The sequence below is a fragment of the Carya illinoinensis genome, chromosome 9 (genome assembly GCF_018687715.1).
Source record: "Carya illinoinensis cultivar Pawnee chromosome 9, C.illinoinensisPawnee_v1, whole genome shotgun sequence".
Taxonomy (NCBI): domain Eukaryota; kingdom Viridiplantae; phylum Streptophyta; class Magnoliopsida; order Fagales; family Juglandaceae; genus Carya; species Carya illinoinensis.
The window spans coordinates 15,753,879-15,822,227 of record NC_056760.1 but is presented as its reverse complement, the minus strand read 5'-3'; the positions used below and the strand labels follow the sequence as shown (position 1 = coordinate 15,822,227).

At 34.0% G+C, this 68,349-nt stretch overlaps 3 protein-coding genes, 2 long non-coding RNA genes and 1 pseudogene across 7 annotated transcripts; 3 read left to right on the top strand and 3 right to left on the bottom strand.

The window, feature by feature from the left end:
- The first annotated feature begins 34,977 nt into the window (after nucleotides 1–34,977).
- Nucleotides 34,978–38,515, top strand: LOC122277815 (probable methyltransferase At1g29790). Its single transcript, XM_043088001.1, has 2 exons — nucleotides 34,978–36,200; nucleotides 38,223–38,515. The coding sequence occupies exon 1, from the start codon at nucleotides 35,005–35,007 to the stop codon at nucleotides 36,184–36,186; it is 1,182 nt and encodes a 393-aa protein (XP_042943935.1). The 5' UTR covers nucleotides 34,978–35,004; the 3' UTR covers nucleotides 36,187–36,200; nucleotides 38,223–38,515.
- Nucleotides 38,516–39,827: 1,312 nt separating this feature from the next.
- LOC122277522 lies at nucleotides 39,828–40,699 on the bottom strand. Its single transcript, XR_006229025.1, has 2 exons — nucleotides 40,339–40,699; nucleotides 39,828–40,053 (listed from the first exon to the last, which is right to left on the bottom strand). It is a non-coding gene; the product is annotated as an uncharacterized LOC122277522 (long non-coding RNA).
- A 5,667-nt stretch (nucleotides 40,700–46,366) lies between these two features.
- LOC122275030 (coatomer subunit zeta-1-like) lies at nucleotides 46,367–50,792 on the top strand. Its single transcript, XM_043083941.1, has 6 exons — nucleotides 46,367–46,487; nucleotides 47,742–47,901; nucleotides 48,349–48,496; nucleotides 48,595–48,672; nucleotides 50,135–50,219; nucleotides 50,449–50,792. Exons 1-6 carry the CDS (start codon nucleotides 46,485–46,487, stop codon nucleotides 50,506–50,508), a joined length of 534 nt encoding a protein of 177 aa, XP_042939875.1. The 5' UTR covers nucleotides 46,367–46,484; the 3' UTR covers nucleotides 50,509–50,792.
- Nucleotides 50,793–52,103: 1,311 nt separating this feature from the next.
- Nucleotides 52,104–53,676, bottom strand: LOC122277602 (annotated as a pseudogene).
- Nucleotides 53,677–55,815: 2,139 nt separating this feature from the next.
- Nucleotides 55,816–58,443, top strand: LOC122277397 (casein kinase 1-like protein 11). Of its 3 annotated transcripts, none has more exons than XM_043087370.1 (3): nucleotides 55,816–56,541; nucleotides 56,675–56,805; nucleotides 57,438–57,773. In XM_043087370.1, exons 1-3 carry the CDS (start codon nucleotides 56,466–56,468, stop codon nucleotides 57,462–57,464), a joined length of 234 nt encoding a protein of 77 aa, XP_042943304.1. In that variant the 5' UTR covers nucleotides 55,816–56,465; the 3' UTR covers nucleotides 57,465–57,773. The 3 variants fall into 3 exon arrangements, 1 of the variants encoding a protein (XP_042943304.1); XR_006228996.1 differs by lacking the exon at nucleotides 57,438–57,773 and adding an exon at nucleotides 58,093–58,443 and having other exon boundaries at nucleotides 55,817–56,541; nucleotides 56,675–56,715; XR_006228995.1 differs by having other exon boundaries at nucleotides 55,822–56,541; nucleotides 56,675–56,715.
- LOC122277398 lies at nucleotides 58,289–61,728 on the bottom strand. Its single transcript, XR_006228997.1, has 2 exons — nucleotides 60,744–61,728; nucleotides 58,289–59,438 (listed from the first exon to the last, which is right to left on the bottom strand). It is a non-coding gene; the product is annotated as an uncharacterized LOC122277398 (long non-coding RNA).
- Between the last annotated feature and the right edge of the window lie 6,621 nt (nucleotides 61,729–68,349).

The following is a 68,349-nucleotide window of genomic DNA, read 5'->3' as shown; positions in this document are numbered from 1 at the left end:
ATCAGCAATTCAAGAGCACCCAACTCCTAATGCACCCTTGAATAAGCAACGAACTCTCTCTGATTTAGTTTGTGGTGTAGAATATCAGGCCAATACATTCCCAACTATGTTGCTTGAAACCTCATCTCTTTCGAATCAATCCGAAGATCAAGAAAGTTCTAAAGTGCCTGATCAGTCCATGACAACTCATGAAGCATCTTCAAATTTTATAATTCCTGCTCCATCACATATCATGCAAACTTGAACAAAATCAGGTATTCATAAGTCTAATCCCAAGTATTTTTTAATTCATCATTATGGTACCATACCAAAACCACCAAAAATAATTCAATCAGCAGTTAAACATCCTGGCTGGAAAAAAGCTATTGAAGAAGAACTAGAAGCTTTGTAGCAGAATGAGACCTAGTCTCTTGTTCCTAGGAGCTCTGCAATGAATGTGGTTGGCTCCCGTTGGGTACTAACACCCAAAATAAATTATGATAGCTCATTGTAATGCCCAAAAGCAAGGTTGGTAGCTAAAGGCTTCCATTAATTGGATGAAATAGATTTCATAGAGACTTACTCTCCTATAGTAAAGCTAGCTACTATTCGGATAATACTTTCACTAGCAGTAGTTTGAAAGTGGAGTATACGACAACTAGATGTGAAAAATGCATTCCTTCAAAGACTCTTGTCAAAAAAATATATTCATGGAGTAGCCTCCTGGTTTTGTAAACAATGAAAAACCTGATCATGTGTGCTTACTTCATAAGGCTATCTATAGATTAAAGTAAGCTCCAAGAGCTTGGTTTAATTGGTTTAGCTCATTCCTTCTTGAAACTGGTTTCTTCTGCAGTACAGCTGATCCAAGTCTCTTCATCAATCATTTTGCTCATGGTACCTTGGTGCTACTTCTATATCTAGATGATATCATCCTCATGGGTTCCTCAGATCAGTTAATTGACAAGTTCATTGATGTGTTGTGCACTGAATTTGCAATGAAGGACCTAGGGACACTTCATTATTTTTTGGGGATAGAAGTTGGTCATATATCATATGGTCTCGTGCTCTAGCAATCTAAGTGTGCTATTGATCTGCTAGACCGTGATTGATGAAGGATTGCAAACCAATTCATACTTTAATGACTCAGAAGTTCAAGACAATCATGGACTCAACAGCTTTTTGTGATCCTCACACATATCGATCTCTAGTTGATGCATTGCAGTATTTAACATTAACACAATCTGATATTTCATTTAGTGTTAATAATGTTTCTTAGTTCATGCATGCTCCAACCCAAGATCATTTCACCATGGTAAGAAAGATTATGAAATATGTAAAATGGATTGTCCACCATAGCTTGCATATTTAAAACTCAAGTACATTGGATCTTTATGCCTTCTCGGATGAAAATTCGGCTAGATGTCCACACACATGATGTTCAACAACTGGTTTTTGTACTTACCTTGGTAGTAACATCATCTCTTGGAGTGCAAAGAAATAGCCACTACAAAAAAAGCAAAATTGGCGATGTTTGTTTATACGCCGGTATATATAAAAATTTACCGGCGCTTAATATTTCTGCCGGTAAATTATTGAGATTCTCGGCATGTAAATTTTTACGCCGGTAATAATGTATAGGTTTAGCGGCATTTATAACAATGCCACCAAGATAGCAATTATGCGCCGGGAAATTAGTAGTTTCCCGACATTTAGATTGGTACGCCGGTAATAATATATATTTTTGGTGGCGTTTACACAAACGCTAATACTTTATTAATTATACGCCATTATATTAATTGTGTTTGTCGGCGTCTTTAATATAGCCCCGGTAATAATATATAGCATCAGAGGCGTTTCACAAAACGCCAACAATTGATAGAGTTTATGCCGATAAAGTATTGAATGTTTTGGCATTTATTTCGTTTGAACAAATGCCGGCCATTGATTAATTTTACGCTGGTAAATAAGTAGTTTTTCAGCATTTATATTGTTACGTAGGTAATAATTATATAGCATTGGCGGCGTTTACCAAATTTTGAAAATTGATCAATGAAACGCCGGTAATTGATAAATGTGCCGAAGTATTTATTGTGATGCTGGTAATAATATATAGCATCAGCGATGAAGGTTATTATAAATTTATTGATTGTAAAATAAATAATAATAAAAACTTATTTAAATGATACGAAAATACCCACAAAATCTTAGTTGAATTTCTAGGATGCCCTACTTGTAAATGTCATATATCGCATTCCAATTCTGGAGGGAGGGAGGCTAAATAGAACTAAAGAAGAGAGTTCGTGCGTCAAGATCTTAATGTGACGCCGTTTAATTTCTTTCCTTTAATAGTTAATAAGTAATGTATAATACAGTAATGTAAGTATTGTGCATTCCTTTTAAAAATTGTGCAAGTGTTGTACAATATTCCTTTTGAAAAAAAATCTATTATTAAAAGTTTAATCTTTTAATATAGATCTCGTATTTATCCTAATTTTTTTTTAAAAAAATGTGGCGTTTGCGAACTTTATGACAAAATATGTTAAACATCATACTAAGATTCACAACTTCCAAAAAGAGTAGAAAAACTAATGCATAATCTAGCACTTATCCTTTTATAATCTGTCCTAATTCCAACTTAGCAAAAAGAGCAAACGTCGATATATGTCATAACCATAAATTTAGTCTTAATTAAGGAAAGTTGCAAATACTATTAAACAGAGCAAACGTCAATATATGACAAATACTATAAATATAGTCTCAATTATAGTCTAACTTATAATCCTGACCCTCAATCATTGTCCTCATCGTTCTCTTCCTCTTCTTCATCTTCCTCTTGATCTTCTTCCTCTTCAACATTTTCCTCTTCTTCATCTTTCTCTTCCTCTTCATTCTCATTTTGATTTTGTCCTGAAGCTTGAATATAAATTCAAATGAGGGTCCAAAAATTCCAAAATAAGGTTGACTGATATCAACTAAACATATGTGAGGTGCTCACCTGCGCATGCACGAGTGTGTTTACTAATTTCCGCAATTTAGTTAAAATATAGTATGGAATATAATTTAATTGTATGAGTAAAGTAAAATAAAACTTAAATTTGCACATAATTAGAAGTATAAATTTGCATATAACCAGTGTATGGAGGGTTATGCTAAGAAACCAACCATAAGAATAAACAAGCCAATAATGTAGAAGCCAATAAATTTTAACACTATTACAACCACAAGAGTAAACAAGCCAATAATGCTTACGGTGATAAATTTTAACATTATTATTTTCTTTCAAAATTGCTAATTCACGTCTTAGAAATGTTATTTATTTTCTCTGGGAATTACATAACAACCTCTAGATTTTTACGTTTGGTTCAAAGTAAACCATTAGTTCATATTGAGTTGTTTTTCTATAATATTTGTCGTTTCAAAATCAATAGGATTTACCCATCAGTGGTTCTTTGTGGAATAAAGTGAAGAACAGACTTGGACTTGAGTCCTTTATACCTACTGAGAAACCCTTTACAGGAATGCCATGCAATATTTTAACGAAAGAAAATACAAAGAAAAAATAAAATCTTTATTAGACTATGTTTGTTTTTAGGATCTTTTTACGTACATTTAAGTAATTTCTAACAAATACGTTTAACAAATACGACTTTGGGGCTGTATTATAACGATTTAACAAGAGTTAATATGCGTTTGTATTATAATACCGTTCGGAATAATGGTTAAATTGCAGGGACATCATGTACGGTAATGGTTAAACTAAAGGGAATAATGAGTTAGAGAATCTTACGTACGGTATCGTTTGCTGGTGGAGAGGTGTTCTGTGGTGCCTTCTGCTGCAGTTGCTGGCGGCAGCGTGGGCTGTGGCTATAGGTTTGAATTGTCATTGAAGTGCTCTGTTTTGAGGGTGCAAAACAGAGCACAATGTGGTTAGCCGGTGTTCAAGCGAATTGCAGTGAGTTTAAGAGAGGAAGGCTGGTGTTTTTTAACTAAAGTGTGGGGAAATTGCTATGTAGAGGAGGAGATGGTGTTCAAGAGATGTGCGGAGGGAGGAAGGCTGGTGTTCCAGCGATGTGTGGAGGCGTTAAACTTTGGGAACGTAATGCACGATCTGTGAAATGCCAAAACATTCGGCAGCCCTAGCTATGTTAATGGGGAAGATCTATGGGCCTGTGGGGATATATATTTGAAGGATAATTTGGCTGAAAATGTTTAATGGCAAGGGTTCTAGAGCTGTAATCCAACTGGAAGAGTAGTACGTACGGCTGTGAGCTTTAAAGGACTTCATAATTTTTTTTAATAAAAAGCCTTCAATTATTTTTTTAATCTTTATTTAAAAAAAAATTAAGAACAAGAAGAAAATATTAATATTTTACAATAATAAGCTAGGAGTATATAACCAGATTCAATTCAGATCTCTAGATTGTAATCGGATATTCAGATTTTTTTTTTTAATTTTGACTTAAAACCCGGATATCCAAATTATAACCAAATTTAATCCAATTTTTTTAAAGACTTTAAGACTTTAAAAAAAATTAAAAAAAATTACCCGGATCTGGTGATTGATAACCGGATCTCAAGACTAGATTCGTAACTGAATCTGGATTTATCTTACCTGCTCGAGTGTAATCCAAGCAGATAACTGCTCGGATGCAACCGAATTCCCGGTTTTAGATTAGAAAAAAGAGAGGGAACTGTTCTACACCTCTAGTTTCCAAGAAAGAAAATAGAAGTAACACTTGGTAGGCTCACGCCAACCTACAATGCGGCCACTTTGCTAGGTATATGGGCTTTAAATTCAAAAGTTAGTTTACATTTTAATAAATTTGTACTTTGAAAAAATTTAAGAATCTTCTTTATTTTTTATAAGTAGAGCTTAGTGGGCTTTAATTTCATTGTTATATTTCTTGATAAAGGCTGGCTTAATTTAGTCTTGGACAAATAAATTAATGGTTCTAGTATATTTGAGTGAATTACATTTTATACATTATAACTTGAAGCTAAAGTTATTTTAAGGGAATTTCAAGAAATAATGCCACTTTGCCAAAGCTGGGAAGAAATGAAATGAATAAAAAAATTAAAAATAAATAAATAAATAAGAAGAAGAAGAAGAAGAAGAAGAAGAGAGTTTGGTAGAAGCCAAAGTTGAGGGAACTTCATCGGAGAGTGTTTGCAAGGAAGAAGATAGAAGTAACACTTGGCAACCTCACGCCAACCTACAATACCACTTTGCTAAGCCTTCCACCTACTATTCAAATGTTAGGTTTACATTTTAATAAATTTGTACTTGGAAAAATTTGAGAATCTTCTTTATTTTCTATACTTTAGAATTTACTGGGCTTTATTATAAGGGTTTATTTTCTGAAAAAAGTCTGGCTTAACTTAGTTTTTGACAAACAAATGGTTCTAGTAAATTTAAGTGAATTACATTTCATACATTAAGGTTTAGTGTTCAAGTTCTATATATCCGTGTTATACTTGGGTCTTTTTTGTAATAATCTAACTGCATTATATTATTTAAAACTTGGAGTTAAGAGTTTGTTTAAGGTCTGGTGGTCATGTTCTATATATTTGCTGGCTAGGTGGCCACAATTTGATTGGCAATATAGTACAATGTTGAAAAGTTTGTGTTGATAGTGTATTTTATCATTAATAATAATAATATTACTATATCACTATAGTCAATAGTATCATAAGTGATATAATATTAGTATAGTGATTTATATAATAATTTATATATACACTTAAAGTATATTACTAATAGTAATAGAGTGTTGTATAAGACCATAAAGTATAGATTGTAATTAATATACATTATATGCTAATGTATATTAGTATTACTAATTTACTAATATAATTATTAAAAGGAATATATTGATAATTTATTAAGCGATAAAATGTTATTAAATATATTATATTTAAAGCATATGATCAATTAAATATTTATGTTTAAGATTATAATAACATTATCATATAGATATTTAATATTAACATAACATTATAATAACATTATCTTATATATAATATATAATAAAGTATTATTAGATATATTATATAATATAATTATATATAATATGAAAAAATATTATATTAACATTTCAATTACACTATTACAAATAAGATTGTAATATTTAGATGAAAGAAATAATATTAGTCAAGAAATTAGAAAAAAGGGATGGTGAAAAGGTAATTTTATATTAAGGCTTACATACACGAATATTCTGTAATTTTCCTCAAGATATTGTTATCAAAACAAAAACTAGCGCCTCAAAATTGGCACCTGATCCAGTGTGTTGCCTCAAAATTTCAGGAAATTCAAATTTCCCTCTCACGCCTATTTCAAGAAATTCAAATTTCCCTCGCCCATCAGCAGCGTCAACACCCATGCCCCCATTGAATATTAACACTACAATTTTGGAAACTGGGTGATCTCAAACCCATCGGCAGCGACGACACCCATGCCCTATGGCCATGAGGTTGTCTTCATCAGCGACAAATATGCAATCTCATACTCTATTTTAGGATTTCTTGATCCTCTGCAGTAATCCAAAGGTGTTTTAGTCTCACTTTTCAATTCCAAACCCAACAATATTCGTAGCATTGGCCAGTCATGAACTAATTTGTTTTATTTGGTGATGTTTCTGCCTCATGGCTAAAACTTTCTAATTTGATCTCTTTTAGGGATATGCAATGAGACTTTTGATGATTCTCTTACAAATGTCACATCAACAACTTCTAGTTTGTCTCCCTCTGCTTATACAATCTCTTGAACAAGAAGGAACAACCATTCCAATTAGTGGAGGTATCTTGAACGGCTCAAAAGTTATCAGTGGTGCTTCATAAATACTGGGTCTTTTGAGAACTCTTGGGGAAGGCTACAGACTTTCTTGTATGTACAGGTGTCAGGTATAACATGATTATTTTTTAATAGATAAAAGATACTTTTTTCTTAAATGGAACAAAAAAGAATACATATTATGACATTAGTGGAGTTATATTATAGATGTTGAATCCAGATGATAATGCACAGCAGGATTACGGTTTTGGAAACTGGGTGATTTTAAACCCATCGGCAGCGACGGTGACCATGCCCAAGTGACAACGAACATGCTCCAGTGACGACGATCGTGCCAAATTGGCATGCATCACAAATTTTGTCTTTAAGAAAATTTGTTTTTGGTAAATCTCTCACAAGATCATTTTTTGAAAGTTTAGAAATAAGTTCCATGTTGGCATGACCTAATCTTCTATGCTATAGCCAACTAGTTTCATTTTGAGCTGAAAAGCAAATAGCATCTTGTGAGCTAATTTCTTCAAAATCGATTGTATAAATATTGTTGCTTCTAAAAGCAATAAAACAAATATTACAATTATGATCATTCAAAATAATACACTTATCCATTTTGAAAGTAACTGTAAATCATTTATCACATAATTGACTTATACTCAAAAGATTAGGTTTTAGACCTTCAACAAGTAGAACATTTTCAATTATGAGAGAAGATTCATTACCAATTTTATCTATTCCCACAATCTTCCATTTCGAGTTGTCTCCAAATGTCACGTGTCCTTCTTCTTTAGATATAAGATCAAAGAACTTAGTCTTGTTTCCCGTCATATGTCTTGAACATCCACTATCATCCACTATCTAAAAACCATTTGTTTTTTCTTGTGGATGATTTCATACATACCTATAAAAACAATTAAAATGATTTTTCTTGGTATCCAAGTTCTTTGGGTCCTTTATTTATTAGTATTAGAAGAAACAAGATTTTTAGGTACCCATATGGCCCTAATAGTTATTGTATGATTTCTTCTAATAGGACAAGCATGATAATTATGACCATTTCTATTACAGAAATTGCAAATAGCATGTGACATATATGAAGAACTTGAATGATTATAATAATATCTCTTTTTGACAAAATTATTTTTATGAAAAGAATTTTGAATATTGGTCTTTGATGTAGAAGGATTATCAAAGAAATTTTTATAAGGTTTGTATTTTCGTTTTGGCATATATCCTAAGCCTGCCTTGTAAAAAACACATCTTTGACTACTAAGAAGTTTTTCAAAATTTCTTTTTCCATTCGTAAAATTTTTAACAATATTTTCTAAATCTGTTTTCTTCTTATTCAACTCAAGATTTTCATCTTTCAAAATGATATTTTCTTTTATTAAAATATCAATTTCGTTTGTTAAAGAAGAATTTTTCTTTTTCAAAGCAGTATACTTGATACCCAATTTTTCAAATTCCTCATATATATCTTCTAAAACATTTTGCAATTCTTCATATGAAAGATATTCAATATTATCAAGATTTGTTACCTCAATGTCATCTTTAGCCATAAGGCAAAGATTTGCTGATTCTCCATTACTTGCTTCACTATTTGAGCTACTTGAATTATCATTATATATAGTTTTCATTGCTTTCTTGCCATTGTTCCGATCTTTTTTTAGCAAATGACAATTTGGTTTGATATGACCAGACTTATTGCATTTATAATAAATTAAAGTATCATTTTTACCTGAATCTTTTTTGGAAAACTTTTTGAAAGATTTTCTCGGAAGAGTTTTATTTTTCTTTAAGAACCTCTGAATTCTTCTTGTTATCATCGCAACTTCTTCATCTTTGTCTTTATTTTCCTCATCTTCATCACTTTCACTTTCATAAGAAACAACTTTAAGTGCCAGACTCTTCTTTGACTTTCCTTATTCTTCTCCTCTTTTCAATGTATACTCATGGGTGAAAAGTGACCCGATGAGTTCATTCATTTCAAGCTTCTTGAGGTCTCTAGTTTCAAGAATCACTGTCACTTTTGATTCCCAGCGTTTTGGTAGAGAGTTGAGAATTTTTCTTACTATCTCCACCTTGGAATAAACTTTACCAAGAGCTGTCAAGCTGTTTATGATGTTAATAAAATGAGTGTGCATACTAGAAATAGATTCATAATCATTCATCTTAAACATTTCATATTTATAAGTAAGAATATAAATTTTTGATTCCTAAGTCAGTAAGAATATAAATTTTTGATTCATTGACTTGCGAAATTCATTCATAAGTAACTTCCAAGTTATCCCAAATTTCTTTTGCCGTAGCACAAGATTAAACTCATTTCCATTGAGAGCATTAAATAATAAATTCATAGCAGTTAAATTCAAAGTATAAAGTCTATCGTCTTCACGATCAAACTCTTCTTGTTCTTTTTTGACCTTTACTCCATCAATCACTTTTGTTGGAATATAAGGTCCATTTACAATGCATTTTCAGATTTCTCAACCTTGAACCTGAATGAATATTCTCATTCTAACTTTCCAGAATGAGTAATTATCTCCACAAAAGAGTGGAGGCCGACTGCTAGATTGACCTTCACCAAATGAAACTGCAATGTTAGCCATAAGATCTTAACTTAAAAGATAGTTAATCTTATAATAAAGCTCTTAATTCTGATATCAATTGTTGCCCAGATGACTAACACAAGAGGGGTGTGAATTGAGTTATATTAAAAAAATAACAATTATAAATCAAATATACAATATAAAATATAAAAAAAATACGAAATAGCAATAAATATAAAGAGTAAGGGTAAGAGAGAAGCAAACTCAGTATGTTAACGAGGTTCGGCCCCACTGCCTACGTCCTTGCCTCAAGCTACCCCTTGAGAATTCTCAAATTCACTATTCAACCTCTTTCAGGTGGAGATAGAAACCTATTACACCTTTGAACAATACCGCTACAAAGGATCCGTGTAGAACACCCTCTACACTTGCAATTGCCTTACACATGGTGATTCAACTATTCTCTGTGTAGAACACTTTCTACACTCACAAGGGTTATACACACCATTTTACTGATACAAGAGTTGATAGTGGGTAAATTATCAGAAAATACTCCTCAATGAGTGAAATAAGAACAATATAGTGCAAACTATATCTCTCTTAAAATGAACAAAGATTAAGGCTCAATGCTTAGAGAAGAGAGAAAGAAAACTTTGAATGAATGTTGTATGCTCTGGATGTTGTAAATGTGAAAGTCTCAAATAATCTATTTATAGGCATATGAGACTTCATATTCAAGTTTAAAAAGATTCACATGTCAAAAACAACATCATTTACTTTTTCAAAAAATTCAAATAAAAGGTTCTTCTTTTTCAATTGTCAAAGACAACATCATTCATTTTTCGAAAACTTCAAACCTAATCTTTTATTTTTTGCATATGACAAAAGGAGCACACTTTACTTTTCAAAAAATTCAAACCTAATCTTTTATTTTTTGCATATGACAAAATGAGCACACTTTACTTTTCAAAATTTTTAAACAAAATCATCTACCTTTTGCATAAGTAAAAAAAAAACATCAATCACTTTTGAAAATATTCAAATAAAACATGCACATGTGAAAGATGACAATCAATCATCTCTAATATTTTCAAAGTTCAACCCTTTAATCAAGGTATGCACATGTGAAAGACGACAATCAATCATCTTTCAAAATTTTCAAATTTAATTTTCAAAATATTCATGTACATGTGGAAAATGTATTTTAATGCTTTATGATAAAATATTAATTTTGAACCTTAATCCTAATTTCGAATTTTTAAGAGATTTACAATATTACTCTATCACTTTAATGTGAATTTGTTTCCTTATTGCTCATGCTTGTTTCCTTGATGTGTTTGACTCTATTGTGTAGATAATTTGAGCTTGAGACTTCTTTATTCTTTGAATTCATTTATTATCATCAAAATCCATGTGTAGATATATAATTACACAAAGTTTGAAACCTTGGGTTCAATAGATATATAAAAATTAATTGCAAGGCTTTTTATTTGAGAGAGAGAGAGAGAGAGAGAGAGAGAATCCTACATGCGTGTAGATGCGCATGCACTCCTTAGAATTGTAAATATCATTTCTCTTTACATGCTACGAGACATTTGGGTTTTGGGGGAACAAGATCTCGAGTTTATTTTAATGTCTATATATAAACAATTTAATTTGTGATGAATTAAATTATGACATTAATGGATTCAGTGGCTTCCCATTTCCTCTACTACTATGTGGCCTTTCCCTGTGATTCATTACCATGGTGCTATTATTGTGGCTTAATTTGCAATATGAAGGGATTGCATCTTGATGCTTCTCCAGATTTTTCCTCCTTTGGTTTGTACTCATTTATTTATTTATTTATTTTGCAGAATGCACTCACTTTGTCTAGTTGTGTGGTCAAAGCATAGACAATGGATTGAAAAAAATGTAAAAGGAAGATTACATAACTTGTTGTGTAGTTATCGAGTAACATGGAGGTTAAAAATATTACTCCCATGATTATCACATCTTGTTTCAACATATATTATTCTCTCTATTAATTTAGTATGACTTTTTGATATTTTCCAGGCTCAACAATTGCATAACAATTTCAAAAAACTATTGGATAAATGTGAAGAACTACCCATGAAAGAAATACTTCTAAAGCTAATGACAAACACAACGTGAAGAAGAATAATTATCCATGGGGAACTTTCATGTGCTTTGATTTGTAATTTTTTTATTATATGAATAGTGGCCCCTTATATCATATTTATTATTAATTAATATATTATATTTTTTTATTGTGGGATATCATATTATTGGTATGTCCTAAATTTTGTTAATTAATGCAAAGCATTGGTAACATATTTGTAGTGGTGTTTATATTAATGTCATTAATTTAAAAAATGTGCCGGCATTTACAATAAATTGCAATAAAAAAAAAACTCATGGTGGCGTTTAGATAAACACCGTTAATAAATTCAATTTGCCGCTAACGTATTATTAGTGGCATTTAAATAAATGTCGCTAATTTATATGATGTGCTGGCAACATAACATGGCGGCGTTTATGTTAATGCCGTTATTTTAAAAATTGGCATTGTTGAGATAAACGTCGTTAACAAATTTACCAAAGTATTATTAGTGGCATTTAAAGAAATGCCGCCCAAATTATATGACAAGCTGGTAGTTTACTTGTAGCGGCGTTTAGATAACCGCCATTAAATTAGGTCATTGGTGGCGTTAAGATAAACGCCATTAAAGTATTCAATCCGCCAACATATTATTAGTGGCATTTAAATAAATGCCACCAATTTATATGATGTGTCGACAAATTATTAGTAACGGTATTTATCGTAATGCTGCTATTTTAAAAAGTGGTGGCGATCATACAAACGTTGTTAACAAATTTAATGTTCTGCCGCCAATGTACTATTAGTGGCATTTAAATAAATGTCGCCAATTTATATGATGCGTCGGCAATGTAGTAGCAGCGGCGTTTATGGTAACGCCGCTAGTATATACCAAGGATGGAAACGATAAAGTGGCGGTGTTTCACGAAACACTGTTAATGTAGGTACTGTGGTGGCGTTTCAAGAAATGCCACTAAATTGATACAAACACCACTAATGAGATTTACACATATCAGCGTTTGCGCAAACGCCAGAACAATGAAAATAGTGACCCTCCATTATCGGCGGACGGTTGCGCTGTTAGAAAAACACCGCGAATTAATTAGCGGCGTTTTTTTGGATAGTTGCTAACGTATAACCAACGCCAGCAAATTTGCCTTTTTTTGTAGTGAGCCCACAGTCTTTCACTCAATCTCAAAAGTTGATTACAAGGCCATGGCACAAACTCCAGTAGAAATAACTTGGATTAATTTTATGAGATCTTCAAGTTCCATTGCCAACACCTTCAGTTTTATTTTGTAATATTCTGAGTTCATTATTTATGATTGTCTATTCTGTGTTTCATGCTAGAAACAAACACACTGAATTAGATTAGCACTATATTAGGGAGAGAGTCTCTCTTGGGTTGTTAACTATTCGGCATATCTCAACATTATCTCTGATTGCAAATGTTTTCACCAAACTGAAAACCATATATGATTTGGAGAAGCTCAAGCACAAACTATGCCTTGTTACCACGTATAGTTTGAGGGGGGATGATAACATTCATGATGTGAAAACACTTGACATGGAAAGGAGCATGATAGATATGGAGACCGAAAGTTTAGCAAAGAGATTGCAGGCTGATTTATCTCCATCTCATCGAAAGTTATAGAACTAAGTCAAAATTTGCTTCTTGTAGTTTGCTAAGTATTTTCTTATATAGAATACACAGTTGTCCATTAACTTGTATAGTTCAGTTGTTCATTCTGTAATACATTCTTAATGTAAATACAATACAACTCCCACAATTGAATGTGTGGTTAGATTTCTCAATCATGATGTTACCCAGATGACTAACACAAGAGGGGGGTGAATTGAGTTGTATTAAAAAAATAACAATTATAATCAAATATATAATATAAAATATAAACAAAATATGAAATAACAATAAATATAAAGAGTAAGGGTAAGAGAGAAGCAAACTCAGTATGTTAACGAGGTTCGGCCCCACTGCCTACGTCCTCGCCTCAAGCTACCCCTTGAGAATTTCCAAATTCACTATTCAACCTCTTTCAGGTGGAGATAGAAACCTATTACACCTTTGAACAACACCGCTACAAAGGATCCGTGTAGAACACCCTCTACACTTGCAATCACCTTACACGTGGTGATTCAACTATTCCCCGTGTAGAATACTTTCTACACGTACAAAGGTTATACACACCATTTTTCTGATACAAGAGCTGATAGTGGGTAGGTTATCAGAAAACACTCCTCAATGAGTGAAATAAGAACAATACAACGCAAACTATATCTCTCAAAATGAATAAGGATTAAGGCTCAATGCTTAGAGAAGAGAGAACGAAAGCTTTGAATGAATGTTGTATGCTCTTGGTGTTGTAAATGTGAAGCTCTCAAATGATCTATTTATAGGCATATGAGACTTCATATTCAAATTTAAAAATATTTACATAACATCATTCACTTTTTCAAAAAAATCAAACTTAATATTTTACTTTTGACATATGACAAAATGAGCACACTTTCCTTTTCAAAAAAATTCAAACTTAATCTTTTACTTTTTGCATATGACAAAAGGAGCAGACTTTCTTTTTCAAAAAATTCAAACCTAATCTTTTACTTTTTGTATATGACAAAAGGAGCACACTTTACTTTTCAAAATTTTCAAACAAAAATATTTACTTTTTGCATAAGTAAAAAAAAAACATCAATCACTTTTGAAAATATTCAAATAAAACATGCACATGTGAAAGATGACAATCAATCATCTTTAATATTTTCAAAGTTCAACCCTTTAATCAAGGCATGCACATGTAAAAGATGACAATCAATCATCTTTCAAAATTTTCAAATTTAATTTTCAAAAATATTCATGCACATGTGGAAAATATATTTTAATGCTTTATGAAAAAATATTAATTTTGAGCATTAAACCTAATTTCGAATTTTGAAGAGATTTACAACATTACTCTATAATTTTAATGTGAACTTGTTCTCTTCTTGCTCATACTTGTTTCCTTGATGTGCTTGACTCCATTGTGTAGACAACTTGAGCTTGAGACTTCTTTATTCTTTGAATTCATTTGTTATCATCAAAATCCATGTGCAAATATATAATTACATGAAATTTGAAACCTTGGGTTCAACAATCTCCCCTTTTTTGATGATGACAAATACTTGATAGAACTTGAAACCTATATTAATATTTAAGCTCCCCCTGAAAATATGCGTTAGTTTTTCAAGCAAAAGTATAAATATAATTCCAAGCATATATAACAAGTTTAGCAATTTAAATAATGTTAATGTTCTAGTCTAAAACTTCTCCGCCTTTTGGCATCATTAAAAAGGATCGGCAGCAAGTAAATGGACTGAAGAAAACGATGCGTTTAATAGTCACTGTAGATAGTTGAAAAAGGAGCCGTCCGTGACCCGACAAATGCTGCAAAGTCTCAAGGCCTAACTCTATGAATTTAGTGCGGCTGGAGATTTAAACAATCGCCTGATGTTGTTGACAAACGTGATTGAAGGCTCTGAGTTTCTATAAAAAAAATGAGCATTTTCATCTATCGGATGCCAAAAAAAATACATCGCTTCTTGACTTGAGTTCTGTTTTTCCACAACGATAGAATGGTTGAGCAATTCTCTTCCACTAATATTCCAGACTTGAATCAGGAACCCTTGACGCATCAATCATCAATCTTCTCTCCTGATGCCGTCAATACCATGATAGGAGCAGAGAACCGTTTTTCTAATAAGGCTGATTCTGAGATTATTGCAGAATCAAGAATGCTCAGTAGTCAATATGCTGCCTCTGTTACGATCATGTCTTAGAGGTTAATGGCGAGGGTGAGTGAAATTGATCATCTTAACATGCAAATATCTGAGTTACGACAGAAACTTGCTAATTAGGATAGTGAGAATAAAATGCTAAAGCAAGAAAACTAAGAGTTGAAAAAATTTGCAGATTGGTATGCTCATGATCTGCAACCACGAATAAAGGAGTTGGAACGAGAAAGTGTTCAGATACAAGGTCAACATCGGCAAATAACAGCAGAGGTTCATCATTTACTAGAAAAATAGGGACAATCTACTGTTAATCTCGCTGGCTTAGTAAGAAAACTTTTGACAATGTGTGTCCAGCATATCTTGTATTTCTTTTGACTAAATAAGATTTGAAGAGAGAATAGTTTGTTTTATTCTTTATGCTATCTCTATAAAATCAGTCCTGAAGTTCATCTAATCCGCATCAAGTTTTCTTCTCATCTCTATAACTCATCTGCATTCCTCCAACATTCTCGTTTTAAGCTTTCTATTTTTTTTCTCAATGGCTCATTCTTCTAATATTTCTCTAGATCCATCCATGAGGCATTCTGCATCTCAACCTCCTGTCCTTTCTGCAACTGCGATTGATGCCATGTTGCAGCAGGAAAATAATAATCTGACTAATAAGTCAGATTCTGATGCTATTTATGATTTGGTGAGTCTTGGGACTCGCTACTCTTCCTCTATTATTGCTTTTTCTCAGTGGCTACAAGCCAAAAATCATGAAGTTGAAAAGCTCAAAGAACAAATTATTGTACTTCAACAAATTGTTCAAGAGTCTCACACAAGGGAAGGAATCATTCGGCAGAAGAATAAATAGTTGAAATCTTTATTAGATTCTTCATTCCGCTTGCCGGTTCCCATGGATAAGAATGACATAATATTGTATGAAGAGAATGAGCGTCTCAAACATGAGGCTAAGAATCTTAAGTTTATGTAAAAGTATTTAAAAAATTTATCTCTATTTTTATTGACTCTAGTCTATTTTTTAAGAGATATTCATAGCATGCATCATACTTATTTCTCTTCTGATCATACATAATCTATCTTCTGGTAAAGGCTTTGTGAAAATATCTGCTAACTGATCGTGTGTGTTTGTGAATTCTAGTACTATATCGCCTTTCTAGACATGATCTCGAAGAAAATGATATCTTATTTCAATATGCTTAGTTCTAGAATGTTGTATTGGGTTCTTTGAAAGATTTATAGCACTTGTATTATCACATTTGATTGGAATGTGATTATACATGAGTTTAAAATCTTCAAGTTGTTGCTTCATGTAGAGAACTTGAGCACAACAAGTACCCGCAGCAACATATTCTGCCTCAGCAGTAGATAGTGCAACATAATTTTATTTTTTACTAAACCAGGAAACTAGTGCATGACCTAAGAAATGACATGCTCCACTATTACTTTTTCAATCTATTTTACAGCCAGCATAATCTACATCTGTGTAGCTGATTAGATCGAAATATGTGTGCTTAGGGTACCATAACCCTAGGTTAATTGTACCACTAAGATATCTAAGAATGCGCTTAACTGCAATTAAATGTGATTCTTTTGGAGATGATTGAAAGCGTGCACATAAGCACACACTAAACATAATATCTGGTCTACTGGTTGTTAAATATAATAAGCTATCAATCATATCTCGATATATCTTCAAATCAACTGGCTTACCGGATTCATCTTTATCAAGTTTAGTTGATGGGCTCATTGGTGTTCCAATTTCCTTAGCATTTTCCATCCCAAACTTCTTCAGTAATTCCTTAATATATTTTGATTGATTGATGAATGTCCCATTTTTTGCTTGCTTAATTTGCAATCCGAGAAAGAATGTAAGTTCTCCCATCATGCTCATCTCAAATTCTTCCTGCATAGTCTTAGCAAAAACTTGACACATATTGTTATTAGTAGCACCGAATATTATATCATCAACATAAATCTGAATCAAAAGAATATCATTATTTTCATATTTAATGAAAAGAATTGTGTCAATTTTTCCTCTTGAAAAACTTTTTTCAATCAAGAAACCACTGAGTATCTCGTACCAAGCTCTAGGAGCTTGTTTAAGTCCATATAGTGCTTTTGTGAATTTGAAAACATGATTTGGGGAAATATGATTTTCAAAACCTGGAGGTTGCTCAACATATACCTCTTCATTTATAAAACCATTTAAGAAAGCACTTTTAACATCCATTTGAAAAAATTTGAAATCTTTATAACAAGCATATGCAAGTAGCATTCGAATAACTTCTAATCTTGCGACAGGTGCATATGTCTCATCATAATCGATTCCTTCTTCTTGATTAAAACCTTGGGCTACAAGTCGAGCCTTATTTCTAGTAATGACTCCGGAGTCATCTTTCTTGTTTCTAAAAATCCATTTTGTTCCAATAATAGTATGATTTTTGGGTCTAGGAACAAGTATCCAAACATCATTTCTTTCAAATTGATTCAACTCTTCTTGCATAGCTAGAATATAAGATTTATCAAGAAGTGCATCATCAATATTTTTGGATTCAATTTGAGATAGAAAAGCAATATGATTGCAAATATTTCTAAGAGATGATCGAGTACTTACACCTCGTGAAGGTTCTCCCAAAATTTGTTCCACTGGACGATCTTTCACAAATTTCCACTGTTTGGTTGCATCTTGTATTAAATTTTGATGATCTTTCCTGATGGCTCCATGTTGAACTTCCTCTATTGTTTTCTCTTTGTTGAGATTGAGACTTTCCGTGTTATTTATACCTCTTGTTTCTTCATCAATAGATTTCTTGGAGAGTGGAGAATTAGATTCATCAAATACTACATGCATAGATTCTTGTACAGTCAAAGTCTTTTTATTGAATACTCTATAAGCTTTACTATTAGTAGAATACCCGAGAAAGATACCTTCATCAGATTTTACATCAAACTTACCTAAATTATCCATGTCATTTAAAATAAAACATTTGCATCCAAATACATGAAAGTAACCAATGTTGGGTTTTTTCTCATTCCAAAGCTCATAGGGGGTTTTATCTAACTTAGACCTTAGCATAACTCTATTTATAACATAACATGCAGTACTTACCGCTTCGGCCCAAAAATAATTAGGCAAGTTGTTCTCATTGAGCATTGTTCTTGCCATCTCTTAAAGAGATCTATTTTTCCTCTCTACTATCCCATTTTGTTGAAGAGTTCGAGGAGTAGTAAAATTATGCACAAAACCGTTTTCATCACAAAATGTTTCAATATTTTTATTAACAAACTCTTTTCCCTTATCACTTCGGATACTTGAAATAATATAACCCTTTTCATTTTGAATTCTCTTGCATAACTTGGTAAATGCATTATGTGTCTCATCTTTATGAGCAAGAAAGATGACCCAAGTATATCTAGAGAAATAATCAATAATAACAAATGTGTAATATTTTCCTCCTAGACTTGCAACTCTATTTGGTCCAAAAAGATCCATGTGTATCAGTTGCAATGGTCTAGTAGTGGAAATATGTTTCTTAGTTTTAAAAGAAGTTTTTGTTTGTTTACCAAATTGGCATGCATCACAAATTTTGTCTTTAAGAAAATATATTTTTGGTAAACCTCTCACAAGATCATTTTTTGAAAGTTTGGAAATAAGTTCCATGTTGGCATGACCTAGTCTTCTATGCCATAACCAACTAGTTTCATTTTGAGCTGAAAAACAAATTGCATCTTGTGGGGTAATTTATTCAAAATCGATTGTATAAACATTGTTACTTCTAAAAGCAATAAAACAAATATTACAATCATGATCATTCAAAATAATGCATTTATCCATTTTGAAAGTAACTGTAAATCATTTATCACATAATTGACTTGTGCTCAAAAGATTATGTTTTAGACCTTCAACAAGTAGAACATCTTCAATTATGAGAGAAGATTCATTATCAATTTTACCTATTTCCACGATCTTCCCTTTCGAGTTGTCTCCAAATGTCACGTGTCCTTTTTCTTTAGATCTAAGATCAAAGAACTTAGTTTTATCTCCCGTCATGTGTCTTGAACATCGATTATCTAAAAACTATTTATTTTTGCTTGTGGAAGACTTCATGCATACCTATAAAAATAATTAAAATGATTTTTCTTGGTACCTAAGTTCTTTGGGTCCTTTTTTTATTAGTATTAGAAAAAACAAGATTTTTAGGTACCCATATGGCCTTAATAGTCATTGTATGATTTCTTCTAATAGGACAAGTATGATAATTATGACCATTTTTATTACAAAAATTACAAATAACATGTGACATATATGAAAAACTTGAATGATTATAATAATATCTTTTTTTGACAAAATTATTTTTATGAAAAGAATTTTAAATATTAGTCTTTGATGTAGAATGATTATCAAAGAAATTTTTATAAGGTTTGTATTTTTGTTTTGACATATATCCCAAACCTGCCATGTCAAAAACACATCTTTGACTACTAAGAAGTTTTTCAAAATTTCTTTTTTCATTCGTAAAGTTTTCAACAATATTTTTTAAATCGGTTTTCTTCTTATTCAATTCAAGATTTTCATCTTTCAAAATGATACTTTCTTTTCTTAAAATTTCAATTTCGTTTGTTAAAGAAGAATTTTTCTTTTTTAAAGCAGTATACTTGATACTCAATTTTTCAAATTCCTCATATATCTCTTCTAAAACATTTTGCAATTCTTCATGTGAAGGATCTTCAATATTATCAAGATTTGTTACCTCAATGTTATCTTTAGCCATAAGATAAAGATTTGCTGATTCTCCATTGCTTACTTCACTATCTGAACTACTTGAATCATCATCCCATGTAACTTTCATTGCTTTCTTGCCCTTGTTTCGATCTTTCTTTAGCAGAGGACAATCTGATTTGATATGACCAGGTTTATTGCATTTATAACAAATTAAAGTGTCATTTTTACCTGAATCTTTCTTGGAAAACTTTTTGAAAGATTTCCTTGGAGGAGTTCTATTTTTCTTCAAGAACCTCTGAATTCTTCTTGTTATCATCGCAACTTCTTCATCTTTATCTTCATTTTCCTCATCTTCATCACTTTCACTTTCATGAGAAATAGCTTTAAGTGCTAAGCTCTTCTTTGGCTTTCATTCTTCTTCTCCTCTTTTCAATGTGTACTCATGGGTGATAAGTGACCCGATGAGTTCATTGAATTCGAGCTTCTTGATGTCTCTAGTTTCAAAAATCGCTATAACTTTTGATTCCCAACGTTTTGGTAAAGAGTTGAGAATTTTTCTTACTATCTCCACCTTGGAATAAACTTTGCCAAGAGCTGTTAAGCTGTTTATGATGTTAGTAAAACGAGTGTGCATACTAGAAATAGATTCATCATCATTCATCTTAAACATTTCATATTCATGAGTAAGAATATAAATTTTTGATTCTTTGACTTGTGAAGTTCCTTCATAAGTTACTTCCAAGTTATCCCAAATTTCCTTTGCTATATCGCAATTCATTATTCTATTAAATTCATTTCCATTAAGAGCATTATATAATAAATTCATAGCAATTAAATTTAAAGTATAAAGTCTATCGTCTTCACGATCAAACTCTTCTTCTTCCTTTTTGACCTTTACTCCATCAACCACTTTTATTGGAATATAAGGTCCATTTACAATACATTTCCAGATTTCTCTACCTTGAGTCTGAAAAAATATTCTCATTCTAACTTTCCAAAATGAGTAATTATCTCTACAAAAGAGGGGAGTGAATTGTTGCCCAGATGACTAACATAAGAGGGGAGTGAATTGAGTTGTATTAAAAAAATAAAAATTATAAATCAAATATATAATATAAAATATAAACAAAATATGAAATAACAATACATATAAAGAGTAAGGGTAAGAGAGAAGCAAACTCAGTATGTTAACGAGGTTCGGCCCCACTGTCTACGTCCTCGCCTCAAGCTACCCCTTGAGGATTCCCAAATTCACTATTCAACCTCCTTCAGGTGGAGATAGAAACCTATTATACTTTTGAACAACACCGCTACAAAGGATCCGTGTAGAACACCCTCTACACTTGCAATCACCTTACACGTGGTGATTCAACTATTCCCTGTGTAGAATACTTTCTACACGTACAAGGGTTATACACACTATTTTTCTGATACAAGAGCTGATAGTGGGTACGTTATCAGAAAACACTCATCAATGAGTGAAATAAGAACAATATAGCGCAAACTATATCTCTCAAAATGAATAAGGATTAAGGCTCAATGCTTAGAGAAGAGAGAACGAAAGTTTTGAATGAATGTTGTATGCTCTTGGTGTTGTAAATGTGAAGCTCTCAAATGATCTATTTATAGGCATATGAGACTTCATATTCAAATTTAAAAAGATTCACATAACATCATTCACTTTTTCAAAAAAATCAAACCTAATCTTTTACTTTTGGCATATGACAAAATGAGCACACTTTCCTTTTCAAAAAAATTCAAACTTAATCTTTTACTTTTTACATATGACAAAAGGAGTTCACTTTCCTTTTCAAAAAATTCAAACCTAATCTTTTACTTTTTGTATATGACAAAAGGAGCACACTTTACTTTTCAAATTTTTCAAACAAAAACATCTACCTTTTGCATAAGTAAAGAAAAACATCAATCATTTTTGAAAATATTCAAATAAAACATGCACATGTGAAAGATGACAATCAATTATCTTTAATATTTTCAAAGTTCAACCCTTTAATCAAGGCATGCACATGTAAAAGAAGACAATCAATCATCTTTCAAAATTTTCAAATTTAATTTTCAAAAATATTCATGTACATGTGGAAAATATATTTTAATGCTTTATGATAAAATATTAATTTTGAGCATTAATCCTAATTTCGAATTTTGAAGAGATTTACAACATTACTCTATAATTTTAATGTGAACTTGTTCCCTTCTTGCTCATGCTTGTTTCCTTGATGTGCTTGATTCCATTGTGTAGACAACTTGAGCTTGAGACTTCTTTATTCTTTGAATTCATTTGTTATCATCAAAATCCATGTGTAAATATATAATTACATGAAACTTGAAACCTTAGGTTCAACACATGATTTTGTGTAATTTTCTTCTATTTGTAGTTATCATTTTTATATATTAGGGTTCGCCTATTTTTTAGTAATTACATGTTTTTTTACATAGCCTCGAGAAACTTGAATTTTCTAGTTGTGGTTGTGGTTTTTCCAGATGGATGAAGTATTACGTATAGATCTTCAACATCATGCCTCTCTCGACAATTAATGAATCAATTTTGTTCCTATTGCCGCTATTGAAGATGCGAACTTACTCAATTGGTGATTTGGAGTCTTATTGTTTTGATTATGCTGGATGAAAATATGTATTTTTAGTTTGGTTGAATTAATGTATTTGATCTTGTATAGAATATGCAAGTATTGTCATAGTTTTAGATTTTGAGTTTTTGATGATGTATTTTCATATCCATGGATGAATTGTATGACTATAATATGAAGTTATGCTTTTAATGAAGAATTGAAGTTTTATATCTTGTCAATTTGCAATTTTATTTTTTTATTTTGCTTCTAAAGTTATATTCTTGCGTGGTGTTTCTTTTTACTATTTACAATTTTTAGTTTTGTTGCTCCTGCGATGTTTGCTACTCCTACGATGGTTCACTATTGTTGTTATTTCATAGATGCAATATTATATAAATTAAACCACAAAAGCAGAAAATTTGTGGAAAAATGCAATTATGTATTGAATGCTCATAAGTTTGGTACAATGTAGCACATAAACTGCATATTACACGTCCCACAACACTGTATATTACAACAACTTTACAAGGGAGAAGTCTAACTACAACACTTACAAACTTAACAAAGTTGATGCCCCTATTAACAACATACTTGCAATGTCCCAAACACAACATTAATCTTCATTTGATCTTGATCCTAGCAACCAATGTGAGAATAAAATTGAAAGTCCCCAATACACTTAGAGTAGCATACGTGCATAACTAATTTCTTTAACTTGACTTTCAATCTCTTCTTGATCATTAAGAAGAACTATCAGTTTTCTTTTGGATGTCTTCCTCTCTTTTTTATATCTCTTCTTTTGCATGTTGGAAATTTTTTTCTCCCTTTTGGAATTTTTCCTCTCTTTGCTGGAGTTCTCTCTCTCTTTGTTGGAAATCTCTTCCCTGGCAATTGGGCTTTCTTTGTATTCTTCAAAACCTATCCATAAAAAGTAATTGCAATATGGTTTTTCTTACACCAAACAACTTCAGTAATCATTGTAAGAAATTAAGACAAGAACTCAACAATTTAGGAAATTAAACGTAACAACACCAAGAAGAGTTGTTAGTAATAACTTCCTTATTGTACTTAGGATAAGAAAAAAAATATCATCTTCGATTTCTCGAGGTGTTCGCAAATTTGAGACGTGTTATCAACTAGTATAAACATTTTGGAGCAGCCTCCAAATAATAATCAACCAAGAATATGATGAATATGATTGTGATGAAGACATTGCAACTAGGCAACATAAACACTTTTCAAACTTCAATAATGATAGGCATTACTGTACTGGACAAAGTGTAATTTGTACCTATCACTTTTAGATTATTAGGTTAAAATTAAGTTCAATAGATGGATATGGGTACTGTTCTATTTTTATACCACTAGGGCCAACATTAGATGCTTAAATAAGTATCTACACCATGGCTAATATTTCACTTACTAACACTTTAATCTAGATCCTTGCATAAGTGGGCCATCATGGGACTAAATGACTACTAAACTCTACAACATGTTTTGAAAATAGCCAAGAAAATTTATTGGTACTTCCATCTTGTGCTAGTTTTATATTTTCTGGGTTAAGTATATGGGCATGTTTACGATGCATTAATTGATATTCTTTATACCACTAATCCTCTTGATGCTAAAGATATTTTCAATTACTAAATTCTAGTTTTACTCAATTTACCCATTTACTCAATGGTTGCAATTGTCCATAGCTTCTAACTAATTACGAAGCCGACTTGGAAGGAAAAGACCCCATCTTTAGCAGTTGACCAATGTGGAATATCTATTCCAGGTTGTAATCAACTACCTAGATAACAATAAATATTTCAATTTTGCCCCTACTAACTCCTTTGCAAGTTGCACATTCTAGCTGTTAGAAACCCACAATGAAGCCACAACAATATTAGGCCTTAACACTTAATTCACCCTATTAGCAAGAATTTCAAAGCTTGGCCAAGATACCCATTTCCTATTATCTCTTCATTTAGCTTCCTACCTTGAAACAATCAGAGAACAACCTCGACACTTCATGCACACTCTTCTGAGGAATACAAAGAATAGAGAGAGAAAATACGTAATGCTGAGCATGATACTCAAAACATGTTTTATAAGAATCAACTTCCCACCATTTCACAACAAATTAGCCTTTCAACTATCTAGTTTCCTTTTGTTTTAACAAAATGTTCAAATAAGGATGAGTTGTGCTAGCACAAATGTGCTTTTTTATTTTTATTTTTTTGTTTTCATATTTTTGAAATATATTTAAATATTTGTAAAAAATAACAACATACACCAATACACTAAAAATTACTTTCTTAATCATTAAGCAAAAAATAAAAAATAAAAAAAATAATTTGAAGAGTGGTCAAATGGAGCTGTACACTTGAGGCGGCATAGTAGATTTATCCAATAAGGATGCTTGTAATCTTGCCGTATGAATTAGTGCCCAAAATAAAGACTAGGGAAAGGGGGAAAATACTGTTTATTTGGCCTTATTCACTAGTTGTCCAGAACATTGTTTATAAATTTGCGACACCTTTACCAACCCTTTCAAAGAAGCTCAAGAGCCATTAAAAAAAGTCACTCTAAGTAAGTCATATGCATAAATCAAATTTGAAATAGTAGAATAGCTTTTATAACATTAAAAAACACCGACGTTTTCTTCCTCTAATTTCATCATATCTTTCATAAGAAAACAACAACATTTTGAAAACTTGTCCTCACTACTTAATCATTATGGTTAATTACTGTTGTATCTAACTAAATTGCAAACATGCTGGTGTGGGGCTTGAACCTCAACACTAGCTTATCCAATTAATTCATTCATATACCAGTTTCCTAAGCTCCTCTCCCTTCAATTAGAAAAATAGTTCAAGAAAAATTTCAAGAAAAATATTGTACTAACTTTGAAATCTTCATTTGAGGATTGATTGACCATGCATTGGATTCATGCATATATATATATATGACATCTTCCAAAAGCATAGAAGAGTGAAAACCATCGAAGATATATATATAAATCACATATGTCCCAACATTGAACAAGCATAATCCAACATGATACCCGCTTTGAGTAAAACATATTGTCAAATATATTACCTTAACCAATAAATAGAAGTAATTAATTCATACCTACCTATTTGCTTGTTTATCCCATTAATTCATTCCTACACCAGCTTTCTAAGCTCCTCTCCCTTCAAGTAGAAAAATAGTTCAAGTATTAAGAAATTAAAAAAATAACAGAATTTGTAGAAATGAACTACAAAGACAAACCGATTGACCTATTTTCCATAAGGGTTTAAGAAACACAATGAATCAAGAATGGGTTTAAAACAAGAACTACAAAGGGTTTCAAGCTTAATCGGTCATGAATCAAGAATGGTTTTCATAGATATGCGTGAAGCATGTATCAAGGTTAGGATTTCAAAACTTAATCGGTCGTCAATCAAGAATAGGTTTCGAAGCTCAATCAGTCATGCTAGTAGAATGGGTTTTGTGAATCAAGAATTGGTTTCGAAGGGAGTTCTGCATTTTGGGGAAGGGATTCGGGGCTTCAAAAAAAGAAGGGGACAAGATTAGGGTTTCCAAGGGAAGGGGATTCAAGGCTACTGAGGAGGCAATGAAATGATTCATTTCATCCTATATGAAACCAACCATTTCATATTTTTTTTGTGCACACGCAAGCCCTATTCCAGGACTGTTCCCAGAATTTTTCTAAAAAATATTATTCTTTATTAGTGGAACTCACTTTTTAACAAAAGGCTTGTATGGAGTTTGTCTATTTGAAGCTTATACGTAACATTACTCTTATGTTAAAATTCATAGAACGTAAGTTTTCTCATACATTATTACATATTTTTCACTTTTCAATTTACACTCCATACTAGCTTTATCTTATAATGTGTTTAAGCTTAATTTGGCAAAATCTGGTGGCTAGCATTTTGTGTTGATGGCAATGGGGTATGCTAATTTGACAATATGACGAATTAATGGTAACATAATGTGGTAACAATATTGATATAAACTCGTGGGAATTGAATCCCTTGAACCTACAATCAATTTGAAAACTCACCCAAGAAAGCCAAGATCAAGTTAATGGAAAAAGTTTAATTAGGTTTTGGTTTAAATACTCTTTTTAGCCTCAATTTAACAAGTTTATGAAATTTGATGTATTTTATTCATTATTAGTTGAATTTATCTCCTCTTGTTCTTGAATGAACTTTTAAACTTATCAAAGGTAAATTACAACCATTGTGGCGTTCTTCATTTATAGTCTAGGTTCTTGAAACAGGTTTTTCAATGGATCGGTCCACCTTGAAGCCCATCAAATATCGATAGCTTGGCTGAGATTTCAGGTCACAAAATATCATAGTTACTTATGAAGTGTCTTCACTTGACTTTGGGGGCCACTTTAGTAATGGCCAATAAAAAAATGAGATGGAGTGATTTAAAAAATTGAATGATGGCTAACTAACTTGAAAATATTGAAGAGTTCAAATTTCTCTAGGTAACTTAGACACAAGTATGTACGGTTCGATTTGGTAGTAGAGAATTTTAAAATGAGAATTTTGAGTTTTAAGATAAAATATTAAAATATTAAATTTTAATATTATTATTTTTTTGAAATTTGAAAAAGTTAAGAAAAAATTGAATTATTTATTATATTTTATATAGGAATTTGAGAAAATTAAAATGATAAGATGGAAATTTTGAGAATGAGATGAAAATTCTTATGTGCCAAACTGAAATCTTTGAGAGTGGGTTAGGAGTTTGAAATCTGCTATTGGTTAATCTTGCACTTCTAGAAAAGGTTGATCAAGCTATCATTAGATAATGATATGATGTAGGGTGTGGGGGTATGACTCTTGATGAAGCTTTTCCCAATGTATACAATGTTGCTCATGTTGACGAAGCATTTGGATAATTATTAATAACCTCCCTCAACTACATGTAAACTTTATCAGAGCGACTAGCTATGAATTGTGATTAGAATCTCATATCACTATACTATTATTTAATATTTTATTATTATTTTTATCTATGTTTTAGTAATATTCAATATTTTATCGTTACTTTATCATCACCTTTTTACTACTATTTATATATTATCTGAAATTATCTCATTACTCAAATGTGGCCTAAAGATTAGGGGTAGAGATCTTGCATGAAAAGTATTAGTCACAATCATAAATTGACTTTATTTTATTACTTTATATGATACGTTAGATCTATTTTATAAGAAACATAATATTATAATATAATAAATTGCATCAAGTCATATTAATTTATGAATTTATTTTTATGTTGTGTTTATGAAGTTAGATTCTAATAGTGAGAGAATGAATGGAGGTGAAAACAAGCTCCCGTGAGCCCCTTCTAGTGAAGGGATTTGCAATATACATCTTCATGCCTCATAATATGTAACATGGCATGGTTGGAACCCTAGAGATGAGACACAGACGACGGAGGGAGGTTGTGAGGAAGAGGGTGGGATCAAGCCCTATGTGCGTGAAGTCTAAAGTGAAGTGTTTGGTAAAATGAAGTGTTGCGTGTTGAATTGAGGTGTTGAGTCAGTAAGTTAGTCATGGGTTGGGTTATTTGTAAGGGCTAGGCTCAAAGTCAATTAGTTTGAGTCAGCTTTGGGCTGTGGGGGCCATTATCCATTTAGTAGTTGTTTTGAATATTTCTTGTCATAAGTCCAGAGTCCAGTTTTTTTAGTTGAGTCCAACATTAGGCCCATGGCCTCTTTCAATTTCTAAGTATATGTAATGAAAGAGGGGAAAATTTAAGGCATCTGAAAAGTAAACAAACACTTAAATTTCATCTTTTCTCTCTATCTCATTTCCTTTTCTGGAGGTGCTCCTCCCGAAATGAGCTTATTTGTGTGTGAATCTAAATAGGTGTGTTACAAAGTGGTATCTAGAGACTCGTCTTGTGAAGAAGAACAGCTAAAAGAACTAGGTTGAATAAACTACAAGATGGTCTGAATGCCCTGAATAGAGCAATGGATTTCCAATATCAAGAATTAAAAAAGTCTACTGATGCTAGGTTCTCCTATATGGACAGCGACATGGCAGCTCTTAAAAGATAAAATGAGGCCATAGTACAATAACTGGCCATCCTCATTGTGTAAATGCAGAAAAGAAATCCTAGTAGCAGCCCTAATGCTGAATCTTCTGATGGAGCCCCATCAAGAGACGAATCAGGAACCCTAAAGTTGCAACAACACATGCAACAGTAGCAACATACATATTCCCAGCAACCATTTCAGCAACAACAGCAATCTCATCTACATCAACAGTAGCAGCACCTGCATAATACACAGATGGATGAAATTCAACCAAAGATTGTGAGGCTCAACTTTCCACTTTTCAGTGGAGATGATCTTACAAGTTACAAGGCTAATCACTTTTTTCTTTTTCATAGCACTATTCCACTACACAAAGTATGACTAGCCTCATTTCACATGAAAGGTAGGGTATTAATTTCATTCCAAGATATGGAAGACAGTGGCTAGATCCAAAACTGGGACACCTTTACTAAGGCTTTGCTTATTAGGTTCGGTCCAAATGCTTATGACAACCCTAGAAGCACTCACTAGGTTGAGACAGTCAGGTACTGTGGAGGATTACCAAGCCAAGTTTGAAACACTGTCAAATAGATTACGTGGGCTGTCAGATACCTACAAACTCAGCTATTTTTTTAGCAGTTTAAGGGATGAGATTCGGTTACCGGTGAGAATGTTTAATCCCACAACTTTACCTCAACTTTCAGCTTAGCAAAGATCCAAGAAGAAAACATAAACATCCCTAAAAAACACCCAAGATTCAACCTAACCTACTCACCAGACCCATAAATTTTAAAAATTCCACACCCTTATCCAATTGAGAATTTCAAACCCAAACCAAACTTAACCATCCACAAAACAAATTAAACCCAAACGAAGGAGAGTAGAGAAAATGGGCTATGTTATCATTGTGATTCTAAATGGGTACCGGGCCATAAATGTCAAAACCCCAAGCTATTCATATTGGAGGAGGTAGTTTGGGACAGTGAGAGTAGTGGGCAATTTGAAGAAGAACCTTGTGAGAATAAAGAAGAGCTTATTCCAACATTGGACTTGTGCACTACTTACAATCCAAGAACAATGAAAGGGAAAAGGAAAATTGGCACTCAATGGGTGACAATGCTAATTGATACGTTCCACTCATAACTTCTTGGACCCCACCATACTCAAAAGAACCAAACTACCATTGAAAGACAAGGAAACTGTGAAGGTGAGAGTTTTTAATGGGGAAATCATCCGTAGTGAAGGAAGGTGCAGTGGGGTGAAGGTGGCAATCCAAGTAACTGTTTATTTTTCCTTGGAATTACAAGTGTTGGTGTTAGCTGGTTGTGACATGGTGCTTGGGATTAAGTGGCTTCGAGAGTTAGGGAAAGTGTTGTGTGATTTTGAAAAGCTTACCAAGTAGTTTTCATATTGAGGATAAGAGGTTAAATTACATGGCTTGACAACAGCCAAAATGATTGAGGAAGGACCCTTAAACAAATTGAATAAACTAGAAAGCAAAGGGATAATCTTACAGCTATTGGAGGAAGAGTACCACATTAGACAACAGCCTGGAAATGAAATCCTAGCCACCACACAAAATCTGTTGTAGCAGTTTGATGAGGTATTTTTTGAACCTAAAGGCCTTCCATCTCCCTGTATCTATGACCACGCTATTAACCTAAGGCTCGGAACCGGGCCCATCTTTGTATGGCCCTATTGTTATCCTTATTACCAAAAGGATGAGATTGAGAAGATCGTCCAAGAATTTTTGAAAACATGGATAATTAAACCGAGTCAAAGTCCCTACTCCTCCTCGATGCTATTAGTGAGACAGGCGAATGGGACGTGGAGGTTGTGTGTAGATTACAAGAGTTTGAAAAACATCACCATTCAAGATAAATTCTCTAATCTTGTGTTATAAGAACTAATGGATGCATTGTAAGGGTCCGTCATCTTTTCAAAGTTGGATTTGAGGTCCGGCTATCACAAAATTGGAGTCAAACCCAATGATGTGCCTAAAAATGCTTTTAGGACTTATGAGGGACACTATGAGTTCCTAGTGATGCCCTTCAAACTTACCAATGTCTCCTCCACTTTCCAAAGTCTTATGAATGAGCAAGTCTAAAATGGAGCATGTCAACCACCTAAGGGTCACCTCAGAGACTTTAAAACAACAACAATTGTTTGCAAAAAATCCAAATACTGCTTTAGTTGTAAAGTGGTAGCCTATTTAGGCCATTTGATTTAAGCTACAGGAGTCAAGGCAGATCTCGACAAGCTAAAGGCTATAGTGGAGTGGCTTCTACCGAAATCCCTAAAAGTATTGAGGTCTTGGAATTAAAGGACTACTACTGCAAATTTATAAGAGGCTATGGGGGAATTGCAGCCCCTCTTACTAGAATGCTTAAAAAGGATGGATTTCAATGGATAGAAAAGTCAAAGTAGCTTTTTACAAGCTTAAGGAGACTGTTACACAACCTACGGTGTTGGCACTACCTAACTTTACTCTACCCTTCACAATTGAATGTGAGATGCATTGGGAATAGTAGTGGGGGTACTATTAATGCACAGGGGCAACCAATTGCATTTTTCAACCAAGCTCTAAAGGGGAGGTCCCTCTCGATGTCAACCTACGAGAAGGAATTGTATGTTCTTATTTCAGCAGTCTTTAAATCACGACCCTTCTTGTTAGGGAGAACTTTTATAATCAAGACAGCCTAGTAAAGTCTCAAACATTTGCTGGACCAAAAAGTGGGTACCCCATGCAATAAAGATGGATTACTAAGCTTTGAGGCTATTATTTTATTATTGAGTACAAAAGAGGGGTTGAAAACAGGACCGCAGATGCCTTATCAAGAAAGGACAAGTATGAAGAAGGGACACTAATGTTGATCACTTTCCCTAGTGTAGAATGGGTGGATGAGCTACAAAGGGCGTATAAAACTGATGAACACTTGAAGGCCATGTTACAAAGCTGCTCAGATGGCAAGTTTGGGCTCTAATTATGCAATTAGGGAAGGGTTATTGTTAGACAAGAACACACTTTACATCCTAAATCATGAGGAGTTTAAGGACAGATTGATAAAATTATCCCACAACAATTCATGAGGGGTCATTCAAGCTACGACAAATTTGCCCACAGAATGAGAAGGGACTTTTATCGTCCCGAGACGAAAAGAGACCTCAAACAGTTTATTAGGGTGTGTGACTTATGCCAAAGGGTTAAGGCCGATAATTTCTTGCCAATGGCTTGCTGCAGCCATTAACTATACCCTATCAACCATGGACCCATATATCCATGGATTTTATTGATGGCTTACTTAACTCCCAAGGTTACAACAGTTTGTGGGTGGTGGTAGATTGTTTGACTAAGTATGGTCATTTTGTACCCTTGAAACACTTTTATATAGCTAAAACAGTTACTAACTCTTTCATGAAGAACATTTTTAAGCTACATGGTTTGCCCCAATTGATCGTGTTTGACAGGGATACTATTTTCACAAGTCAATTTTGGCAAGAAACTTTTAAATTAAAGGGAGTCCAGATGGCCATGAGCACATCATATCATCCTCAGATTGATGGTTAGTTTGAGGCCGTAAACAAAATGGTGGAAAATTACTTGCGGTGTTTTATGGGCGATCAATTGAAGAATTGGTCAGTGTGGATCTTGCTAACTGAGTGGTGGTAGTACAACTCCACTCAGCACCCGTATACTAAGGTCACACCCTATGAGGCGTTCTATGGATACCCTCACCTTGTGTAATACACTACATTCCTGGCACCTCACGAATGGAGACAGTGGATCAAGTACCACATAGAAGAGATCAACTTTCAACATCCTCAAACAAAATTTATAACATGCCCAAAACAAAATGACAAAAATACACAAATCTTAAAAGAAGAGAACAACAATTCGAAGGAGATTGGGTGTATACCTAAGGTTGCAACCATATCATCAAACCTCAGTGACCCATCGACGGAATCTCAAACTGGCTCCTGGGTATTTCGGGCCATTCAAGGTGCTATGGAAGGTGGGAGCTGTGGCATACACCTTGGATCTGCCGCCTTCATCAAGGATACACCCTACTTTCCACGTGTCCCAACTTAAGAGAAGTATTAGGTCAAAATTGGTTGTTATTCCATCGCTAACCCGAATCAAAGAACACGACGTTCTTTGCCCAAAACTAGAAGAAGAGCTTGGTAGACATATGATTAAGGTGGGGAACAGAGCAAGGGTCGAGTTGTTAGTGAAATGGCATGACCAAGAAGCTACTGATGCCACCTGGGAGATCTATTCGAAACACAAAGTAGACTTTCCCCACCTTGAGGGCAAGATTTTTTAATAGAGGGAGGTGTGTAACAAAGCATGGCTGGAACCCTAGAGATGAGACACAGACGACGGAGGGAGGCTGTGAGGAAGAGGGTGAGATCGAGCCCTAGGTGCACGTGTGTGAAGTCTGAAGTGAAGTGTTGTGTGTTGAACTGAGGTGTTGAGTCAATAAGTTAGTCATGGGCTGGGTTATTTGTTAGGGCTAGGCCCAAAGTTAGTTAGTTTGAGTAAGTTTTGGGCTGCGTTGGCCATTATCCATTCATCAGTTGTTTTGTTTATTTCCTGTCACCAGTCTAGTAGTCCAATCTTTTTAATTGAGTCTAGCATTAGGCCCATGGCCTCTTTTTGTTTCTGAGTATATGTAACGCAAAAGGGACAAATGTAAGGCATCTAAAAAGTAATCAAAAATCTAAATTTTCTCTTTTCTCCCTATCTCATTTCTCTTTTTAGAAGTGCTCCCCTTGAAATGAGCTTATTTATATGTGAATTAGTTGTGTTACATGATAATAATCTATTTTCTTTGGAGAGTAGCTAGTGAACTGAAGTCCCTCCAAGAGCTACATTTTTATTTTCTTGGACAATCTAAGGAGAAGAGAGATTTTTGGTTGACAAAAACACCTAGAAACATGGTAATGATACCTACTTTCTTTCTTTTTCTTTTGTTTTTTTGAAAGGGAACTGAATTTCATTCATAACAAGATCTTACATGAAAGGGAACTGAATTTCATTCATAATAAGATCTTATATCAAATACCTCTACAATCATAACTGATTGAGTACAAAGAGGTTACAACATTTCATTTGACACAATGGTCATAATATAGGTAGGGACATCTTCAATATCATAAAGGTCCTCAGGGCAATCCAATGCAAACTTTGCAAGTTGGTGAGCTGCACTGTTAGCCTCTCTATAGGTATGTGAGGCAATCTATATTGTATATGAATCTATAATTTTTCGAGCATCACCAAATATGCAGCCTCCCAGACTTTAGTTTGAGGTGTGATTCTATAGTAGGTCCACTACTTGCTTTGAGTTACATTCTAAGCAAACTTGTTTCAAACCTATTTCTTGACAAAACACTATATCTAACAACAGATCATAGGCTTGTGCATCGAAAGGGCTTCTTCTAAAGGATCTGGATGCACGAAGGGTACCAATGACTTGTCCTTGATAATCTCTTATGAGGACCCTTACCCCAATCTTTCCTTCACCATTATTTACAGCTGCATCCTAATTAATTTTAAATTGAACCTAGCAAGCTTGGATCACTTGTGATTTTCAGGTGGAGGTTGGATCTGAGCTAATTGGAGAGTTGTGATTAGTGTTTTATAAGAGGATAACTCTGCTCTAACTTATTGAGATAAGATAGCAAGTGCTTGAAACCTTTCCATGGAGGAATCCTCCTGAATTTCTTGGGTGTAACCGCCACCTCTTCCAACTCCGTAGGGTCAAGGGTGTCCACTAATACAGGCCAGATATCATATCCCGATTAACTGCTTAAACAAATAGCTTTTTGGTCCCTAATTCACGTACGTACCTCAAGCCCTCCAGTTGTATTTCCCCCTTTCTTAAGCATCTATTAAATTAAATTAAAATTAAATTAAATTTTATTCTTTGTCTGCACAGAAGAAGTAGTAGAACCCCGTTCATCCCACTTTCCTCCCGCTGCATCCCAAGAAAATCTACCAGATTTGCATCAAACTTAGGGAGCGGATAGATTCCCAGGCCCCACAACGACACAATCCAACGGTTATAAGACAAAAACAAGTTATGACACCCAAGTCCTACCACAGAGGATCACAACTCCAAATCTGGAGAGCAAAAACTTTCTGCACTGACTAGTCAGACAGACAGTCGAAACTTAAAAAGTATAATTAATATGGATATACGGATCCCTCTACAGCCACAGCTGGGGGCTCCCGCTTAGCGTAGAAAATTTTTTATTTTTTTAATTTTTTTTATACCATTTTTTAATATTTTTAAATATTTAAAAAAATAAAAAAATTCATAATAATATTAAATAAAATTTTCTTAATCATTAAAAATAATAATAATAAAAAAAAATAAAACACCGCTCCCAGCGATCCCCAGCGGGGGATCTAGTATTCATGGATATACAGCGAAAGCCAGGCAGCATTGAAGAGCCCAAGGCAAAGCCGAAGATGGGTTTCACCATGGGTCTCAACATGCTGCTTCTCCTGGCCATGGTGGCCACCAATATCCTCTCCCTCTACCATCTCTCCTCTACAATTCAAACCACCAAGAAGCCCCCCGCTCCAGTACCTGTCCCTGACTACCTTCTCCACCAGCTCAACACCATACGTTCCACCATCACCCACCTCACGCGCCTCCCACCCTCAGCCGCAGATTCCTCCACCAAAGCCGCCGTCTCCACCACCACTGCCCCACCGGATCTGCTCCTCCACTCTCAACTCTCTCCCATCGCCACATCTTGCCACAATCACCCTGGCCTCCTCCATCGATATATGAACTATACACCATTCTCTCCCTGCCCTCCAGATTCCGAGGAGCTCGCGGAGTCACTCATCCTGCGTGGCTGCCACCCACTCCCTCGCCGTCGGTGCTTCTCCAAAACCCCACCAAAACCCACGTCGTCTCTTTCCCACAACTCGTTTGCTCCTTCGCTGCCGGACCAAAACGTTATCTGGCATAAGTACTATTGCAAAAGCTTCAGCTGCCTCGTGCGCTCCAACCCAAAACTGGGTTTCAACCTCTCTGCGGAAGCCACTCGATTCATGAGCTACAACGACGAACTTGACCTCCCGGTCCTACAACTGTTGCAGATTGCCAAGGCAGCAAACTCTGTGCTCCGTCTCGGCATCGATGTCGGTGGCGGTACCGGGACTTTCGCGGCGAGAATGAAGCTTTACAATGTGACCGTCGTGACGACGACGATGAATCTCGGTGCGCCGTATAACGAGGTTGTGGCGCTGAGGGGGCTGGTGCCGCTACACGTGCCACTGCAGCAGAGGTTTCCGGTGTTCGACGGGGTGGTGGATCTGGTGCGTTGCGGCCACGCCGTGAATAGATGGATACCGTTGACGGCGATGGAGTTCTTGCTTTACGACGTTGATAGAGTGTTGAGAGGTGGAGGTTACCTGTTGTTGGATCATTTCTTTAGCAAAGGGGTGGATCTTGACAAGCTTTATGCGCCGTTGATTGGGAAATTGGGGTACAAAAAGGTGAAGTGGGCAACGGGGAATAAGGCCAATTCGAAGAACGCGGAGGTTTACTTGACCGCGCTTTTGCAGAAGCCTGTGTCAAAATGAAAGTGAAATTTGAGGTAAAGTAGAGAACTTCTGTTTTGTATGTATTTGCAGAATTTCATAGTGCTTTACTGAACGTGAATTTATTTTCCCGGGTGGAGTTTAATATGCATTTAATACTATATTAGTTGGAATTGTGTATTTGTGTTGAATATAAGTTGGTTGGATCCAGCATTTTGTTGGTGGGTGGTCATAAAATGAGAGATACCGAGTATGCTGGCTAATTTTTCTGGTAAGAAGATTAGTGAGAATAGAGGGCGGTGTTTTGGAGTTATAGCGGAGAATTCTTTTTGTAAAAAATCCCCACTTTCATTATTAATAACCCTCTGCGGATCAGGAAGGGATACCTTTTACGAACGGGCATGGGATTTGGGGTTTAGGTAAATTCCGAAACCAAAGCCCTTTCAAAAACCATATATTCTAAGACTCTAAACCATACAGTAATCGTTTCAAACTATCTGTCATAACAAAAAGGAATAAAACTAGTATCTAGAGTGAGGAAGTCTTGCTTTGTCCCAGACATATATACCATATAAGTGTTTTGGTAAGTGAAAAACTGAGTGAAAAGAAGCATCTACACCAGTAGTTCTGAAAATTGCTAAAACATCAGCCAAGTTATTCCCTTCTCCGTAAGTATGAATTAATTCAAAATGAAAAAAAAAAAGAATGGATGCTGAGTATGTCAGTCCTCATTTCAAAATACTTCCAAGGAGGCTCTTTTTTTCATTAAACCAATTCACAGCCCGTATAGAATCTATCTTCAATACTGATTCTAAGATTTGCAGGTGATAGCATAATAAGAAACCATATTTCAAAGCACTTATTAAAAAAAAAAAAAAAAAAACCATATTTCAAAGCAGAAAGTTCGATAAATATGGCTGTCCCATGACCAAGATGGCAAGAAAACCATAAACAAACTTACCATCATGACTTCTAATCACACCCCTACAACTAGCTATGCTAGGATTTTCTTTTGAAGCCCCATAAATGTTCAGCTTGATTTACGAACAGGTGGAGGATAACAATTGACTAACAAAGGCTTAAGAACCCTTGTTTGAAGCAGTTAGTGGAGAATTTGGTTGTGGCATTTTATAAATATTGACTCTGCGAGGTCAATTCCAATAGATTTGATAGAATTTTTTCCAAATCATTGATTCTGTTCTTGACCGAGAGAGCTAAATGATGTCTGTATGCAAACTGAAGTTAACTTTGAGAATTTACAATGCTTAGAAGTGCTAGCTGAAATGCACGTACCTGTCTTGTTTGCATTAGTTTGTTCCATTATCACCCAGTTATTTAGTGCTTGTGGAGTCAGATACCACCTTGAAATTTACAAACTACTTGTCATGGTGGCCCTCTCTTTTGATGTGTCTAAGTTTAACGTTGAAAAGCAATATCCATGACCCATTTAGGAAAAATATCTTGAGCCCTAGATCAATAACTCTCATCTGAGTCCCTATATGGCCGTGTTTTGGTTACTAGTTTTCTTGATATCTCCCTCTCAAAACAGAAGTAGTCTTTCTTTCTGGGAGTGAAATGAGCTTTCCTGGGAACAAAGCATTTGTTTCTAGGCGCGCACACACAATGGATTCAACGGTGATAAAGAAAGTTAGTTGACATGCTTTGCATCGAACTCGATCATCCCTTCATAAGTACATATCCCCTCAGTGGGATTAAGCTGTATCGCATAAGTTTGCTTGCAAATATAACTGAACGGGACTGTCAAGCATAAATGGGTGCCTTGGAAATCCAAGCAACCTAAAGATAGATCGGATTCTTGTTTGGTTGTGGGATTTAGTTTCATATTTCATTATGCACCATGGTTGTTTGATCTCTCTATGAGTTATACTTCTAGTACGGATTGAGGGTTGTGGAGAATTCATTTCAATTATTTTCTTTCTGTTCTTTATTTTCCCCTAATGAAACCTAAAAGGAATTTATCTAAATAAACAAACGTGTATCAAAACCCAAAACTGTTTTTAATGCTACTCTGCTACTTCAATTCTGACTTCTTTTGCTGGATTATGGTTGGCCTGCAGGTATTCCTGGGAAAATTGCCCCATCAAAGGATTAGATTCCAGATACTCCTTGGAGATGAGTTATCAAGCTGAATATTTATTCCCACTGAGGTGGGTTTTACACCTTAGATGTAGAGGGTTGTAGAATGGGAAGAATTATATGTTCGAGTCTTGATAGATCCACTCGGGATTTTTGAGGTGGATAGCCTTTACTGGTCTTTGAGCGATTGTTAGATTTATTTGTTTACCCTCTCTCAATAATCCATGCTAAATTGTCATTCCTGTTAATTATATGAAAAGAAATCTTCAGAGCAGTTACACTTCTTTTATTGGGGGCCTAAGCCCAAAAGTAATGGATACCGGTACATGTTAAAAGCTGCAAAAGAAAGAACAGAGAAGGACGACAAACAATACATGAAGGGTGGTCCAACTTTATTCTCTTTTCAGGTACCATTGCCAGTGATCTTGTTAGACAACCAAGAATGATTCTAAAAACATCAGATTAATGGGCATTTTAATTAAGAGGAATATTACGTAGAATAGAAAATTACGTAAATATTGTATAGTTATTTTGAAAAAAATAAAATTTATTAGTTAAAACTAATTTTTTTTATATAAAATTTATATTTATTTATTTTTTCAGAATAATTATACGGTACTTGTACACTTATGACTATAATTTTAATTTCTTTTCAATTAATGATAGTCCAAAAAATGATGTCTTTGAGTGATAAATGAAACATCAAACTATACCCACATCAGCTGAGCGCAAAACAAGAGAGGGTGGAGAGTCCATTCTTACCCCTATTCAATTTAAATAATGAAAATGGTAATCTATTTTATATCCAAAACTTCTATTGAAACTATGAAAGTTTAGACCTTTCATAATGATGAAAAATAAACTACGCCCGTTTAAAAGCATGATGTTGGTAGTGTTAGAATTACTGAACGAACGATCACTTTACTACTTTTAAAGGTTCAAATATGTTCAATTTGACTTGGTCTTGTATATGTTAAAAATCAAAGATTTTAGACTTGCATTCAGAACATTGCAGCAAGTGATAAAAGCTTGTATATGTCATTCTTACAAAAAGGTGGGACACATCTTATTAGGAATTAGATATTGATAAATACACAACTCTTTGAACAACCATTTATTGTATAAAATAAATTGTATTCTAAATTAATGGAAATCTAGTGCTGAAAATAATTGAAAATCATAGATACCTATATTTCCAAGCTTAGTGAAGCACCTCAATTTGTGGGTTTTCTGATCTTTAGGGTACGAGAAATATGAGTAGGGTACGCCAGTGAATCAGTGATACACACTAGGCGGCTTAGTAGCAGGATCTTTTTCTTATTATATTGAAGAGAAAGTGAAATAAGATGAGCATTTTTCACAATGATTTCCTTTGAGACGATCCTTCTAGTAGACTTTTTAAGGTGAGAAATTGATCTAGACTATAGATCTTGCTCTTCTTATTTCACTGTCTCTTCAATATAATAAGACATACAATCTATTCTAAAATCATTTATAAAACCATATTTTAAATTAAAAGTATTTGGTAAAATAATTTATAAAAGTAATATTATTTTACAAAAATATCTTGGTTTAAAACAAGGTTATATAAAAGAGATAATTTTCACGCATGTCTATATATTAAAGTCCATCCGGTAGACTCCAATAACACATTGCCACGTAGAGCCCACAAACTCATAGAGATACACTTGCAATACAGAGGATTTCAAGTAAAGTTCTACCCTTCTCCATCTCCCCTCGAGCCCTCCTCCCAAAAAACAAAAGACAAGTTCTCTTCTCTGCGAGCCTTCTTCCATCTCCGTCTCTCCTCTTCTAAAAAAAAAAGACAAGGCATGCACTTAATTAATTTGATAGACCATATATAAAACCATCACAACAATATCGGTGCAGCAACAAAGTTTTTTTTTTTGTTTTTTGCTCTGTTTTCGTGGGCTGGAAAATGTTTCAGAATGATGGTTTAGAATGATGTATTTACATTTTTTTCCTTATTTTTCGTGGGGCTAGGAAATGGGATATTTTAGTTTTGAAAACCAAATGTTATTTGCATATAATCTCCATATATAATCACCTACAAAAGACATATTTGTATTGTTATACCATGTGATTGCAGAACTGAAACAAGAAGGAATGGGTATGGTGCGATGGTTTCCTCGGTCTGGAGGACAACTGCTGTGAACTGTGGGTGCGACTACGTTGGTCTGGGTTCGCTGGAAGGGTTGCTCATTTTCGGTGAATTTTTTCTTTGAGATTTCGCTTTCCATCGGAGGGAGGGAGTGTTGAATTTTTTTCCCTGAGATCTTGCCTCTCCACCGGAGTACGACGTGCAGCGGTTGTGCTTGTTTTCCGTCGAAGGGAGGGAGGGGCTGTCGAATGGGTTTCTTATGGAATGGGGGAAGGCGAATGGGTTTCTGAAATGTGGGGAGACGAATGGGTTTCTTTTTGCAAGGGATTTATGTCAGAGAAAAGAGAAATGATTTGTCAGTCGGTAGATGTAGTCGGCGTGTAATTATTTTAAAAAAATAAATTAATATAAAATTTATATGAAAAAAAAAATTATTTTTATAATTTTTTTTTATTTATTCTGTATAACTATTTATATTTTTTTTTATTTATTCCGTACAACCGACTGCATACCGACTGAATTTATCGATTGCGTTTAACAAAGCCCGAGAGAAAAACTGGTGCATCCTCTAAACTCTTTATCAAAGTCTAATAACGTAGTGCACGTAAAGATTACAATTTTAAACTTGTAAGCCGCGCTGCAGGAGATTCACTTCGGGTAGTTGCTCTCAAACTCTCTGTCCTCCCCTCTCTCTCTCTCTACCCCTTCCGTCTCTCTCTTTCCCTCCTCTCCCTTTCTCTGTTTTGCCTTGTGAGATTTGGGTTCTTTCTTTATGATCTGCTCCTACCTTTGCCTTTCACCATCATCTTCATAACCTTCGTTTTTCTAACAGATCCAAACTCCAACTCACCCACCCTTCTCTTTCTATCAAGCTGGTGAACTTCTATCCCTCTCTATCTCTCTACCTTGTTATCTATTTTCTTTTCCTTTTTTGTTTTTTTGTATGCATCTATCTGTAGTGTTATTTCATTTCTAAGTAAGAGAGATTGGCCTTAAATTTAGTTTCTTTAATGTAATAAAATTTGTGAGTTTGTTTATTTTGATCTCCCCTTCAATCAAAAACCGTTTTTTATTCTTTTTTTATTTTAAAAAAATTAATTTAGAAGATTTTGTCATAAATTTTTGTATTGAATTAATGATTCTTACTTTCTCTTTGATTTACAGGTTCTGATTTGCAATTTAGATTTTTGTTGATTCACAGTTTGGTGATCTATGACTTAAATGGACTGGAGCTTCAGTAATGATCGATATTGGTGCTGTGGATGTATCAGTGGAACGAACTAAGATATTTCATTTTTAATTTCAAACCAGTGTGATTAAATTCCTAGCTGTGGGAACTAAAGGAGTTTTTGGTTTTCCTCTAATTCTTCCAATTTTGAATTTCTAGACGCAAGGGCTACTCTTAGTTCTTGTAAATAGCCCAATTTCCTAACTTTTGTATGGAATTTGTGAATAACAAGTGATTTATAGTTTGTGCTCATCAATACGATGGGTGGGATTTGGGATTTGCTTGACGACGAGAACTATTGAGGTCCTCGACGGTGAAGTTGCAGGTCTTGCAAGATTCTGGGTTCATTTTCACGGTTAGAGATAGTTTTCGTTAAAGAGAGGGAAGGAGAGAGAGGTTAGGGATGATTTTCGTGAAGGAGAGGGAAAGAGAGAGACAGAGAGAGTTCGAGAGAAAGCAGAGTTCGAAAGGGGGGAGAGAGAGAGTGTACAAGTTGATTCCCTACTATGCGTCCAAAAGCAATTCTTAAGGAACCCCTACATGGCAGTTCCCTATTTGTCTCCGATAACACTTCCTTATAGGAGACACCGTCCGGAAGTGTTTTCTCTTTATGTTATGGTGTGTGCAGGTGTAAAGTAGATTTGAGAAGCTGATGTGGCAATCATCTATTGGTGTCCATTTAACTCTACCTATCGGACTGTCTGGCCCGAAGAGGGACTGTATATAAAAAGATTGTATGTATCGTTACTTGTATAATAATAGCTTCTATTGCATTTTACTTTCTTCTCGAGTTGACTTGTTTTATTGTTTATGGTTGGTGTGGAGAGTGTGTTAGGCGTGATCAAGAACTATCGGAAATGATTGGAATTGGTGGAGAATTGGTCGACTAGCGGTCCAAAACGTTGCTAACAGATATCGGTCGGTTTAGTTTCAGTTTGAACCATGTTCAAACCACATAGTTTTGAACATGGTTTTATAGCTAAGTTCTTGAACATGGTTTTACATGTTCAAACCATGTAAAACTGATATAATATATTATTTTATTTTTATAGAAAATGACGTCGTTTAACTTAAATGAGCTAAACCACATAATTTTATAGCTAAGTTTTAGAAAAAAAAAAGTAATAATGAAAAATAACGTTATTTGGTTTAATACACTAAACAACATCGTTTTGGGTTGGGATTGAACTCTTTATCCCTAGCTCCCCCCTCCATTTCCTCCTTCATTTCTTCTCATTTTCACGTTGTTTCTCTCTCATCTCTTAGACTTCTCTCCACTCTCTCTCCAGCCTGCGTCTAGTTGTCTATCGGTGATATCCATCTCGTCCTGACATCATCTCTCTATCTCACGTCTCATCTCTCTATGTGTATGATTTTGATTTATCTGGGTTTGCCAAGTTAGTTTCCAGCCTTTCGTATCTATGACACCCCTGAACCCCATGTATGGAAACTCATGGAAATCGAGACGTCGGGGATGATGACAACACGTGTCATGCATCCTATTGCTAAGTGCCAAGTGTGTGTACAAGCAAAAATGTACAATAAAAACAACGCAGCAGAATGAGTTAAGTCGATCACTAGGTACCAGAATTGTTTAAATATAAGTTCACTTAAATATAAGTATACCAAAAATATTACAAGTTTCCAACAACAAAGTCATAAACCAAAATACATAATTTAAAAGTAGGAAAATAATTTCCATCATATACAAGCAAAAGGCACCCAATCAATCATCCAGCGGAGCCGCATCCTCAGGTTTGACATCCTCATCATCTGCATCAAAGTCTACAGTATCAAGAAACGGTACTGCTGGTAAGTAATACTCCAAACAGCCCATAGGATAAAAATATATTAAAGCAAGAACAATATGCATGAACATGATGTCATATGCATGAGACCCAAGAATCATCATTTTCCAAAATAACCAATTTTCCATGCACGCCAAAATCCCAATTTGGCCTAAAACATTTTCAATCCATTAAAACAACCGTCATTTTTCCAGAAAATGACACAAATATCCAATTAACATTGTAGGCGGGAATTGCAGCTTGAGACTCTATCACCATCCTTACTTACCATCATCCTTACCGCAAACACCGTAGATGAGACTCTACCACCATCCTTACCGAGTACACCGCAGGCAGAAATCACAGGTGGGACTCTACCACCGTCCCTGCTTACCACCATCTCTACAGTTCCTTTTACCTCTTTTCAGTCTAACAAATCACTATAGGCGAGAATCACAGACAGGACTACCACCATCCTTACTTACCACCATGCCTACCGCGTGCACTGTAGGCAGGACTCGCATGCGATACTCTACCACTATCCTTATTTACCACCATCCCTGTCGTGTGTATCGTAGGTGGGAATCATAGGCGCGGGACTTTGCCATCGTCTCTGCTTACCATCATCCCTACAGTACCTCTGACTCAAACCATTCAATCTATTCGTTCAAACATACCCAAAATTATTTTTCACTTGAAAATCCAGTTTTCAAATATACATATGAACATGCGTGTACTATGCAATGCATACGACAAGATACAAAAATATCCAACAACAACAAATTCCAAAATCAATCAATCATAAACACAACTCCGTCCTCCAATCCAACCGACCCCCAACTCCTCGAACTCAGTTCGGTACAATAAACCAATCACAAGCATTGTTAATGTAAAAATATATTTAAATCTTAAAGGTCGTTTGAAAAATATTTATAGCGCTATAAAATAATTTTGGGAAGATTAATGAGCTGCAAAAAGCGACGAAAAGGCAACGTTACAGTGCAAAATACACTATAGAGGTGGGTCACAAAATACCCAAATTTGAATGGGGACAAATGAAGACTAGAGAAAATTAGGGTATGGCTTAGAGGTGTTAGTGAAACTAATGGAAGTGGTAATTAGCTGTGGGAGGCGGCACAAACGGCGGTTGAAGGCCAAAAAGTCCAAAACGGAAAGTGGGTTGGTTGAGCTTCATCGGTGATGGATCAGAGTTGGGGTTGGGTGGGTTAGGTAGCTGGGAGGTCATGATGACGTGGTGAAGAAGTGTTGGCCAACGATAGAGGCACGGTGGCGCGGGAGCAAGAAAACCTTGCGGCTTGGAGAGGGGTGTGCGGGCTAACGACAACACAAGAGGGGCTAATATTGGAAGGGGAGGGATGCCGGCCAGAGGTGAAGAGAATGGGCAGGGTGGTGTTGGTCACGCCGGCGCATAGGTGAGGATGAAGAAAACAGACAAAAGAGAGAGGAAACCCGTGGGACTATCACGGCAGAGGAAGGCTGTGGGCGTGGAGATTGATGCAGGGGAGGTCGCCGGCGTGAGTTGCGCTAGTGGGTGGTGGCATTTCGGCTAGGTCACGGCGGCTAGAGTGGATCGGGTAGGGGAAGGGAGCTCGATGGTGTAAGGGAGAGAAAAGGAAAAGGGAAAAAGAAAAAATGGAGGGAAAGAAATGAGATCCAGCCCTCACAACTTGGATTACTAAACTGATTAAACGAAAATTATTTTCAAAATAACAAATAAAATAAAATAATTTAAACGCAATAATTAAATAAAAGAAAATAATAAAATCCAACAATATAGTAATTTTAAAGCTAAAAAATAACTAATTTAAATTAAAAATTAATTTAAATACAAAACAATAATAAATAGCATGAAAACACATTAAAATAATTTCACAACTTAAAAAATTATAAAATAATACCAAAAAAATCACCTTTAATTTAAAACAAGAAAATTATTAATTATAATAATTTTAAAAAATTTATTTAATAAAAATATACATAAAAATAAGATATGATATTATTTATTTATGATAAAATTTTGCAATATGAATCATTAAATATTAAATATGTGGTATATTTAAAGTTTGCCATATCTATTGCTTATGTTACCGATGATGTTATTGTTTAACTTTTCTAACTTTGTCTTTTTCTAGTTCGCTAACTTCAATATATGTTTGTTTAAAGGAGCAGCCACTTGCTAAAACGGTCGGAAAACTACTGAACCGACTGGAATCGATTGGAACCAGGCTAATCAATTCTCTCTACGGTGTAATCGATCTAGTTTTAAACAAAATTTAAGAATAAATCGATAATATTGATTTTATATTTTTTAAAATTGATTACGTATACATTATTTTCTTAAATCGATATTTTTAATTTTATTAATTTTAATCCAGTTTGATCTGATTTTTTAATTTTAATATATTAAATATTTTAGTATTACAAATAAATTTATTAAAAGAAATATATTGATAATTTATTAGATAATAAAATATATTTAATATATATTTTATATTTAAAATATATGATCAAATAAATATTTATATTTAATATTAAAATATTATGTTATAAATTATAATATATTATTTTATATATAATTATATATAAAAAATTATATATAATATAAAATATATTATATATAATATTAAAAATTATTAAAATATATATAATGTGTGGATCGGTCCAGTCTGGTGATAGAAAATATAAAACTGATTTCGAACCGAATTTGATCGGATTTTAAAATAAGAGATCTGATTCTAGACTGAACCGATAAAAAATCAGACCGAATCAACCGGTCCAATTTCTCGATTTTTTGATTTATTTTTATACCCATATTTTTCTCTCATTTGTTTTACATGTATTTTTTAAAAAAAATCATAATATTATTAAAAATATTTTTTTAATCACGAAGTGAAAAAAAAAAAAAAAAAAAAAAAAAAGAAAAAACAATGCAGGTGTAGCTGTGAGCGGTCCCACTGGCATTATTCATTCAGCAGTGCCGCATCGCATATATGCACATGTTATATTATTCTCTCCCGTCAAGCCTGAACAATCTGACACTCGGCCTCAAGGCCAAAGATTTTCTCGGAGAATTTCGCCAAACAGCATGGTCAGTTTCTTTCCGCGCTCTCTCTGAGCGAGTTACTTGCTTCGCATTCTCTTTCTAAACAGCTTCTTTTATTCTAATATCATTAATTTTGTGTAGAGGCAATTGATCCGACTTATATGTGGTAGGATAATTTTAGGATTTGATTCTGACTTAGATCTATTAATTGAACTGCATCTAATAATCTCACTGGTTAGGATGGTTAGTATTAGGTGTCTGTTCACGTAGATCTGACATGCATGAGTAAAAGGTGCTTGATCTTTCATATTTTCTGACAGTTAAGTCTCAAATCCATGTTTCTTAGAACTGGATCTTGTTTGTTTCCCCAAAAATAATTTGAAGGACGTACATTTACCATGGAAATGGTTACAGCAGTGTTAATGTGTTTCTTGTACTGTAAATCTACTGGAAATGGTCTTTATGTTTCCTGTTTATCGAGTTTTTCTTCCTGATTTTAATTCACCAATTTTAAGAAAATTTATACAGAATCAGAGAAACTTTCCTATCTTGCACAAGGATTTACCTAGAAACATACTGAATACTGATCCCTGCTAAAAACTGGATGAAATTATAAAAGAAACTGAAAATTCATGATCCCAAAGAATTCTATTGTACCTCAAATTAGAATTGGAAAAAATTTCTTTGTTTTGTTAAACCTGCTTCTTGTGAAATACCTTAGCGATTATTAGATATTGGCGTGTCATTACTTATATGCAGGATCCAGTTTGTATACTTATCGTTTGACAGTGAGCCACTGTTGGTAGCTTATGAACTTTCAATTGGGTTACCTCCACGGGGTCATATCCTAAAAAGGAACAATTTAGGATTGCTAGAATCAAAGTTCCTATCAAAAAATTTAATTTTGGTGATCAGAAAATATAATTCTATTACCTTTATTTGGTCTCTCTGAAAAGTGCGAAAACTTGTATAGAATTCTAAGCATTGGGAATAAAGAGTATTAAAGACGCTACTTTGATCAAAACCTAATATTACTGTGCCACAGTCTAAAAATTAATGACTAATAACCTCACAAATGTGTCAAAGTCAGCAAACAGTCTTGAGCACCCTGCACACTTGTGTAAAGGCAAAACATTTGAATAAACTGCACTGCTAAACATGGAGAACTAGGCATTTGACCGCGCAAGGGCTCGAGGGTTACTGTAGCTACTTTTGTCTGGGTTAGGATAGCAGTCACCTTGATACTGCTAAGGTCAGGTTTATGGCAATCCCTAATCCTGCATCATCTTCATTTTGTAGGAGTCATGCCCTTCCATAAAAAATATCCTGCTTTTGGATTCTGAAGGGAAACGAGTCGCTGCTAAGTATTACTCAGGTGACTGGCCCACAAATAGTGCAAAGGAAGCATTTGAGAAAGCTGTATTTACCAAGACCCAGAAGACAAATGCACGGACAGAAGGTATCTGTTTCCTTATTATTTGGATGTGAAGTGCTTCATTTTTATCAAGGATGACTTTGCAAACATGCCTATCCCATTGCAATTGCACAAGCATTGGCTCTTGCTAGTTAAAACCCTGATGACTTTGACATTGATTGATATATTTCATTGATTTTGAAAGAATCATCCCCTTCTGAGAATAATGTCAGGTTATCTGCATTGAATCTTGTTCATGAGAGATGCTCTATTTGTGTTGATCTCTAGAATATGACTTATTCTCCTGTTCTCTGTCTTTATGGTTGATGAAAGCATCCATGTACATGTACATTGCTTAGATTCTTATTGTTTACAATTTAACATCTTGCTATTTTATTGCCTCTCAAGTTCTTTAATAAAATTCTCGATTACTTGAAAAAACATATTGCTATCGCTATTCTTGTAAAAAAAATCTTGCTACTTTATTCACAGCGGAGATAGGAATGTTTGAGAACAACATCGTTGTTTACAAGTTTGTTCAAGACCTTCACTTTTTTGTTACTGGGGGTGAAGATGAAAACGAGCTCATCTTAGCCACTGTTCTTCAGGGATTTTTTGATGCAGTTGGCCTTCTTCTCAGGTTTCTCATAGTTACTGTTGTTCTTCGCCCTTGTTTAATAATTCAGTTGTTTTTATTATTCATTTATCTACTTGGATAAAACTATGTTTTTGTGATAGGGGTAATGTGGAAAAGAAGGAGGCACTAGAAAACTTGGATCTCATTCTGTTATGCCTCGATGAGATTGTTGATGGCGGGTAAGTAATATGTTCTTTTACTTATAAAATAAAGTAATTTGCTTCTTTGTATATTTTTTATCATTCTTTTCTTCTCAACTTTTCATTTATAAGCTTGTTGGCTTCATTTATGTGTGTCTTCTACTTTTCTTGGTAGCTCAAGCTCAAAATCTTCAAAAATCGGAGCCTAAAATCCCTGGACTGCAGATATTTTATCTGGTGAAATTAGTTGTGGAAGTTTTATTTGTGAAACTTAGTAATTATATTATTATTGCAAGGCACATCATGCATGTGAGTCCAAGAAGATTTCTAAAACAATGGTTGGAAAATGATGTTCCTGAATCATTTTCTTCAGTATTCTGTTTATGTGGTATCCACTTAGTTGGGGAGTTATAATGATTGAACATGATAGTTTTAGCTGGGCCGGAATAAAACCTTTTGAAGCCAGAGGAGTGTCATCCGGTACCATAATGTTCTTGTATCATGTTGTTAAAGAAACTTTTCTTTTATAGTTTGCAGTCATTATCTTCAATTTTCCATAATTATCATATCATGAAAGAAAGAGCTACCCACCAGAGAGTAAAAAAAGTTGCTATATTCAATTAGATTTTCTTGGACATTACACAATTTCTATAGTTGTTTAATGCTATTTAGAATCATAATAGCTGATATATGAGTTCCAAATTTTGATCGTCACATTCATTAAAAGAAACTGCGTGGAGGTATTTTCCTGGTTATTTATTCAAAAGTGTTTGCAAGTTTTGTGAATTCCGTTGAAGTTTGATGTTGACTCCTCAACCCCTCTAAATCTCCCAGTACCAAATACTGAGAATTATGAGTGGCCTTTGACTTCTCATAAGTAAACAAATTTCTGTTTGAGTTATTGTCATGCTTGGCTAGTTGTCTTTTAGATGTTAGGTGGCCTCAGGCCCTCAACTCCTCTGGCCTATATGCTCAAGAAGCGATTGAGGGCTTTAGTTCATACTCATCTTGATTGAGAATTATCAACCTTGCAAATTTGAGCAGCAACCTGATTAGTCCTTAATGGCTCCTCTATTATATATGAATTCATTATGCTTTAACAAATTATTGGCCTCTAAATAGTTGAGTTGATTATTTTCTTAACTTCAACGTGTTTTCAAGAGATATTTGGGGTATTTTTTGAATGAATGTTCTCTTTATCGTCCAATATGGAATTCATGTAATCATTCTGTAAAATGTCATTTTTCAAAACAACATATTGGACATGGATGGGTGACACGGTTGAACATTTGTAGTCCCTTTTCTAATGTAGTCTTCACCAAAAGTCAATACCAAATCGTAAAAGACACTTTAACAGAGTACACTATCACTTTTGGTAGGAGGATATGTCTTTCGATGTATAGCTGCATAACGTAAATGTTTCTATTTCCTTGGCTTGTGTTTCTGACTCAGCCAGCAAAGAGCGCACATCACAGATTTAACTAACTTGTATTTGCTACAGTATTATTCTTGAGACAGATGCAAATGTCATAGCAGGGAAGGTTGCAAGTAATAGCATAGATGCTGGAGCTCCTTTGTCCGAGCAGGTATTAAGATCCCGTTCTTCTCAACCCACTGTCTCCCCACTCCCCCCCCCCCCCCCCCCAAAAAAAAAAAAAAATTCCTTTATTCTCTTTCCCTTGAAATTGAATTAAAGTATGGAAGAAAATTATTTTCGTTAACAAACGACTACCACTTATTGCTACCGTATTTAAGTTGTATCATTTGTTTTATTTGTAATTTATTATTATTCTGGTTTTTTTTTTTTTTTTGCAGACAATAAGTCAAGCATTAGCCACCGCACGTGAACATCTAACAAGATCCCTTCTTAAATGATGAATCTTTATTTATTTATTTTTCTTTTGTTTTTGTGTGTGTTGGGGGGGGGGGGGGGGGGGGGGGGGGGATTCAGAGAAGCAGAGGATCAAGGACGGAACCTTTTTTTTTATTTTTTTCACTTTCCAGTTCCATTATAATGGGTGTACTAGTTTATAAGCATAGAATTCATTTCGATATTCATGTCTGGATGTTAGTAACTTCGTGCATTCTTTTATTTATTTATTTCCCCTGTAAACTTGGGAGATCAAAGGTCAATGAAGGTGGTATAGAGTTTTTGAGTATGGAGTTACGGGTTAATTTAACACTTTTATCGCAAGATGGGGGCAACAACATACGCACCTGTACGGCGGGCTGTGCCCACACATATATAGAAGTATTTGTGCCAATATTTATAGAATCCTTGGCAGCTAAAGGGGACTTATTGCTTTTATAGAGGAAATTTTTTTACAACAAAAAAGCTTGTGCTGGTTCAGTGTGCAGCTTTGATAAGGCCAATGAGGAAGTTAACAATGTGACTTGAGATTGATGAATGAAGTATTTTCTTGCTTCTTAGCTTCGTTGGGATAATGAGATGAGATAAGATAACTTGTGAATGGTAGTGAAATGATTTGAGTTATGATGTTTTGAGTATGTTAGCTTCGACAAAAATGATGACTATATATATATATATATTTTTTTTTTATTTGAGCTGCTTTTTATAAGAAACTTCAACTTAGTATATAAATGTATGTTTATCAGATATTTTAAAAGATTGGGCAGTTTGCTTCTTTATTTTTTGGCATTTTGTGCACGAGTTTCTTTCTCGTAGTAAAATTTATGCATAACATCCAAAAATTCTGCCCACCATCTCTGTGTGATAAATTTATGCAATTCCTGAACGATTCATTTTGATCATAAAATTTGAAAATGTTCGAATAATCAACTCGGTTTCGGCATGCACAGCAAATTCAACTGAGAAGTGTAGCATGCAATACATCTATGGTAAAGTGCAGTCTTATTCAAGTTAAGCAAACCAAGCTAGTTTTGGTTTGGCTTTTACGTCATGTATTGTGTAAAGGGAAAGATGTGGCTTGTCAAATATGGATAAAAGAAAATATTTATATTTCTACGTAATTATTTTGAAGGCGAAGTTTTAATCATGTATGCATATATATCAATCATTCATCAATCTTTAGATAGAGGGATGGGATGAATAAGCAACGTTAGCACTCGGTCCTTACTTTCACCATGTTCAACACTGCCCATCTACGTACTGGTACATGCATTGGGACATCCTTGCAAAATTCAATCCAATCTGAATAAATGCTTCACAAAAGGGAGAACTTGCAGCGAGTTCTTCATTATACTTCTTCCATGTTGCACTAATCAAATTCCATATATACTCACGAGCATCTTCTTCACTAGCACCAGTATCATTCATGTAACATTGAATTGATTTGGGATTATCACCTCTTTCGAACTCATCATGATTTCCAAATTAACACAAATATAAGTATATTATCCTATGTTCATGTAAGAAGACCGAAAATATTTTGGCAAAAGACTTGGGATAGTGTGGTTTGCAAACCTTAGATGTTCTAAGATCATCCATAAGTTGTACAATCATTCCTTGCTAATGAATTATATTAGGATAGTCTTCCAATAAATCTAAGGTTTCCTTTGTTATGGGATTTGTAACAGAAAAATAAGAATGCACCAGTAAAAGTGGTGATCGTATTGACAGCCATTCAATTTCAATGTACTCTTGAAGGCTCGGTGTATATCCACTGTAGTACCACTTCGCCTCCATTAGATAAGCTCTACATAAATCTGCCCACTGAAACATTTATGGTGGATCAATGAAGCAGAAGAGTTATAATGTACAACAAATGCTAGAGTAATATATATATATAAGAGTATATATATATATATTTATATAAGAGTGAAGCTCATACCCCCTTCTTAAGGTAGTGAATGATGTTGAAACCTTTTTCCTTGAGGGTGTCCAAAGCCAGTTCATTAACTGAGTTGTAGAGGTTAAGGAAACTCAGCTGCATATGGTAAGGAAGTTTTTCCATTGCATTGACATCTCATCTACAATACAAACCTCTCAACAACTTTTGTGAAGAGCTCAAGTTCTTCTAAAGTGCCATAGATATCATAGGCATCATCTATTATTGTTATCAGTGCTCCGAACTTTGCTAACATTCTCCTCACAAATCCGAATTAGGGCTCAAACGATACTCCCACTGTCCATAAGAAATTCTCCACCACCCCATCCCTCACAAAGCTCAACTCTCCAAGGCCAGTGCTCTTCCACCACCTTTGTATGAGACAAGGAAATAATATCAGTTCTAGAACTATAGTAATGAAATTTTTTACCTTTCTAATTGTATATATATCCAGTAAATCCTCGCATATATTTTTTGGGTGAATGTCAAATTACAAGATCATGAGTATAAATGCCCCTTTTACCTTGACACTACTTTAAGATCTTCTTGGTGGACTGCTTGTACCATGTTGAAATCCAATTCTGCAAGTTGAAGCAAGATAGGGTCCATATCTTCTCTACTCCTATATACATCAATGAACCACCTTGCTTCCAATCTTTTTACCCTCGAATGCAATGGAAACTCCAGGGCGTGGTTCACCATTGCACAAAGATTTGATCTGTGCTTTTCTTCACATAGTCTTTGAGATGTTTGGTTGTAAAATCTCTTGCTTCCTCTAAGATGCTTTCACCTTCTATCAAGAGGAAGGAGGCTTCGTACAAAGCCAACATTCCCTCGACATCATCATAAAGACATTCTTTGAAATCCCCCCTTTCATTTGTAAAACTCTTGAAAATATCTGCAGTCAACAAATTAAGCTCACTAGTTAACAAATGATTTGTTTATTTATATTTGTCAAGCATTACTAGTATGTTGTTTACCTTGAGGTACATGATATTTCTTTTGTCTTAACAATCTAAATTCGAGAGCTGTGGCGTATAACCTTTGCTCCCTGCAAACATCACCTCCATAATGAGTTTTGTGTATTTTGTCCAACATCCTCCTTATTTCATCTTCGAAGTGGTAAGATATTCCAAGTCTTTGCAAGATGTCAATCTTCTCAACTTGATTTAAAGGATCCACCATTTTGTGAAACATCTCTATCACTTTTCCCTTCAAGTTCTCAATTTTTATGGTGTATGACTCCGCCTACCAATCCAAGTTTCATTGATTAGTCTTGCACCGCTAATGCAAGAACTATTGAGATAAAAAATAAAAAATAATAGAGATAGAAAAATTTACCACGTAGTCACTTTTTAATGACTGAATGTAATCATCATGCCAGATGGTAGGATGACAATTTCCTGATCTTCAAACAATAGTCGAGTCACTTGAGTTATTTGCAAGGGCCATGCTTTTGAATGGATGAGGAACATCACGATTTCCTTTTGTTACATGTGCGTCAGGTTTCTTAGATGGAAGCAATGCAGAATGATTGTAACGTCGTACTGAATCAAGAGCATTAAGACACATTGAGTAGGCCATTAGGAGGCTTTGGTTTTCGGATTAAATGGATTAACTTGTGGAACATAAGATTCACATTTATGCCTTTATATATCCTTGGGTGGCTATCATCTCTATGTCACGGCATTAAAAGCAAACTTCAGTAGATTCCAAAGATTTCTTAGCTTGTTCATTTAGACAAGGGAGGCTAAATGGGTCGGTGGCCATATATTGGTTGGTTACCTAAGAGCATTCACATCCGGTGTTCCAAAGTACTGGATTTTCCATAATTTGAGGTTTATTATGGGGTTTTGATCAAAATACCTCCCACATCCGGATTTCTATTTTAGAGAAAAGGTTTAGAGAATGAACAGTGAGTCAACATATTATTCATTCCCTAAATCATTTTTATCATTATTTTATTCTAATATATAAAATAAATAATTTTTCAATCATCTACACTTTCTTTCATACTCATATTTATTATAGTTTTAAATAATAATTTTAAAAATAATTTAATTAATTACGAAAATATAAAAAAAATTAATTTTAAAAATATTATCATATCCACAAAAAAATAATTTAAATTTTTGTTTAAAATATTCACTAGAGTAATAGTTCAAAGCATAAGAAAAAATATTGAGTAGTTAAGTTTGTGAATAGAAGTGAGAGAAAAAAGTAATAAAAAAATAATAGAGAAATATTATTTTAATAGAATAGAGAAATGATAGGGAATGAGATGTAGGAAGTTTTTGAAAGATGAGTAAAATTTAAGAAAAAATTTTAGAAAATGTACTTTTTAGCTAAATTATAAGAAATTTTAATTTATGAAAAATGAGATGTGAATGCTTTAAAGGACCTTTCAAGAGCAACCCCGATAGAAAATGTGGTTGCAAGGTGCCTTGAATGGCTATTTTGAGAAAAATATGGCATGCAAGGGAGGTGGCATTTTGTTTTGAGTGCCTAAAAGGACATATAGAGTGGTGAAACCCTACGCAATTTGAATGCAAAGCATACTACATTAATTTTAGATACTTACAACCGTCCTGGGTAACCCCCGCGTAACCGGCTCCTACGTGGCATGTTTCAAAACGGTGTCGTCACGGTTTTAATTCAATATTCAAACTTGCCTCGTTTTCGTGTTATTGCTTTTCAAAAACTCTCTTTACTTTCTCTTCCCTCCATCTCTTACGAGACTCGACCAAGACTTTCTCTTCCCTCCATCCCCTGTGAGACCCTCTCCTCTTTCCCATTTTCATTGTCTTCCCTAGGAAGCCAGAAGCCAGAAGCCAGAAGCAGCCTTCCATCCCAGTCGAAAACCATTCCCAATTGAAGAAAGAACCCACAAACCCACGTTTCAACCTCGTACCAAAGAACCACTGACGCACAAACCCACGAACAAGCCTCGAACCCAAAAGCCACAAACCCGATTTCAACCCACAAATCGACGAACCAAAGCCATGAAATCCCATTCTGAAATCCCGCTTTCCCACAGAGCACCGATTAAAAAAAACCCCAACCCTAACCCTAACCTCAAAAAATCGGGTTAGTTTTCTCCTTTTTATGTCTTTTCGTTTTGGTTTCCAACATTTCTTACTCTCAGATCTGGAATCAACTCGAGCACGCCTGCATTTCGTCTGGTAAATGATCTGAAACCCCTTTGTTCAATATGGTCGTTTACGTTTACGAACACGTTTCACTATCCACATATACTCATAGATTCGTAATGCAATTGAGTGGATTTTCTGCTCACATTTTGAATCTTGTTTTTCCCTGCCATATCTCATTGTTTCATTTTGTAAATGTATTTATTTGGCCAAATAAGATTGAAACGATGAGCTTCACCTGCTTTTTTTTTTTTCTTCCCTTCATATCTCTCTTTCTTTATTTCTTTACCAACATCACTTTCCGCGACTCTCCAACAAATATATATATTGAGCCAAACGTTGAACCTTTTGTCTTTCCTCTCTGATCCCAACAATCTTCGCCGATTTCATCATTATTTCCCTGTCTTTAGTTTAAGAATTCAATTCCATTTCCTCATCGGTCTTCTGGTCAATGTAGTTAGTAGATCCTTTTCTTCATTCTAGCTTTTCTGATTGGGATTGCGGGGTTTTGGTTTCAAAATATGTAGTTGGAGAGTGTGGACTTTGTTTTAGAAATCAAAATCCTATCCTCATTGTTTGGGGATATATAGACTTCTTCCATTTTTTTGGTCTTCTAGGTATTTTTATTTATTTATTTATTTTTCAGTTTGGTGCTGATTTAATGCTTATTTTGTGATTTTTTTGGGTCTTCTTCCCCTCCGGATTACTAAAGAAAGCAAGAAATTTATTTATTTCTTTGAAATTTGGAGGCCCGTGAACTTGGAGGTCAATGTTTGGTGGGTATTGGGTTAATTGTACAAATAAATGCTGGGTTGGTCACAAATCTGAGCACTTTTGAGCTTCTGGGTGGGCGTGTGTCGAAGGGAATTTGATAATGGAGCATGTGATTGCTGGGAAGTTTAAGCTAGGGAGAAAGATTGGAAGTGGGTCCTTTGGGGAGCTCTATCTAGGTATTTCCATTCAATGCTTTTCCATCACTATTGTTTTTATTTTATTTCATTTTTTCATTGTTATTTGATGGCTATTTTATTTTGCCGTTCTGTTTCAAAATTCTGACTTTTGTTTTTTTCCTTGTGGTGATAGCCATTAATGTGCAAACTGGAGAGGAGGTGGCTGTTAAGCTGGTATGTGATATATGTTCTTGGATAGGAGTATTGGATCATGATGCTTGGTTGGGATTATTTGCTTGTTTAGTTTTAGCAATGATATTTAAGGTGACAGTGATTTTCGATAATTGTTTATGTTCAACAATTTACTTTTTTATATGTTAAATCTTTCTTTTTGATTGTGTATCAGCGGGTTATGATTTTGTTTTCCTGCCTTGATTCCTTATATTGCTTTTTTTTTTATAGGTAGTAGACAATTAGAACATGTATGACTTGCATTATATCTTGATTATTGTGTTTAATTTTCTTTATGACAACAGAATTAGGAAACTAAATGTGTAATGGTCAATAGACTTATCAAAAAAAGTAATGGTCAATAGAGAGGTGGTTCTTTCTTGGGTACGGCAAATAAATAACAGAGCAAAAGAAAAACCGGATCACTTTTAAGTCATGTTGAATTAAAGTGGGTTGGTACTATAGATCATGGACTCCTAAGTAGGCTGTGATGAGTAAGCATTTGCCCCAGTGATATCATAAACAGAAAAATGCTGGCATTAAAACCGTGAACCCCCCAAACCCCCAGTTTAAGGATGCACTTTATTTTGGTTTGTTTTGCTTAATTTTCAGGATATCCTTGTCCTTAGTTTTTTTATTTTTGATTTTGTAAAACTTTTGTTGAGAGAGCTTACATGTTATCCTTTTTGTCGTCCTTGTGATGATTGACCATCCCAAAATTTTAGGAACCTGTAAAGACCAATCATCAATAACCTGTTACGGAAGGAGAAAGATCTTGAGAAAATAGTCAAGCTTCTCGAAAAGAGGGAGATTGACCTCGTAAGATAGTGGATCAGCTCGAGAAGGAGTTGGGGCGTCACGCACAAGAAGCTGAAATAAGGCATTTACAACGAATGTATTGGGGTTTTGCATTAGTAGTATTGTGTTTTTGCATTGGACTTTGGCTCTTGTATTGAACAAAAGACTTGATGTATGAATTTTTGTACATCCTTGATCATGAAGGAAATGACATGATTATATATATATATATATATATATTTATATATATTTGTTAGATTTCATTTTTTATTTAATAGGTAAATGGTAGTATTAATACGAATAGGCATAGCCCAAGTACACAAGATGTAATACAAGACCTATTTAAGTCACTAGAGAAGGCATAAGGAAATTGTGTTTTGTTAGATTTCATGGAATATTGTGATGGGAATGTTGCATTTTTGATAGAATTGCTCAGTTTTTATTGTGTTTTGTATGCATTAGGCAAGAGTGTAAAAATGATGTTTTTACATTCCTCAATGTCACTGTCTTTATTTCTAACCAACTATGTCTTTTGAAAGTTTGATGCAACTAATCTAAAAACTTACTAAATTTTTCCTACAGGTTTATTGTTTATTTTGCTTTGATGGGCTTGAATTCAGAGATTAATTTCATCCTGTTTTATCAGACGGGCAAGCTGTGATGAGATTGAATTGTGATAGCTCATTTGGTTTATTTTACTTCCAGATGCTCACTTTTAATGGCTAGAGAGTGGCAGAAAAATGCGCTCACTTGGGTTATGATCCTAATGGCCAGAGAGTGGCAGAAAAATGGACATAACCATTACATCCTGTATAGTCACATACTTCAAAGCCAAGTAATTCCCCATGTAATCATTTACAGTGTTCTGGAGTGGTTTCTTCACCCTATATGAACCTAAAGACATAAATTCTGAGACTGCCATAATTCTACATACATCATAATATAGGTCATATACATAGCCATAATTCTTGAAAGTTTTAATACATATTTTGATCCTCAACTGCTTGTAACTCCCAGCTATACAAGTCTTCAAAACTGCTTGTAACTCCCAGAGTGATAGCATCAGTTTCCATAATTCCTGTCAAGCCAAAGCCAAATTAGACTGTTGTTCCAAGTGATATAAATATTTTCGACAAATTGAATATTTCCAAAACTTTTAATTATTTTAAGTTCAATCCTCCTCCAATCAATAGCATACATATATGGCTACATGAAACTTGGAAGGACCATTACTTGGAAAATACTATCAGATCCAGATTGAACATTTAGATATTTCTCCTTACAAGTAATAGTCACATACCTCAAGTGCGTACTTTTTTCATGGAACTTACAATATTATAGTTTAAATTATAGTTTTGTTCCAGATCATACAATATTCGCTTTTTCCAGCTTGCCAAACATAGAGCCTGGTCATTCAAAATGCACTTTTGAGGCCGAATTGTGATTTAAACATAAAAATATATAATATCCTAATCAGGTCCGCTAAGCATAGCAACAAACCACTCGAGGTGGTATTGTCACTAGCTGGCCAACCGATCGATTCTTATCATTGACCAAAAAAGCAAATGAACAAACAAGTTGGTCACTTTATGTGTCTCATACTCAAAATTTAAATAAATAGAGTCCAAGGCAATTATGATTATGCCTAATATTCTCTCTTTTCTGCAAGCATTTTTCCAAAAAGGTAAATTCTTTGAACGGATTCTCCTAACATCGCCCTCAATGCCTAATATTCAGACTATTGTATTATAAATCAAAATAATACCACACGCACAGAAAATTAAAAAATTAAATAAATAAACCTGAAAAATCCAATAACACAACAAGAAGCCAGAAGACTCAGCTTCCATTAGTCCACACAAGCAAATGGTTCAGCCGCCAAGAAAACATAAGCAAATGAGAGAGAGCCAGCAAATGTAATCCTAGTGCTGAAAAAATGAATAACATGAACCTCAATTTCATTTAAAAAAAAAAAATATTAAAAGAACCACCATTTCCAGAGCACGAGAACATACCAAAGACAGCAAAGAATCAAACATGCAAGAGATACGGAGAGATTGAGCAAGAAAAAACTATAGACAAGCGAATACCTTGGCTTTTGGGACAGCAATGGCTATTTACTAAAGGGAGTGTGAATTAGAGTCGTAACTCGCAAGGATGTTAGAGTTATGCTGAAGAAAAAGTCTTTTTCTTTATATTATGAAGCAAACTCAGAGTTTCAACATCTTTTTGATACCTCTATTTCTTGTTGATTGCAAACAAGAAAAATATCGAAAATCAAAGTAAAGAATTTCCTGTCAATTGGGATATTTAGCTAACTTGCCCCCACGATATATAATGCCAATGACAATATTGTGTTTCAAACCATTTATCTATCAACTTCCATGAGTAGTTTAAATCAAGATCAATAATAAATTAATAGACCTAGGAGAAAAACTAGTAAGACAGAGACGGAGACAGATACATGACTAGAAAAAATCAACCAATGTCTGGGACTCAACAAACATTTTGGACCATGCAGCAATATTGACCATATATATGATAATCAACACTGCATGCAATTAACTAAAGGCAATTTCAATAACAAATAAATCAAGACTTTTTCAGGAAAAAAAAAAAAAAGAGAGAGAAAGAAAAGCAATCTGCAGGCCCTGCATGTGGATCATATATACATAGAAAGTTGGTCACAAGGTTCAGCAACTGGTTTTTTATTTTCATTTTTTTAAAATTATTTGGTGGGTATCGGCAAATCCTGGGATGGGTAAATTTAGAAGAAAGGCAATTTGGTGGAATAAGGCAAATCTTTTTTCTCCATCTTTGGGGGCTTAAAGAGTGTTGAGGATAAAGAAATTGCACTGTAACGGACTCCTATACAAAAGGAAAAAGCACTACATCAGTCTGCCACACAAGAGGAAAAAGCCAAAGGACTTGCACAGGCTGCTACACAAAAGGACAATGCCACCAATGAAGCAAGATGCAGCAGCACCACTCCAAGGCAGAGCACTTCAGCACATTCGTCTAACAAGAAAGGAATTCCATTAGGGTACATGTCTTGTGATCCGAAATTCATGGTTTGATTGCTTTAAATATTGTCTATAAATACTGTCTGTAAAGCACTGTAAACGATAGAGAAAAACAATACACTGTAAACGATAGTGAAAAACAATACAATACAAACAGAGGTTTCCTTTCTGACCTTTTGTCAAACAAGTTTTGGGCATGATTTTCCATACCTTAATAAAGAGTCACCCAGATAGATGTGTGTCCTTTGAAAGGGAGCCAAAAAGGTCTCCCCGAATGGCCACCTGATCTCTCAACCTGTAAAAAACATGCACCGCTAAAATCTACTCATCATGATCACCATCATCATCTTCTAAGTCACTTCAATCTAAAATGAATGAGTTCTATAATTTTTTAGAAGGTGTTCTCCAGCTGGGATGAAACTACTAGCATCTTTCTGATGGTTATGTGGAACCGAAACCCTAAAAGGTGATGGGAAACTGCTAGAAGATGACTAGATGTGGTCTAAAAAACAGGATGTAAAGGAAAAACTAATAGAGAACATGATTAGACAAAAATAATGCTTTCCAGCTCTGATATTTGCCAAAAAGACGTCGCATTTCGCCTTTTCAATTCGTTTTGCAAGCAGAATAAGAATAAGAAACTTCCAAAGAAGAGAATGTGTGAAGAACAGCAGAAAATCAAGTCCAAAAGAAGAGAAAGAAATACTCAAGAACCGTGGTAGTGGAAGAAGCAGAGACGCGACTACTCGGATCTGGAAATCGAGTCCAACCCACGTAGACGGCGGCTCAAATCTGGAATGTGTGACGAACGGCGAGCGCAACAACCAGTTCAGTCCACGGCGGCGACCACAGACGGGATCGTTCAGAGAGTGAGACTCTCTGGGTTCAGCTCGAGCAACTCATCGAGGGGCTTGGTTTAAGTTTCCCTCCCATTTTTCTGCATATTTCAATCGATGTTTTTTTTTTTTAATAATTTTTTTAATAAAATATCAACTGACGTGACACTGCCACGTCATCCGATTCCGCGCCGGTTCCTCACCGGCGGTTGTATATAGAAGTTCTCTTCTTTCTAGAGATCCTTCATAATCCTACCAAAACTTAAACTTGCAGTTAACTGGATACTTAGATTTGCCCCTCATGGTAAGTACGTAAATACCAGGCATGTAAATGTATGACAAGTAAGCTAAGACATGCAGGAAAAAAAAAAAAAAAAGGAATAGAAATATAAAATGAAGAAAGTTATAAGAAGAATCAATAGAACCAAAAGATTGAAAAAATCAATAGAACCAAAAGATTGAAAAAAGAAATAAAATTAAGAGAACAAAATATTCTAGAAGGATTGGAGTATGTCCAATATTATTGTAGTACCACTTTGCTCCCAACAAGAAAGGTCTACATAAATTTGCTCATGACGGCTCGTTTGGATAGTGAGATGAGATGAAATGAGTTAAAATGGTTTGTGAATATAAGTGAGATTGTTGAGTTGAGTTGAAATGAGATGATTTTTCAAAATTTTGTGTATTTAGATTAGAAAGTGAGATGAGATGGTTTTAACTTTTTAAAGGTTTTATAAATAATAAGAGGCTATTTGGATTAAGAAATACTCTTAAATTCATAATCCATCTCATTTTATCTAATCATTACAACTTTTTAAAATTTCCACACAAAATATAATAGACAATTCAACTTTTTCAAATTTCACTTTAATTTTTTCAAATAATAAAAAATAATAATATTAAAAAATAACATTCAAATAATATTTTATTTAACTTTCAACTTTTATCTAAACGATCTAATCTCATCTCACTATCTAAACAACCTCTTAATAGTAATTTATAAATTACCTACTCAAATTTAATTTTTTATAATATCTTTCATAATAGTATTATAAGATGACAATATTTTTATTAAATTACATTAATTTCCTAATGTTTTCTTTCTTCTAAAAAGATGACTTTTTTTTGTTATGTGAAAATAAATTCAAACCAACATTTAGCTCTCAGCTTTTATCGTTTTGTAAAAATAAAGTCAAACCAACTTTCAAATCTCCGTTTGACCGTTTGGATGGAGATGTTTTCTTTACAAATGAGATGAGATGATTTTATCTATATTAATTTTATAATATTTTCTTTCTTCTAAAATGGTGACAATTTTTATCGTTTTGTGAAAATAAATTCAAACCAACTTTTAGATCTTTATTTGACCGTTTGGATAGAGATGATTTCTGCATACAGAGTGAGATGAGCTGGTTTCATCTACATTAATTTTATAACGTTTTCTTTCTTTGAAAAATGTGACAATTTTTATCGTTTTGTGAAAATAAATTCAAACCAACCTTCGTATCTATGTTTGACCGTTTGAATGAGAGATGATTTTTTCATACAGAGTGAGGTGAGCTTCTGTATCCAAACGGCTCACATTTAATTACGGTGGATTAGTAGACCAGAAAAGTAACATGCACGTACAATAAATATTAATTGGACCAGTATACAATGATGCATATATATATATATATAAGAAATATTTTTTGCAATCGGGAGATGCAGTCAGTTGTAAAAAAAAAATTAATACGGAATTTACATAAAAAAAAAATTTATTTTTATAATTTTTTATAATTCATGTAGGTCCCATTAAATATAAAAAAAAAATTTATAATTTTTTTTTATTCATTCCGTACAGTTGACTGCACGCTAATTACATGTAACGACTGTATGTAGCAAAGCTGTATATATATATATAAAGGCCAAGCTACCTCTTTAAAGGGGTTGCGATCGACTGCCTCGTTAGTACATAATGCATCGTTCTTTTTAAGACTTGTACAGTCAGGCTGATCAAGTTTGGACCTTTTAACCAACTTAAAAAGAAAATATTGTTTGGTTTCAAGCGTATAGCCTTAGATGCAATTTAGATAATGAGTTGAAATAAGATGAATTGATATAAAAATTAAAAATAAAATAAAATATTGTTATATTAATATTATTATTATTATTTTGAGATTTAAAAAAATTGAATTATTTATTATATTTTATATGAAAGTTTAAAAATATTATAATAATTAAATAAAATGAATTAAGATAAGGTAAAATGAGATGGATGGCTTTTAATTTAATCGACAAGTGATGGGAATGTTTCCGAGATGTCATCTATTGTAGGTAAATGAACGAACATGCATGCCATAATTTTGGCTAGGGCTGCCGGCTGCGTGTCTACTCTCTTTTTTTTGAAAAAAAAAAAAAAAAAAAAAAAAAAAAAAAAAAAAAAAAAAAAAAAAAGTAGACACGCAGCCAACATCTAGAGTTCTAGATGTTGGCTGCGTGTCTCCTCTCTTTTGTTGGTTGTTAGTCTTTTTCAACCAACATCTAGAGTTCTAGACATGAACTTTGCTATAGCTAGCCACCGAGACTTTCTCCCGAGAGTCCTACTGAGAAGTGTATTTTGTTTTTTTCTTTTTTAATTTTATGTTAATTTTCAAAAAAAAAAAAAAAATTAAGTCACTTTAACTATTTAAAAATATTCAGAAACTCATTAAACAATACATCTCATGTAGTCATTATGTAAAAAGAAATATATAAAAATACAATCGATAGAAACTCTCAGGAGAAAGTCTCGGCTGGCCAAGCACTTTCTTCTAGACATTTATTCTTACTACAGTATAGTAAGAATAATTAATGCATGAGGTGGCCTTGTTGGTCTAACCTAACTGGTTCTAACCTCCATTATGCCTACTCTTTCAAACTTTCTCGGTCATACTTAAAAATGTTAAAAGATGATGGAACACCCCCTTTCCATACTGAGGTTAGGGTTGTCACTTGCTTACGCATATATATAATCATATAAGAGAATTATATAATTTGTAGAAACATTGTTCATAACTTAAAAGAGTTTATAAAATAAGTTGTCTTAATAAAATATAACTTAATTTCTCAAAACTGGCTGAAATGGAAATCACACAACAAAGTTACTAAGTCATAGTCTACTCCTTCTATGCCTAGTCTGCCTACTCGAATTGATCATCCTCCTGACCTGAGTGGTTAGAAAACATGAAATAAATTAAAATGAGTCGAAGACTCAGTAAGAAATCCATCACAACATAAACATAATAAACGTATGTTTTCATGCTGAGAACTTAAAATCGTGACTGATCATGCTGATGTTATGCCATGCATGACTTGTCTTGATTATTTTTCACTTGCTTACGCATATATATAGTCAGATAAGAGACTTACATAATTTGCAGAAACATTGTTCGTCACTTAAAAGAGTTTATAAAATAAGCTGTCTTAATAAAATATAACTTAATTTCTCAAAACTGACTGAAATGGAAATCACACAACAAAGTTACTAAGTTAATAGTCTACTCCTTCTATGCCTAGCCTGTCTGCTCGAATTGATCATCCTCCTAACCTGAGTGGTTAGAAAATATGAAATAAACTAAAATGAATCGAAGATTCAGTAAGAAATCCATCACAACATGAACATAATAAACGTAAGGATTTTCATAAATGTTTTCATGCTGAGAACTTAAAATCGTGACTGATCATGCTGATGTTTATGCCATGCATGACTTGTCTTGATTATCTGAATTAACTAATTGTTCTGACATGTCCGACTGATCTGATTTTTACTGGTGAGCTGATTTAGCCAACACACTTAACCCTGTGTATAAGGTTGTGCACTAATTTCCCTACCTACAGTATAAAGAAAGCTGACTGTGCAATACTCTGGCGTACTACGGTGGATTACGCTTGAGTTTGTGGCTTGCACTTCCACCCTGATTTGAACTGAATGGCCATCTGATTAACTAATCTGATTTAACTGTTATGATCTTATCTTGTACTTGAATTTAAAATAGCTTATGTGTCTTATGCAACATGGGATGCGTGATATACATACTGATATACATAACTTATAATTTCTGAACCTGAACATGATGCTGAATGACATGCATGGTATATAAAAAGGGCTGTTAATGAACTGTCTTGAATAATACATATATAAACTGAACTGTGATGATCTTAATTTATGATCAAATTATTTACCTTGATGTGCTGCTTCCTGAATCTTACTTCGTAACTCGTCACCTATACAAAGTATTAAATATCACTAAATCTGTCTAAGATAACTTGTCTTAATATTCTGCTGATTTAATACACATCAAGTTTCATACAAAAAAAATCATTGAATCATAAATATCATATAAATTATAATTAAACATATTATAATTTAGTAAAATACTTGGGCTAATTCAACTTCATTAAAACAAGTCATGGAGACATAAATTCTTAAAATAGATTTACTTTCTTTTAATTAGCACAATTATTTAACTTTACAAGAAATTTAATAATATCCATATCAGTTAAAAATATTCTTGACATATTTCAATATTTTAACAAACAAAACTTAGTACATAATTAAAATAAAATCTGTCAAAGCCAAACACTTAACTTGTTTAATAAAATAGGCTTAATCAGATTAAAGCGTTTAAAATAACATTAAACACTTACTATTTACTACTGAAATTTAAATACTAATATAAAATATCTAATCATTCAAACATCATATATATATATATATATCTTTATCTAAGTTTATACAAATAATTGGGGGAAACATTCTATTCATAAAAATAGACTTAATAATATTAAATATTAAAAATTCTTGTAGGCTATTACTATAGTTTAATCTAAATTTTAAATTATAACTTAATAGCATAATTAGGCTTAATATAAATCTATTAGATAAGCTACTGAAGCTTAATTTATAAGTTTAACCATAATTTACTGCTTAGTAATTTAATTTTAAAAACTCTTAAATACTTATAAAGTTTCTGAACTATTTTGAAGGCACTAAAATAATTTCTGAAAAATATGTAACCTGACCCAACTCATTTTAGAACACAAGTCCATTAAAATCCCAGCTTAGCCCACTAAAAAGCTAGTCGAAAAGCTCACGTGAAATACCATTCACACAATTGTCTAAAGCTTTCATCTTAAAAGGGTATAAAGGTAATTAAAAACACTAGTATGTAGAAAACTTAAAAGTAAACTTAGGTTTTCAGAGATGAGATATGATGAGACGAGATGAGATGAGTTGAGATAAGTTGAATAAAATATTATTCGAATATATTATTTTTGTATTCAGATTTAAAAAAAATTGTATTAAGATTTGAAAAAGTTGAATTGTTTATTTTATTTTGTATAAGAATTTGAAAAAGTTGTAATAATTAAGATGAGATGAGATGAGATAAAAGTTTTGTGAAAACAAACGAGGTCTTAAAGTATTCGAAATTATTCTAGAGCTGAGGGTATGTGTCAGCTTATCCAGAGAAAAACCCAAACCAGAGACACCATGTTGTAGAGCATTCATATGGAGCTGCCGTTCATCCTAGCTTGAATGGGTGGCGTGGCAAGGAAAGTGGGTCAGGATGGCTAGCCTAGGTTGCACGATCTAGCAGTGTCTCAACTAGTTTGCACCTGCTTTATTTTCACTCCTAAAAATAGAGGACGCGATAGAGCTTACGGCGTTGAGAGGAATTTGATTTGCTGTGGCTGGTGGGACAATAATAGCGTGTGGCAAAGAGTGGCGACTTCCGTGCTGTTTGGTGGGCTTGACTGGTGGAGTGCTCGAACAATGGGCTGTTGACGTGGATGATGCCAAGGTTGATGTGAACATCTTGGTGGTTCTCGGTTCTTGAATGTTGATGAGTTGGACGCAAAGGAGGTGTTTGAGCTTGCGGAGGTGATGGTTCATCGTTGCCGTGGAGAAGACGTGGGTTGTTTGGTGCCAAGTCATATCTCTCAACTGGTCATGGTGCACGACAGTTGGCAATGGCATCATGCCGTGCGTGAAGCTGGATGTTGGTGTTGCTGAAGGTGCTCAACGGTGTGGGTGGTTTGCTTGTCCTGGTCCATGAAGAAGAATAAGAGAGAGAGAGAGAGAGAGAGAGAGAGAGAGAGAGAGAGAGAGAGAGAGAGAGAGAGAGATGGATACATTGAGCGAGATAGGAAGGAGTATAAATACAATTTGTAATTCTGTAAAACCTGAAATCTTTGAGACGAAGAAAGCAGCTGAAGGCCGAAATAGAAGAAATCGGCCGAAGGTGGTTATGAAATAGGAAAGCATTCAGAAAAGGAAATCCCACTGAGAAAGAAAGAGGTGCATGTGCATGCATTAGGTGGGTTGGGAATTGCATCTGGGCTTATACTTAATTTCTTGGGCCTCATGCCGATTATCCACTTGGTCCATAAATATTAATTGAACTTTTAACCCTAGTATTGAGTCCAATAAAAATTCTCTAATCTACCATAATAAATTTTGGGTAAGTGATTATCTAAGATTACAATTGGGCTTTTCTATATGGCCCATTAATATAATTTAGGCCCAATAAAATTATCCTTAGAATATTGGGCCAAGTCGTTACAGATGATATATTTACAAGTCGGCATAGAGAATATACTTTCCATGCTGTTTACATGACATGATTGCCTATTCTTTCACACCTTCCCGACGATACCTAAGGATTTGAGATGGATGGAATTGTCTAATTTTTACAAGTCGATGCAAAAGATATACTTTCCACACTATTGACATTATATGATTTTATTTATAGTTATTTTTATTTCTGAAATAAATAAATTTTCTAACTTTATTAGAAAATTTATTTGATAGAATATTATACAATGGGAAATCTTAGTTAAGTTTGGTTTGTTAAGGGGTGCCTACTAAAGTTAATTAGCAACGTGTGAAAGAAAGAAGAAGGATTAAAAGAGCCCCACTATAGAGCTGGCAATCAGGTTTGGCAATCATGAATTTCTAT

What these genes read in the sequence shown, in the direction of transcription:
- LOC122277397 (XM_043087370.1), top strand. Translation starts at nt 56,466, where the DNA reads ATGGAGCATGTGATTGCTGGGAAGTTTAAGCTAGGGAGAAAGATTGGA. An exon ending in CTTTGGGGAGCTCTATCTAG is followed by an intron (nt 56,542 to 56,674) that starts GTATTTCCATTC and finishes TTGTGGTGATAG; the next exon opens with CCATTAATGTGCAAACTGGA. An exon ending in TTTTAGCAATGATATTTAAG is followed by an intron (nt 56,806 to 57,437) that starts GTGACAGTGATT and finishes CCAAAATTTTAG; the next exon opens with GAACCTGTAAAGACCAATCA.
- LOC122275030 (XM_043083941.1), top strand. An exon ending in GACAAATGCACGGACAGAAG is followed by an intron (nt 47,902 to 48,348) that starts GTATCTGTTTCC and finishes CTTTATTCACAG; the next exon opens with CGGAGATAGGAATGTTTGAG. An exon ending in GATGAGATTGTTGATGGCGG is followed by an intron (nt 48,673 to 50,134) that starts GTAAGTAATATG and finishes TATTTGCTACAG; the next exon opens with TATTATTCTTGAGACAGATG.
- LOC122277815 (XM_043088001.1), top strand. Translation starts at nt 35,005, where the DNA reads ATGGATATACAGCGAAAGCCAGGCAGCATTGAAGAGCCCAAGGCAAAG.